Consider the following 72,089-nt stretch of genomic DNA (forward strand, 5'->3'; position numbering starts at 1 on the left):
TTTATTTGAATGATGTAAGGCATTATAGGGAAAGGGTTACCTGGGGCAATGGTTTACATTTAATTATACATTTTAGCAACTAATAGGCCATTTTATAACTAGATCATACCATTACACTGAAAAAAGCCTTTTTTGCTGCCTTAAATTCTTTAAGTAACAGAACTGGTTGTACAAGTCATTTCAACGTAACATTTTATATCTTGAATAGTAATGAGTTGTTATAACCAGTGGTGTAATGCAGGGTATACGTAGTATACTGACTTCTTTATTGGATGGCATGGGTATGCCCACTTCTACTTAAAAAAAAAAAAAAATGGGGGCATAAATAAGGAGTATACCCACTTCGCCAGGCACCACCAATGGCTATAACTTATAAAAGAGTTGATGACAAAGTAATAAAAACATGTTAGTTGTGACTTTTTATATTTTTAAGTGTACTATATTGATAATAATAATAATATACAATAATTGAACAAAATAACTAGGGGTAAGACTACGAGACAAATATTTGGGGGTGGTTTCCCTGACAGGGATTAGCTTAAGCCAGGACTAGGCCTTAGTTTAATTATGAAATATAATTAGTTTTAACAAACATGCCTTACTAAAAACATTACTGGTGTGCATTTTGAGGCAAAACAAAGTGAACTGATATATTTTAAGACATGTCAGTGCAAGTTGTTTTCATTTTGGACTGCTCTTACATGTATTTTAGTCTAGGACTAGTCTAATCCATGTCCGGGAAACCACCCCTTGATGTCCTGGTCCTCTGTAAAATGCTTCCAATGTATTCTGTTAAAAAGTTTTTGCTAAATACACACATAGATTTCAAATGGCAACTTGCTGTATGTGCCATTATGTAACCAGGAATCATTTCTACAAAATGATGGGACACAAACCAGCATGAACCATCATTGAACTGCACGCACTGATGTTATGCTGCCCTCTGGTGGTGAAATTACAGCCTTACTTATCTCTTATACATTTGCCGTTTAAGAATTTTTATTCTCTGAACGTTTTAGTCTTACATACAAATAGTTAATAACAAATTCTAACTTTTATACAGTTTATATAGTAACAGCAATAATGCATAAGATCTGTTCAGGGAAATCTCACGAAACTTTCACAAACATATGTCACATTTTTACCTCAAGCAAATAAAATAAAAAAGTTTACTTAGTTATTACTAATTAAATGTGGTTAAATTTATATTTCAAAATTAAATTAAGCTTATTTTAGCACCTATAAAATTAATTGGATTACAACTAAGTATCACTATTATGGCAAAAAATAAAAGCAACTCTATGCAAATCCCAACTTTATGAAGTTACGTTTTTAACTATACTAAAATCTTAGATGTCAATATTTGGTGGTTCAAATTCCCTTGCAAAGTCTTGGTTAAAGCATTTTAAATTTTTTTCCATACTTGAAGGTAACGTGGAATGTAAAACCTAGACGTAGATGCATAATAAGAGTTTATGGTAATGATATATTGTGAGCCTCAAATATGATTGTTTCCTCCTTTGTAAACCTCGTGCAAGCAAAAGACAGCTGGAAAACAGGCCAATCTCAACATAACACCGACTGTGACTTTACAATCGAGATGTACGACCGAAAATTAAATTAAGTACAAGTTGTTACAATGTTAAAAACAAAGTTGTAAATGCTGAGTTAGCGCTATATGCAAGTTAATGCTATATGCTAACATTTAGGCTAAAGTTCTACTATTGACGTTACAGTTATGTTTTGCAGGTTCATACTAAAAAAAAAAAACTTACCACTCAGAAACATCCATTAATAATCTGCAAAGACTTGATTATTCATCAAATGACGTATCTTTATCTAATAAAGCCTCAAACATATGGTCTGTTTACGCGCACACACAGCTACTAAAAAGAGCTGCTCTAAGAAACAGCCAATCAGAGCTAGTGTTGGGCGATTTCGAAGCACGCTTCATGAAGCTTCGAAACATTTACGAATCTTTTGTTTCGAATCAGTGGTTCGGAGCTTGTTTCAAACTGGCCAAAGTCACGTGATTTTAGCAAACGAGGATTCATTACGTCATAACTGTTTCGAAACGTTTCAAAAATCCGACGATTCACCACTAGGGGGAGTTGATCACAAATGACCAGTGTAGGTGAACTAGCGTCAGTTTTATTTTACAAGTTCATAAATCATTCATCCTTCTGATTAATAACACTACCATTTTGTCTACTTTTTGTTTATAGACAGGTTTAATGACAACAATGTGCATAATTAAAAAGGGAGTTCGTTTAAAAATTTTGTTTGCTTTAAATAAAACTAAAAACACAGAATACACTTTTAATTATGTCTTAATTATATTAAATAAAAATTTATATTTTTAGAACAATATTGCTATTATTTTGTAAAAAGTGTCAAATGTTTGGACAGATCTTGCTGCTTTTAAACGATTTTACCAGCAAGTGTCGCCAGCGTGTAATTTGCGAAGCAATTGGTTCAATTGATTCGAAGCTTCGAAAAGCTTCGTTTCTCCCATCACTAATCAGAGCAGAGCTCAACATTATTATTCATGACCCTTTCAAATAAGAATAATAATAGGCCACTTCTTTCGTAAGGCAAATCCTAGGGTTGTAAATGGACATGTAAAAACATATCTGGATATTTTTTGCACTTAATAAAGCTAACCTACCTTCTAGGTAGATATCAAAAACAATTTAACATATTATTTTAATGCATTATTTGGCAGTAAGTGCAAGTTTCAGAATTGTCACTTCTATGATGTTTCTTTTCCTTATAAACCACATACAAAATTCAAAAAAAAAAAAAATATTAAATGTTCTTTGAAGAGCCATCCGTTTCTACTTTGTTGCGTATTATCGCTTTTGGTTTGTGCCTTTAGTACACGGAATTCCTACAAAGTCTGTTGTCTCCCAAAAACATGTGTTCTTTTTTGTCACATCCATAATGCATGCATGTTTCCTTAATTTTAAATAGAAAACTGATATTTTTCCTGATGTCTGGACTCACCAGGGGATAAGGAAAATAGATGTTTCAATACATATGAATGCATTCTCTGTGAATTTATATTTCAAGTTTTACAACCATAACATTATATATATATATATATATATATATATATATATATATATATATATATATATATATATATATATATATATATATATATATATATATATATATATATATATATATATATATATATATATATGATGTCCAGATGTAATAAAATTGTTTGATGGTGCTTAATGCCCATGACACAACCTTAAGGTCACATTGAAAAAATTTGTAACATTACAAATAAATTCCTAAGGGTGAAATTAAACAGACACTGTGATTCAAGAGGCCCAGCGAGAGGCCGAAGGATAAAATAAATCGCAACAAAACAGCTGTTTGTTAATTAAATACTTTTTATACAGCCTTTTAAACATATTAAAAAGGACTGATTGCTGATATTGATATTGTTATGCTTCTGACATAAACCAAGCACAATTTATGTTGTATTATAATACTTAACTAGTACAAACCATTATTAACACATTGTGTTTATTAATGCTTACATGCAGGTCCGGAAAAACGATTACTCTAAAGAGTTTTTTCAGAAATAATAAACAATGTTGGCACATTTAGTCTCGACCTGCCTTTAGTTTCTCAGCCATTGTGCTGTCATGTTTAGATCCTCCCAGGCACGGGGGGCTTTTGGCCAGACTGGGGTTGCTGCTCCACTGCTGAGGCGTCTTGGCCTGGATGGCGAGGGCATGAACGCAGGTACTGAGTTCCTCCTTCAGGGCTTCATTCACGAGCCGATGACGCTGCAGCAGGGACAGACCCTCGAACTTGGGACTCACCACGAGAACTCTGAAGTGGGATTCTGATCCGGGAGGAACGGCATGCATGTGACTCTCGTTTAAAACCTCCAGGTGCTCAGGTGTGAGTGACTGGGTCAGTTTGGTTCGTATGGTGGCCTCTACGGGACGGGAACCACTGTGCTCCATGTGGGGCTGATGATGGACCAGCTGTCTGGATAAAACAAGTCTGAAAGAAGAGAGACGCAGACAGCGAAGAGTGCTGGACAGCATCGGGGGTAGAGAGAGAGGACGACCTGTAAGAAAACATGCAACATATTGACAATGACGATGGAGAGATACTATGACTGGGAGGGAAATCATACATATTTAGCAGATGATTATATCCAAAGTGACTTACAAAAGTGAGGAAAACAATAAAGTTGTTCATTATAGGAGACAATACAATAAATTAAAGGTTTAAGTTCAGCAGCCTTATGTTTCGTTTCGTGACGTAATCTACTAGATTCATATTGTATCGTTCATGCTTGATGGAAAGACTAAATATTTGTACAGTATAGTCTTATCTTTATCGTTTTACGTTTACGTAGTGTACTTTAAAACAGCATTTCTGGGGGCATATTATAGCCTCAGCCTTATGACAAAAAACGCGAACATGTATAATACTGAGCATCAATTTTAAAAAAGTGTAAATAATTCTACTCACCTTTACTCCAGCATAAACGTGTTGGTGTTGTTTGTGTATTTGAAACAGGAAGCGATTCGTGCACATCCAGTGTCAGATTAAATGACTTTACTGCCACCTATCGGCGACACATGGAGTTACTCCTGGCGTATATCACTTTATACAGCTCTGCGCAGAATGATCGGATTATGACATCAGAGTTCCGCAAAACACAATTCTCTGTCGCGGTATGTTGATGTCATACGCCGATCGTTCTGTGCAGCGCTGCGTGAAGTCAAAACCCCTGATAGTCAGATGCAATAAATGTTGACATAAATGTAATACCATTGTTTTACCACCGTTTTAGTTTCTTAACGATGTGTAGACGCGTAAATCCTCATCAAGACTTTACATTAAAGTAAAATAAATATATTATATAAATTGTTATGATTCTACATAACATCCTGCATAGATGTGGATGCACATTGTAGCTGTAAGATAAGAATCAGACGTATTTTAAAAAAGTTAACTGTTATGCTAAAACTTAAAAAAATCGACGGAAAGATTAGCTACGAAATATTTTTATTATTATTATTATAATTTTTTTATTATTATTATTATTTTATTATTAGCTACCAAATATTTGAAGAGCTCATGCAGGCTGCATACGTCATCAAGCCTGGTTAATTTAAGTTAACTGAGCATTAATTTAAGTTAACTGAGCATTAATTTAAGTTAAGTGAGAATTACATTTGCAAGTCATAAGAAGATTACAACAATTTACGATTTACTAAGAATAATAGTAAACTGTATAACTTAATATTATGAAATAAGACTTCTTGATGACGTATTTCCCGAACAGAGATTATCTTAAAGGGACACTCCACTTTTTTTGAAAATATGCTAATTTTCCAGCTCCCTAGAGTTTAACATTTGATTTTTACCATTTTGGAATCCATTCAGCTGATCTCCGGGTCTGGCGCTACTCACTTTTCTCGCGATACCTTGATGTTTTCCATGATACCACATCATTGTCCAGCCTCTGGATGTAAACTCTTCAGTGATCTATTCCACACAAAAAATGGAATACACCTTTACGGGTGAGAAATTAATACATTTTTATGTAACCCATTACAGGATTTTAAAATACAGCAAATTGTAAATTAGACATATCATGAAAATCTGACTTTTTCTATGTTTAAGTCAAGCCCAGAAAAGTGAAGCCAAAACGTCTTGATCGCCCACCGGTGACTGGTCCCAGTATTGGTCATAAACCCCACCTCCCCCATGTTATTCATTGGGACTTAAGACCAACTAAACAATTTAATTACACTTCAATTATCTTTTTTTCCAAAGCTGGTTTCTGTCATTTACTGTATTTTTTATCACGCTGATGTAAATTCAAGTGTTTGTTTTTAAAATAGGTTTGTTTTAATTAGTTTTTTAATAAAACAGTGGTGTCACACGTCATGATTTACGGCTGTGAAATGCACATTCTGCGAAAGCGAGGGCAGGGGCTTGATTTCGCAGCCAGACCCGGAGATCAGCTGAATGGATTCCAAAATGGTAAAAATCAAATGTTAAACTCTAGGGAGCTGGAAAATTAGCATATTTTCAAAAAAAGTAGAGTGTCCCTTTAAGATAATCTCTGTTCGGGAAATACGTCATCAAGATGTCAGCGCAATATTGGGACACTGGCGGCTGCACTTTTCACCAATGGAAGAGAGCAAGCGGCGTCATCCATCTTTTTTTTACAGTCTATTGTTTAAATGCTATAATTGGGTCCCCAGTGCTTCTATCAACCTAGAAAACTTGAAAAAGATCAACCCAGTATCTTAGTTTTGGTAAACTATTCTTTGCAAGCAAGTGAAAAAATAGGTCACTGAAATTTAGCTGCCCCTTTGATACAGAAGGGAATATCCAACTACGAAACTGCCATTCAACGCAGAGATCAGCTCATTTGCATTTTAAAGGACACAACCAAAACGGCACATACACCTATAAAGTGGCAGTTTTATCATGATATAATAAATTGTCTGGGGGGGGGGGTTGAGCTAAAACTTCACATACTTACTTTAGGGACACCAAAGATTTCTTTGACATATTAGTCTTGTGAAATGTCCCCTTTAATGTTGTGTTAGTTAATACTTTCGTCTTGGTGTTTTGTGTTGATTCAAATGTTTGGTTTTACATAACAGCAGATTTGATAAGCATCACAAACTGGTTGTTCCACTGCTAACTCTTGAATGTTCAGGAACCGGCTTGGCAGGGTTGCCAGATTTGTGTAACAAAACCAACCCCATGTCTAGTCAAACCTAGCCCAAACACAAAAGTACTTTCATGAATAAAATAATCATACATTATTATTTATGATAAACAACATCCTCTTTTTACAATTAATCCACAGGAAACTATTTGGGTTTAAAATAGTCCAATTCCACAGAAACCCCACAGACCTGGCAACACTTATTTACTTGCTGGCATGCACTTCATTCCTGGCAGATGAGCCATTAATAGATAAATATTTACATTATTGTAGCCCTTATACTCCCCAATGTTGATTTTACTCGCGTGTGAATGAAAACGATTTTTATCTTTGTAATGCTAAAGTTAAATTAGTGTGTTTACTTTCACACCAGTAATGATCCTGACTATACTTTGAAATCATATTTGACTCAGAAACTGTATAAGGATGTTTTTTATATCCCTAGGCAAATCGTGTTTTTCATTGTGTGTTACTGGAAAAGTTGCTTTTACTCCCTCCCCCATGAGACAGCTCTCCTCCCATTGGCCTTCCATAAGAGTAGACCTCGCCTTACTGGTCTTACTCGTCTAAAAGTACGAGACAGAAAAATAAAAAATAGAACCAGGACAGCAAGAAGACAACAGATCACAAGCAACATTGTACCAGAAGAGAACCTTCCAAAATCTAGCAAAAAAATGGATCCCAGTAAGTCTTCAGATGTGCCTCTATCCAACTGGAATTCATCAGAGAAGCAGCCCGCACCACCACCATACCATGACAACCCAGGATACCCTAACACTGAATATCCTCCACCAGCGGCTTATCCGAACCTTTCTGGATATCCTGCCCAGCAATACGGAGCTCCAGGTGGTCAGCCATACGTACAGGCCCCTTATCCAGAACAGCCTCTGATCACTGTACAGCCGACAGTTTATGTGGCCCCCCCTCCTCTGGGCTCTCCACTGCCAGATTACCTGTGTTACTCCATTTTTACCATGCTTTGCTGCTGTTTACCTTTAGGCGTTGCTGCTCTGGTTTACTCCATCTCTGTAAGTAATTTTAACCTTTTTATTTTTGTTTGTTTTTAGAAGTGAGAAATCTTCTATTTCTTGCATTTTCAGTTCATTCAACTACACTTTAGTCTCTAGTTTGTAAATAATTACAATTGGAGGGATTACAAAAGTTTGCAGAAATTTTCACAGGACGATGATGATCATATCTGTGATATGGAATCATTGTGCAAACTGAAACTAGAAAAGGTCTAAGATCAAGCATAGGAAATGTAAATAATCAGGCTATATCTCAGTGATCAAATATGAATTAAATACATAATTGAAATGCAGAAAGAAAATACTACTGGTGATGCATTTCCTACCAAAATGATAAAACCAAAGAAAGCTAATTTTTTAACCTGATACTATAACGATAATGATTTTATTTATTACACTTGAGTGATCATATTAACAAATGTAAATATTGTTGCACAATAAAGAAACGTAATATATCATCTGATGCTTCTCCAGAGAATTGAAAGCATTGAAATTCCGTTAACCAGGGTTTAGTAATGAGATAATGCTCTCAGCATGTATTATACATTCATTAAATATTCTTCAAATCTGCCTATTCATGGCCTCAGGCCATTAAGAAACACCGGTTTTGTTGCTCATTTCAAGAAAACATTGATCAGATTAATATTTATTGTAGATTTGGTTAATTATTAAGCACTGACTCTGATGCATTAACACATTTCAAATAAAGGCCTATTATTGTACCATTATTGTAACGTGAAACTGGACTGGTTTAAAAGACCCATTAGCTTTCTAGCTCTGAAAAAGTTATTTATGCTAAAAAGAATAGTTCATGACATTCAAGTGCACATGACACACTTTTACCACAATAAAACCATGGTTAATTTTCATAAGGGTATAACATTTCTTTGTGTTTTTAAATAAGGTAGATATAATTAATTTACGTCTTCTTTATCGCAAATTTTTTCAACCAGCTGTTAGGTTAAAGCAGTGTTAAAATTGTAGTCCATATAGGCTCAGTAATATAGGCTAATATCCCGTTTATCATTTAGCCCTTGGTATTCATTTTTAAAAAGAAAATTTACACAAGCTTTGGATTCATGAGCTAATAATGCAATGCAAATAAATTGTAGCACTGAATATTTTATTATCCTTTATTATCTCTGCACATTGTGGTTTGTGTTTTCAAGTAAATGTTATTTATCAAGTTTTTTTTTTAATGCGCATGAGAACGGATGAGAGAAATTAACCGTTTGACATTTTTAACCCTTGCTTTTCACAGACCCGAAATGCAAACATGTCTGGACATCAACAAATAGCAGAGAAAAACTCCAGAATGGCGCGCATCCTTAACCACTCTGCTCTTGGTATCGGCCTCACCTTCCTTGTGTTGTACATCATCTACATCATCGTCATGTTCGTCTATCTTAAAAACCATTGACCATAGAGGGCCCAGTGAGAGATTTCCAATTATTAATACCACGTACAATGTTACAAATATAATTTTATATACACGTTTGATATTCTGCTTTTTAATGTGTAATGTATACAGCTTTTTATGATTAACTTTAGTTGGTTCAGTTTATGGAGCATTAAGGAATGATTCAGCATGTTTATTCAGACTGACCAACTTATGTCCAGCCTTTTATTATCCACTGAATTTAAACAAACGCTTTGAATCTTTCTTGCATTTTAAAGGAATATAAGCTTTGTGGTAAAAGTATCATAACATTTGTTGTTTTTAAATACATTGCATTAAACATTCAGGTGACCAAAATGTAAATGCATTTGCCATTCACAGTACATTCTCACTGAATATAACCACATAGCTGGTTTATTTTATTGTCTCCTGTTATACTGTCCTGTCCCAAAAAAATATATCCTAGAATTCTGTAGATCAATTCATATATCCTTATTAATATCTGAGATCATCCTCATAATGTCCTTTTATGAAAATAAAAAAGTTATGGTAATCGTCATGTGTTTTTCTGTTTTATAAGTGTCAACTGATTGCAAAAATTACTAATCTAATATTTACCAATAATGCATTTAATAGTAAATAAGTAATATTGTTTGTAAAAAAAAAATCCTAGGTGTGTAAAACATGGGTGGGCATTCCTGGTCCTGGAGGGCCACTGTCCTGCAAAGTTTTGCTCCAACCATAATCAAACACATCTAAATGTCATTTCAAAATCATACTGAAGCCTTTGATTAGGATTTTCAGTTGTGTTTTATTAGGATTGGAGCTAAACTTTGCAGAACAGTGGCCCTCCAGGACCAGGAATGCCCACCCCTGGTTTAAAACAACACAAGTGCAGGTCACCGATGACGTCATTTTCCTTTTGGGGCGTACTGTGCTTTTAAATGTGACTCCACAAGGTGGCGCTCACAGTATTAGTTAATCATTCTGATTCTTGTTACTCATTTACAAGACACAAACACAGACCTCCCCTAACTTTCTCTTCATTTTATTAGGAAAAGCTAGAACTGGGGGACAGGCTAAATTTGGGGGACAATGTTATAGAAGATCAGCGTGTGTGTCATTTAGGGTTGCCAACTTTCTCACTCTTTAAATACGGGACAAATTATGGCCTTCCGCAGCAGTGATGATATGGTTTTGTGTATATATTGTCAAGATGATGTCTCCTAATTAAATATTAATTTATAACTTGTATGCATTGGCACTAGGTTTATTAATAGTTTGACAATTTACAGCTTTACTTTAACACAGTCCTTTAATTGAACCATTACCTTTATTTGTGTCTAAAACAAAACACTTGACTCCTGCATAGGGTAAAAAAACGTTATCCTCTTCATGTTAATCTTACGTGTGACCAACTTAAACCAACATGATTCTGTGAGCTGTAGTTAAAAAAAAAAACATTAAATACTTTAATTAAAGCAAACTTACAGTCTGTAAATCACAAGTGCGAGAATTTCCTAGCAAAGTTGGAAATGCCTTGGGGTATTTCAGACTAAGACGTTTTCTCTGGATCAGCGATCTCTTCAGAATTGAGAACGAACTTTGTAACTATGCAGAAAACAGTTAAATAACGCACTATATAAAAAAAAGAAAACATGAAATCGTATTATTTGACCGTCTTTACCGTATACTGATTGTGATTGAATGAAAGATGTCGTGATCAGCATACCAATTACCAAGATCAAAACACAACATATGTTGTGCATGAGATGCTGGTGCTAATGTTGGTTTGGTGTTGGTTTATCTGGTGCTAATGCTGGTTTGGTGCTGGTTTAGCTGGTGCTAATGCTGGTTTAGCTGGTGTTCACTAGCAAACCAGCACCAAAACACAACATATGCTGGTCTTGCTGGTATGCTGTTTTTTTCAACAGGGTACAGTAACCATGGTTGTCAAAGCCATGTTTTTTTGTGGTTGTGGTTTTACTACCATTGTTTTTTGGTTTTAGCTGTAGTAAAACCATGGTTAATTTTTGTAAGGGCAAACCAGCCCCAGCATTAGCACCAGCTAAACCCAGGGACGGATTATGGCGATGATGTGCCCTGGGCACGGATGTCTCAATGGCCCCCTTTACCAATTTTTTGGGCAACAGCGTTGCACGCACAGGGCTCAAGTGTTGGTTCGCCTCTGCCTGTATGCCCCATCTTACAGGATTAACAATGGCACTAATACAGGGGGAGAGAATGCACACAATATTCTGTACTTTCACACCACAAATTGGTTTATTTATATCTTACCAGTATCTGTCAACATACAACATACTGATACTGTACAACATACTCAATCAAAAAGATTCTGACCTCTCCAAATCATATCACAGGAGAAAATTCCATAAATATTTTACATTTCTACATTTAGCAGACATTTCATTACATTTCATGTGTAACAGTCGTTCACCACAGGCATTTAGGAGCTGGAAACACCAAAACTTTTAAACGCGGCTGAAAATGCCTTGAGGACGCCGAATGCCAGCTGTTTTTCAGCCGAGCGCTTTGGTAGCTGACTGTGATACTTTAGCTGTAAGCCGGTTGGTTGCTGTGGTAATGTCCCGCCCCTCCTCCACTGTAATTGGACGGCCGTGTGAGAACTGACTTGACGAGCGGAGATTTCACTCAAAGTTGAATATTTTTGAACTCTCAGCGCTCAGCGCTGAGTGTGGAACAAACCCAGAGCGCCGGTTTTCAGCGCGGAAAAAAACCGCTAGCTGCTTGCTTATTTGAAAACGCCGAGTTTCCATTGGAATCAATTGAAAACATACGCTGGCCGCGGGCGTAAAAGCTTTGTGTGTCCAGCCCCTATTTACTCTTGCCATTAGAGAAAATGAACGTTCTCCTTCACAGTTGCTGACTGGCAGGGTGAGGAAAAGCTGTCCTTTTGTGCTTTCTTATGACTGATCCACTTGGTTGTGGTTTTAAACTAATTTTTGTTTTGGTTTTTGAGTAACCATCTTCTACGCGTGACTTTTATATCACGCAATGCTTTTCACTCGCCTCTAGATGTCTCTCTCAACAGCGCAGCAATAGATTAAAATTATTTATTTGATTTATTTACTAGTTAATACTTTGCAACTGCAAAAAAACCTACATTATTCTTCAATATTTAACACAATTTTACTGAACATAAAATTAAAATTAAAATATTTATTTGAAAATAATAGACACAGTAAATTTGACAGGGCCCCCTGCTGGCCCAGTGCCCTGGGCAAGTGCCCAGTAGGCCCGTGCGTTAATCCGTGCCTGGCTAAACCAGCACCAAACCAGCATCAGCACCAGCATCCCATGCTGGTCATAGCCCCTACCAGCAAGACCAGCATATGTTGTGTTTTGGTGCTGGTATGCTGGTGGCCACCAGCTAAACCAGCATAATTCCCATGCTGGTCCATCCTGGTGTGATGCTGTTTTTTCAGCAGGGTGGTTACTGTAGTAAAATCATTGTTACCACAAAATAACCATGGTTTTGTCAACCATGGTTACTGTAGTGTACAGTTACATAGCCTACCTTACAAAAAACATTACTGGTGCGCATTGTTTTTAGAGACAAAACAATGCTACTGATATATGTTAAGAGATACATCAGTGCAAGTTGTTTTTAGGTTAAAGCAGTTCAAACATGCATTTTAGTCTGGGGATAAGCCCTGTCCAGAAAAACTGCCCCAAAGAGCCTAATAAAAAATAGTCATTAGTTTCACATTTGAGATGAAGACTTTTTATTATTATTTTATTTTTTTCCCTTGTTCCTTCTTGTTGTGGCATGTGAATTAATGCTTTTATATAAGATATGGGGCCCTATCTTGCACCCAGCGCAATTGACTTTGTCAGTGACGCATGTATCATTCGTATTTGCACCGGCGCACAGTGGGTTTTTCCCTCCAAAGATGCACGTCGGCAAACTAGGGAATGAACTTGCGCTCCCTGGGCAGTTCAGCGCAAAAAGGAGGCGTGTTGCGGCGCAAACCATCCCTGATGCTATTTTGCAGTTTCAAAAAACAATTGCACCACTGACCTGAAAAAACTAGTCTAAAGTCAGTGGCGCGTTGCGGGTGGTTCATTATGCTATTTTAAGGGCGCATGCTTGACCATAATGTATAGCGTGCACAACGCGCACACACTTTGCTTATCTAATCTACACAGATGCAACAGTTATTTTTGCAAATCATAAATTGTTACAGGGGAATCATAGTGGTGAGCATTGTGGTGATAGTTTTTATTTATTGTGTGGCTGCGTTACGATTAAAATATTTTCATAAGAAACCTTAATGTATGTGAACTTGATTTGTAAGTGTACTTTGGGGTTGGACCTTGCTTGCGTTTCTTGGGTCCGATTTCAAAGCCCCCAAACCCTTTCAGCGGTGAGGGTGGACGCAGCGATGTCCTCTGCTGGCGATAGGTCCTGTGTAGAGGCAGATCCACCTCCCGTTACACGGCGTGCCCGATTTATGCTGGCAAGCTTGGGATTCCCCCGTCTCCTGACATCATTGTAGCGCTTGGCGCAACGATGGGGATGCCAGCTGATGAGACAATTGTGGCTATTTCCTCTCACGCCGGTTTAACCTACGCTGATTTGGGCGGGTTTCTCCTATCCCCATACAAAACAACTTCTCTGTCTTTAACTGCTCTTACAAGAACGTCGGACTCCTCGGCTGTGAACCGCACCTGGCGTGCACCTGGTAAATCTGTCATAATAATAGCAACCCGCCATTGAACTTGCGCACTTGCGTTTAAAGGGAATGTTGGATAGCGTTCTGATTGGTTTATTTGACGTTACGCCCAAACCACACCTATGAATACTTAAAGGGCGATTTGCAGGTAAAATTTTTCAACGAATTTGTGCAATTTGCTTGTTGATAATAAACATTTAAACTGTTATCCATTGTATTTTATGTTGTTGGGTATCACAAAACCCGAAAAAGTATGAAAAAGTACAGCGGTTTGCAATGATTCTCCTTTCCCCCACAACGCACTGTATGACGTCAAGCTGGGGAGAGAATTTCCCAAAGCCGCATTGAGAGCATTGAGAATGACTATAGAAAGACGAGTAAAGTACAGTTCTGATAGCGCAGATTATAGATAGATAGATAGATAGATAGATAGATAGATAGATAGATAGATAGACAGACAGACAGACAGACAGACAGACAGACAGACAGACAGACAGACAGACAGACAGATGGATTGGCTAGTATAGAGAGATAGGCAGACAGACAGCCAGATAGCATAACGTTAGCATATCTTCGTGTAGAAAGTAAACAAACAATTAACATACTCGTGCATGCTGGCTTGAGGGGGATGATCCTGCCTGAAATGGGTGTAACTTTATGCGATCTTCAGCACAAACGGTTTTGGCAGCATGTCTCTAATCCTGGAAGCTGAGTGAGGCACGTCACATCTGTTCGCGGGGACCGGCGACCCAAACGCACTCACTTTCTTACAACCAGTAGCGGAATGGCAATCGAGAGAGTCGGGACTTTCCCGGTGGGTCGATCTGATAATAGTTATACATTTCGAGTTAACACAGTCTGGCGGCGTGATATGCGTCCGGTTCCCGCAGCCCGCTGGTCAAACTGCTCAACCTCTCTGCTAAACAAAGTATATGAAAGTCCTCAACCTGTTCGGCAGGTCCAAACATGTACAGGATTTATAAAAATACGGTGATCAATGAGCGGTTTCTCCTCAAATGGCATAGTCTGTCGTGATGTAAAAAGCCGCTGAACGCCTGTTTATTACAGTATGTATGCGGTCGGATCCGAGTGTGCTGCAGCTGCTGACTGCTGCGTATAAAATGATCGTGTGATTCGTTATCGCATAAACAATATAACAAAGCATTCTTTTATTTCACAAAACAATATATTTGAGATATTATTTGATAGACTAGTAAGTGTGGATTAAGGATGTTTAAAAATCTCTAGCCTGGTGGTCAGGACATGAATGGATCAAATCAGCAGATTTGCGAAGTTTTATTTATTTCCACAGATATCATAAATAATAATTATCATGGTAACTTTGCAGTATAACACATTATATATTTACTACGATGTATATATGATTTCCAAATTGTATACGTAAGTATTAAACAGCAATAAATGTCTCATCTATCTCTATGGCTCTGGCTGAGGCTTCCTTCACTTCTCCCCAACGTGACGTCATCGCAGAATTGCGTAAAAAAACCGTTTATACCAAAAACGTAAAAAAAGTGGTCTTTAAGACCCTTTTTGAGACATTTTAAAAATTATACACATATCTTGAGTGATTTATGTACCCATTAATCGACAGTGGTGGTTAACCTGCAAGACGCACTTTAACCTACTTCAGACCAACCCCTTATTGATTTGCGCCTGGTGCAAGAGTTATTTCTCCCGCCGGGAAAATAGCAACAGCGCCCAAGATCCGCCCACAAAGTCACTTGCGCATTGCGCTTCGCACTTGCGTTTCAGATCGTTAAAATAGGGCCCATGGCATTGTACATGCTATACCTGCTGTTGTTAATAAAGCATTAAAAAAACCATTTGAGATAAAGAGCTCAAATGCGAAACCTCTAATGACGTTTTTTTTACCAAAACAAATATGATCACCTGCAATACGCCAAAATCCAATCAAATGCATAAAAAACGCAATATGTTCATAACATTTGTTTATTATTTGCATGTTTTAAATCCACTGAGGGAGTTTTTACTGCACAAATGCCCCCCCTGCATCAAAAAACAAAGTAAATCTCTCAAAAACTGTAACACAGAACTATTTCGGTAAGGATTGAATATTCCTCTATATTCAGTGACAACAATGTCAACATCATTTCATGTACAAGAATACAAAGAACAACAAACAATAGTACACTATTATATCTTCAACATTTGTAACTTTTTTGTTTTATTGTTCCACATATTTATTCTTTTACATACAAACAACTACAATCTCTACAGCACAGTACAATGATAAAGTGATAAACTCTCTGTCACATTTAAATTATGGCAATACATTTAAACTGACAAAAGCATCAGAAGACCTATGGTATATCTGTAGAGTACACGGATGTTGGCCTTTATTTTTCTTTCAGCTGTTAAACACCTGCTGTTCATTAAAAGTGGCCAGTGAACATTTTTGTGTGCTTCCTATCCCAATAGTTTGGGGGCCGAGCAAGGATACATATTTACCACTTATTGCTTTGATTTCTTTTTGCACACGAGATTGATTACGTTTAGAAATACAAAAGACCCTGTAACAAAACCCAAAACTCTTACAACCAGTACACAATCTGAAGTGATGAAGTGCACCAAATCCAGGACTGCTTTACACAGAGATAAGTCATAACGTCACTGAGATAAGTTAACTGGAATTCAGCAGTTCACAGCATACGACAGCAATTATTACATACTCGTTTGAAAATCAATGAACAACGGCGACACCATTGAGATCATGTGACAATGAACAGTTACACACTGCAGGACTTCAGCTGAGAAACCATTTCAATGTGAATAAATGAGAAAATGTTTAATGGAAAATAGGCTATTAGTTTAATATTAACATAAAAACAAAACTGTCTAGTTCACCGACAAATGCACATTTTTATTCTTCTATAATTGTAACCAGCTTCTGGGGTTGTTTAAAAACTCAACTTTAACATTAAGTGCATTGGAGTAAAACACTAGTAAGACCTGGTTAATATATGTCTGAGCCACAAAACTTTGTGCTATTCAAGTGTGATTTTTTTAATGCTTGCTCATTTTGATCGCTTGTAAGTGAATGTATACGACCTGTCTTATTTTCTTCTGTATGCCATGTATGAGATCTGCCGGTACAAACTGAGAAAGTAGAAAATATTTGGCAATTAAAGACGCACACTTTTCACACGTAAAGATTGTCACTACAGCATCTGTGACACTAAAAACGCTGCGCAGAGGTCAAGGTAAAGATGGCAGTTTCTAGGACGGTTTATTTTAAAACTACAATATGCGACGCGTGGCAAGCTGGTTTTCACTTGGTTAAAATGCCACTTTCTTGCAAACGAAACAAACTAGGGTATTATTTAACAATTTAAAGCGCTTGATCAGCAGTTTCCTTTGTGCCTTAAATAAATGGTTTGTGTTAAGTTAGGTGACTACTTTGGTTAAATTGATGTTTTAGTGTACGTCTTGAAGTTATATTAAAAAAGGCGTTATCTAAAAATGGTTGGCTGTGTTTCGTGTCTACTCTGAGCACATAATATGGCTGCTATCCTAAAAAATGGCAGTAAACAAAGTTGAATGACACCAATAAACTGTTGCAGTGTAGCACAATGTAAAAAATGCAGCATTTTGTACTTTAAATAAAAAAATTAAGTTAAGTTATTTCAATTTGTTTTTTTAAGTTATGTCAACTTATCGCAGGAAAAAACTTAAAATAATAGATTGCAAAAAGTTGTTTTAACTTCATGCTGCATTTTTTTACAGTGCACGTTCAGAAGCATCAAAAACAGAAAAATAGCTTTTAAAGGATAGTTCACCCTAAAATAAATTTACTCACCCTCATGTTGCTATAAACCTGTATGAGTTTTTTTAGTATATTTAAGTATTTTGATGATGGTAAGCACACCTACACTGTGAAAAATACTTTGCTGCCTTAATTTTTTTTTATTGAATCAACTCGGATTTACAAGTCATTTCAACTTACTATTATTTATCTTGACTAGAGATGAGTTGTTATAACTACAAAAATTAAGTTGGCATTTCTCAATATATTTTATAAGTTGTGACAACTCATCTCTGTTGATATGACTTGTAAATCTTAGTTGATTTAACAAAAAATTGTAAGGCAGCAAAGTATTTTTTACAGTGTACTTACTTCCATAGTGTTTGTTTTTCCTACTATGGATGTCAATGGGTACCGTCAACTATGTGCTTACCATCATTTATCAAAATATCTTTATATTTAACAAAAAAAGAAACTCTTTCAGGTTTTGAACAACATGATTTTTGGGTGAACTATCCCTTTAACCGGGTTGGTTTTTATACTTTAATATCCTGCTTCAATATCAGTGTTGGGGAAAGTTACTTTTAAAAGTAATTCATTACAATATTAAGTTACTTCTAAAAAAAAGTAACTACTTTTCATGGAAAATAATGTTTTTGTTACTTTTTAGTTACTTTTGCTTTACTTTTTCTTGGCTGAGGTTTGATTTCTTTAGGCCTTGCAGGTGTTTTTTATAATTGAAAAGTTCTGCATTCAGAAATTGCAGATTTCATCGCTACGTTTACTTTAATTTAGTACATAATTTTTTTTATTGAATTAATTAAACTAAAAAAGTAACTTGCATTACTTTTTAAAAAAGTAACTCAAATATTAATGTGTACATTTAAAAAGTAATGCAATACTTTACTCGTTACTTCAGAAAATTAATATTATTACGTAATGCACGTTACTTGTAACGCATTACCCCCAACACTGTTAAATATCTTTCCTAATAATAAAGTCTAGTTGAAACAAGTATTAATTGTGCTTGATAAAATGTAGCAGAATTTAAAATTTCTTGCCGTTTGTCCTAGTTGAATATACAGTTTTTTGTTTCTTATCAATCGCTTAAAATCAATTTTGGGGTTTTTAAGCGTTTTGTGGCTTGTTTTTGATGCTATATTTAGTTACTGCTACCATGTCACCAAACCGTTTTGAACAACAGGTTAACAATGATACAGCAAAAATTCACCCTGCATGTTGCACTACATCTGTTTCCACAGATACTCAAAGTAAAAAATACTATAAAATCAAACTCTCATCAACAGTTATATATAAATAAATACAAATATTCAACATGCAAGCACACATACCTCCATACACACACACATACTTACAGACAGATACCTCAACGTCATTATAAGAACATGAGAGAAAACATTTATGAGGGTGTCTGTGTGTCCTGTGTATGGACTTATTCAGTCACGTTTTACCATATTTGCTTTAATAATAATAAAAATCCCTTAAACAGATAAACTGTATATATACACACACATCAAAATGAATCTAAGACATTATGTTGGTACTAGATCAACATCTTAACATGAAAGTATTTTTCTTTATATATATACATATATATTTTTATATATGTGTGTATATATAATATTAGCTAGAGTTTTCAAACAGACAAATTTGATTAACATATCATTTTCATATATTTATATTCAATACATAATTTACATATTCATCAAAATAAACCTATTAGTTTGGATAGTTTAATCAAATCGCCTTGTGCTTCAATTATGGATTTTTTTTCTTTTATCATGTAAGTTGAATGAATGAAGGAGATCTGCAAGACAAATATGTGATGTAAGTCGATCAAACTCTCACCTGTGCTCATTCAAGGGGACACAACCGAAGCTACGCTGTAGACATCAAGAGGAACACAAACAAACTCGCTCGTTGTTCTGATGAAACAATAATGCAAAATAAAGATAACAGCAGGCTTGCCCATAAAAATGCCAACCCTATAACAATATGTCACTTATCTTATATTTCACATCATGTTGAAGAAGTACATTAATACAGAGCACTTTCTTCAATTCAAGCATAATCTTATGAATGTCACACTTCATTACATGCACAACACCTTTAATAATCAATCATTTTGTAAAAGCACACGGAGTGAAACTAAAATTATTAGTGTAGTTATTATCTGCACTGCCTATAATAATGTGACTTTATCTGTAATTGCATTAAAACTCATTGTGTGCTTGAGCCGATATTGCGTCATCACACAATTTTTTTATAAATTTTTACTTTTGTTGGGACGCAAACAACTAGAACAAAAGTACCGTCACCACTAGATCAACACTGTCTATTCAAACATCTAACTACTGATGTCCCCGGACCTCGACGATGGTTTTCAAATCACACAATGGCTTAAACAAAAATGAAGGGAAAGTCAAACTGATCGTGTTATTTTTTTAGATTCATACCATAAACAACGCAAAGCTGGAATGTGTTTCACACGGCAGTTATTCTATGCATACAAACACACACACACACACACACACACACACACACACACACACACACATTATTCCTCTGAGACGACAAGACATGGTCAGGGATTGATTCATGAATAAATCAAAGAAGAACAGCCTACACATTATCAATCGATATTCCCTACTACAGAATGATAATTATTTGATGATTAATAAGGGAATAAATTGTAACTGAATTATGATACAGTTGCACACGTTGGAGGAATGAAGATATCGCTAACTGATCTGTAAGTGTGGAAATTGTTTCGGCTGCTTCCGGCATTGCTCACTCACGAACAGGGTTTGGGATTCGGGTTTGACACGGTCGGGCAATCCTTACTGAAACGCGCCACCTGCTGGCTGGAATGCTGCATTATTGGAGCACCTGACCACGAGTTTCAGGGAGCTTTAAAGCCAAGAAGCTTCCGACCGCCAAAGCCCCTGAAGCGAAGAGGATGGGCACCGCTTTAGTGATGCCCACAAATGACTGAAAGATGCTGATGCCCAGAACTGCAGCTAACTTGCACAGGGCATTCAAGAACCCAAAGGCTGTTGTTCTGTAAAAAAAAAAACATTATATTTATCATACGATGCACAAGACTTGTAATGGGAATAGCTGCTTCCTAGAGATCCAAATAGGGGTGTGAACTCCAAAACGGGGTGGAAGCTCCAAAATGGGGAATGGCTTTGTCCTATGACAGACAGACATGGCACACCCAATGCCCGCCTAACTCATTGTCCAGGTAACACCCACTTTTGGAATCCACGGCCTAATTTTAAGATTTATATCAGTATATCTTCCAGTTGTTTTGAGGGCGCACGATGCGAAGTTCGTCACAACATATATGTAGCCCGCCATCTGTGTGGTTCGTAATTTCAAAATATGTGTCCGGTGTGTCGAGTTAACCGATGTGCATCATGTGTCTTGTCAAAATAAGTGCCTGCTGCAGATGCGTCTAAAGGGTTTAGGATAAAAGAGATGCTCAGATACTCGCATAATCTCATGTGTAATCAAAGTTTAGTTTTAAGGGAGTGTCTTGTGTGTATTTTGTGAACGTGAGCGTCTCCTACATCATAAACGGTTTTGACGCGCGTGCAGCGAGCACTTATTTTGACAAAACACGTGATGCACATGCTTCACATGACGCAACAAACACATATTTTGAAAACATGAGCAACACACATGACACTACAGACACATATTTTGAATTTGCGCCCCTCAGAAGAGCAGTCATGATATCTACTTGCATGATAAACAGTGCCATCTTTTCATTTTGATTGAACATTTTTAGATATCCCCTAAATGATGATGCATTTATCTGCACTGTAGTGTCAATGCAGTACATAATTGCAACCATGAATTATTATCTACAAATCAAGGCAAGCTAAATGCATTGTTTTTTCACATCAACAACAATAATGACAGAAATATGAACTTGTCCCACCTCTTGTCAGAGGGGTACAGCTCCACCGTGAGCACATCCAGAGCATTCCACGACGCGATGCTGATCCCACCGAAGAGACAAAGCAACGCTATCATAGCCGACTCGCTGTTTCCAAACGACAGGAAGAAGCAGCTGATGCAGGAAATCACGCTGGAACCGGCTACAGAAATAATTATTGAGAAAATAATTATTGTTAAATGCCTAATGCTTTAAACTCCCAAATCTGCATTGATGCAAAACTGCGTTTTTACCCAACATCCTTAGACGACCAATCTTATCCATAAGCAGAGCGGACACGATGTTCCCGGGAAGGACAGCAAGAGTTCCAAGGAAACTGACAAAATATATCATGTAGGCGTTGTTCTCGTCGCTGAAATCCAGCATGCAACCCTCTTTGTTATGCAGGAAGGTGCTGTTGATGAGCTTGCTGTTGATGAGTCTGTACTTGAAGAGGTCTAGAAAAAGACAAGAGCCTCAATGACAAACAGCAACTATTCTTCCATTACATTAACTCTTTCCCTGCCACTGACAAGTTATCTCGTCAATTTAGAGAAAACATTTGCATAAAAAAACATGTTCCTGATGAATTTTTAGGTTAAAGGATAATTCCAGTATTTATTTAAAGGTAGGGTAACAGATTTGATCCTGAAACATTTTTAGTTATGCTGGTTAAAAGTCTCCTCACATCCTGATAGCAATCACTGTGTTAAGTTGTTTAAATGTATTTGTAAAAATTTATGTCATCTGTGAAAGGTGTAGGACCAAAAAATGTTCAACAAATCATAGATTTCAGTCCGAACGGACGTTTCCTTTTATGTCCCTCATACGTAAGCATAATTTGAATTCCCACCGCGCAGCGAGTCCACGCAGATACCATACGTCATCGGCGCGTTCACGTGCGCTCTGTCTGTAAACAGCGAGAACAGGAAACTTTTCTGCTGAATTGACAACCTACACAGGAGCAACAAAACTAAATGCATCTTTTATAACAACAACAACAAAAACTGCCTGGATCAGCAAGAGCAAAAACCCAAATTAACATCGGTAACTTTACTGCTTTACCGCGAGATGCAAACAGCTACAGGAGGCAAAGGGTCTGAAAGGGTCGTTGTTTATTTTGGTAAGGTAGGTATGCGATATGTTTGTACTGAGATGGATTCAGATATTCTACTTTGATGAAACGTTGTGTTGCTTATGAAATTTGTGTTCGTTTTCCGGATTAGCATAACGATATATACTAGTCAACATTTGAAGTGGATCAAAAAAGTTTATTAAAGTTGTGCTAAGACAAGAACGGGTATTAGGGATAAGTTTTATGTAAACTTTTATGAATGGTTTTGATCCACTTCGAATGTTGACTAGTGTAGTTACTACGTCTACACAACTGAACGTGTGCTTAAACTAATTCTGATGTAAACCAGTTGTTTATGTTGGTTATTTTGGAAGTGTTATTCACTTTGTACTGCAAAGTTTTCTCACTGGTGAATGAGACGTGACCGTCTGATCTGTGCGTGTTCATGTGTTTTGGAAAGAGGCGTGACTTTGGATGGCGATTTGACTTGAGGGTGGGATCGGGATTTCATTGCTAGGGGGCTACCATTAGCATTTTTCAAAATGTGTTACCCTACCTTTATTTAACACTTTGAGTCTCATTTCTGGTTTGTTTTGGAAGAACTACAGTGATGGACACTGAAATTTTGACAATGGGTCGTGTCTTGAGTTTTTGACTCGTTTAGAAGCGCCTCTTGACTGCTTCAGAATGGAAGTCAATGACCATGCACAAACATGTCATTAAAACAACACTTAACGTTCATTTTCAAAACTGTACCACTCACCGAGTGGTTTGTGGTGTTCGTTGATGATTAAAAACAAGTTGTGTAGCAAAATACAGTTTCTGTCGTGTTTTATTTGGCATTTTGTAAAATTCCATTGACTTCTCTTGGAAGACTCATTGCTCGCTGATATATCACCTCGCCGCCGGGAAACAGAAAAGGGTCTGTTTACATTTGGTTGTAGTTTTTCGCTCGGTTTCTCTCAAAGGAAATTTTTCCCATATTTGATGGCTCAGTGACCAGCTTTAGGTTTGAAGTTGAGCTCGATTGTGACTGTCTATACGCTAGACACCGACCGTACTTGTATGGCAAAGTGGTTGTCGCCATCAAGTGGTCGGGAGTGTGCTAACGCTTCAGACTCAAATATAGAGCGGAAGTATATACGCGGTTCTGAGGTATCTGAAAAAATAGTTCCACTATAGCAAATAACACAGATTGAAATCATACATTGCGCCAATATATTTGTTTTTAATCATCAACGAACACCACGAACCACTCAGTGAGTAGCACAGTTTTGAAAATGAACGTTAAGTGTTGTTTTAATGACATGTTTGTGCATGGTCATTGACTTCCATTCTGAAGCAGTTAAGAGACGCTTCTAAATGAGTCAAAAAATCAAGACACGACCCATTGTCAAAATGTATGTGTCCATCACTGTAGTTCATCCAAAACAAACCAGAAATGTGACTCAAAAGTGTTAAATACCGGAATTATCCTTTAGTCTGCAATACCACACTTAAACCAATTTATGGAAAAACTGAGGCCAAAAGTTATTTATAATTTTAAACTCTGTGTATGTTTTGATAATTGTTCTGAATCTGATCTCAAACAAAATTCCTTCTCAAAAATGCAATTATTTCAGCTTTTTGCAAAAAATATTTTTTAAGAAAAATACCCATATTTAAGAGTTTACAAGCAGAGAAAAAAATATTGATAGGATGAAAAGTTTTTTCCTGTTATGTTTGTTTATTGTTTGTTTGAAAGCAGAGGGTCTGTTCTTAAATGTGTATGTTTATATATTTTTAAAAGGAAATTTTCCTGGAAGGCATTTTGAGAAACTTTTGTGAAAACCACAAAAAATGCTGGCTAGCAACTTTTCAAAAAAATGGCTGGCAGCAAATGAATTAAAGGATTAGTCTACTTTCATAACAAAATTTCTGGATAATTTACTCACCGCCTTATCATGCAAGATGTTTATGTCTTTCTTTCTTCAGTCGAAAAGAAATTAAATTTTTTGAGGAAAACATTACAGGATTTTTCTTCATATAGTGGACTTAAATTGAACCCAACGGTTTGAAGGTCCAAATTGCAGTTTCAATGCAGCTTCAAAGGGCTCTAAACGATCCCATACAATCATATACGTGACCTTTCGACGTGATTACATAATACGTAACGTTGCGGATGCGCATCACACGGCTAGTGCAATACGATTTCACAAGACTTTTTTAAGATGGCAAATAAATCTTTAGTGTCCCCAAAGTACGTATGTGTCAAAACATACACAGAGTTTAAAATGATTAAATAACGTTTTGGCTTCAGTTTTTTTCATAAATTGGGTAAGTGGATCTAGTGGATTGCAGATTAACATTAAAATATATTAGGAACACGTTTTGTATGCAAATGTTTTCTCTTAATTGATGAGATAAATTGTAAACGGCGGGAAAAGAGTTTATGATTTATGTAGTAAATGTTTTTTTTGTTGTTGCGAAAATGACGATCATTTCGATAGATGAGATCCTTTTGCCTCGGTTGGGATTGTTGGGATTGTTTAGCGCCCGTTGAAGCTGCATTAAAAGTGTAATTTGGACCTTCAAACAATTGGGTTCAATTGAAGTCCACTATATAGAGAGAAATCCGAATTTTTCCTTAAAAAATTTTAATTTATTTTCGACTGAATAAAGAAAGACATAATCATTTTGCATGACATGGGGGTGAGTAAATGATAAGGAAATGATGTTATGAAAGTGGTGTAATCCTTTAAGAGTTTGTCCCAGTGGGGCCAATCCAGACTATCAGACAATTTATTACTTCCTTTCTGAGCACTTAATTTTGAATGCAATAGAATCTGATAGGAGTGTGTTTGGCTGACAATTATATAATTTGCAAAAATCACCCTTTGTATCATTGTACATAATTTTACATATAGATGAACCTATTTTTTACTAATATTTTTAATTCAGTATTTTGATCAAACTCTTTCTTAAAATGTTGTCTAGGTAGACAGCTCACTAGGTTTTTGCAGCTCACAGAGCTTTCGAGTCTCAGCATTCATCTGACGGCTGTTGAGAGTAACAATCATAAACGCCCAGCATGAAATGAGTCATAAAAATGCAGATTGTCATTTTGTCAAAGAAAGCCGGGGAAGAATCTGGTGTTGCTAGGAAACCTGAAATATTTTCAGCGGTGAAACACAATATTTATTTATCCTTATACAAAACGGAATACCTTTGAAAGACTACAGCTCCAATCCAAATACAGTATGACAACTAAAAAAAATTATATTTGAGATCTTCTCACCAGTGTTGTAAAAAAGGGTGGAGATGAAGGTGCAGTTTCTGAAGAAGGTGTTGCTTGACGTAATATCTTCAAAGTAGCATTCCTCAAACAGGGAATCCTCAAACACCATAGACTTCATCTTCAGATTTAAGAACCTTTAATGACAGTGAAGATTGCTCAGATGTTTTTCTTTTATAGCACAGAAGGCACAAATATATATATGAGTCTGACCAGACATTTTGAGCGTACTAAACTTCAAATCAAATGAATCAAATATTTTCTTTATTTTTTTTAACAATTATTCCATAGGTTCCAGTTCTGGGCCCCCCTCACCCTGGGCCCGGGACAACAGACCCGTTTGTCCCCCCCTGTCGGCGGGCGTGCATTGACCCATACTGAATGCGTACTAAAAGCACTGTAAAGATTACAGAATAGTCCATGAAAGTCATTAATATCTTTATCCCAATTGGCTGGATTTAATCTTTTAATTCTTTCGAAAGGAAGTAAAAAAACCGCTGATAATTGTGCCATTTTCTGTGAACAGAAGTGCAGATCACACAGTAATTACTGGTTCAACAAGCGCTTAAGGACTATTACACAATCAAAGCTTTTTTATTTTTAAATCTACTGAGCTGGGTAGCTGTCCACATAGGCAGCTACCTTACTAAATGATTTAAAACACTTTTCATATGCAGTAATTCTGTTGTACTTGTACACAAGTCTTCCCATATGACTATATTTACAACAGTTTTCATTTAACCTTGAATATTCTTAAAAAAGCAGAATTACACAATACTACATTTTATGTTTCGTAAAAAGTACACTTCAGTTTACTGAAATATGTCTAAAGCAGCACGTACTTGTCGTTGAAGTACTCTCCATTCCTGTGGATCTGGTTCTCTAGGGTGAAGTTAAAGGTCACATGCTCCACTTTTTCTTTGATAAAGATTTTAGTGCGCGAGGAGTACTCTTGTCTCTGCAGATACTTGATCATGTCAGGGAACCAAACAGTCAAACCGTAGTAGCTGCAAAGCAGAAAGGAGAGCAAAAACATGTAAATCCTTATCAATATCTCATAAAACCTAGCAAGTTGCTTGTCTCTCTACATAGTCAGCGTCCAAGTTAAATTGGACCTCTTAAACAACCCATATACCTACATTCACATTTATGCATTTGGTGCATAATGCCATATATGTGTTCCCTAGGAATCGAACCCAAGACCTTTACATTGCTAAAGCATTGCTTTACCATTTGAGCTACAATAACACAAAAGTACCTCATGGAGCAGAGCTCATTACTGGATTACACAAAGAAAATGTTTTGAATGTGTTTACCTGAAGGACATGGAAAACCACACAGCCATCAGCATATATGTGATTCTCCTGTATTCTGGATTAAAGATTGTCAGGAAGTTGCTCCACACCTGTAAACAACCATTAGCATTAAAAATTAGAAATGTAAAGTTTAAACGCAACCTAAAGGAGACATGTAAAAGGAAACAAAGACATCTACTTCATACATCTTTACATCTCAATTCAAAGCTCCCTGCCTAGTCAACCCAAACCAATTTTTTCATAAAACAAAAACTAGGATGCAAAAAAAATTTCATTTAGAAACACGCTTACAAAACCTTTTACAAACAGAAATCTTGAAGATGGTAAGTGGTGAAGTTGCATTTGTTATTTTTTTATCATGTAACCTTGACTACATAAAATACTACAAATGTGTCTTACAGTAAGTAACACTGGTATATTTCTAGCAATAACCAATAATACATTGTATGGGTCAAAATTATAGATTTAACTTAAGATCATGGTCCATGAAGATATTTTGTAAAAAAAATATATCAAACATTTTTTATCATTAGTAATATGTATCAAGTTCATTTGGGCAACCAATTAAGATAAAACATTTGCATGACAAACATGTGTTCCTGATGAGTTTTTATGGTTATCTGTAATACCGCAATTACTTACCCGATTTATAAAAAAACGGAAGCAAAAAATTATTTAATTTATCCACACTCCATGTATGTTTTGATAATCGTTCTGAACCTGATCTCTAACAAAATTCCTTCACAAAAATGCAATTATTTAGGCTTTTTGCTAAAAAATATTTTTGAAGAAAAATACCCATATTTAAGAGTTTATAAGCATATAGATAGGATGAAATGTTTTTCCTGGGTTTTTTATGTTTATGTTTATATATTTTTTGTATGTTTATATATATTTAAAAGAAAAATTCCTGGAAGGCATTATGTGAAACTTTTGTGAAAATCACAAAAAATGTTGGTGGGGAACTAAAAAAAAAGGTTTGCGGGGAATGAGTTAAAGGAGATTTTTTTCAATATTTACATTTTTTGGCACCCTCAAATTCCAGATTTTCATATAGTTGTATCTCAGGCAAATATTGTCCTATCCTAAAAAACCATAAATCAATATAAAGCTTATTTATTCAGCTTTCAGATGATGTATAAATCTCAATTGACCCTTATGACTGGGTTAGTGGTCCACAGCCACGGTTTATAAAACATTTTAAAGGACTGGTTGCAAACGGCAAACTTACATTAGTGCAATGTGTATTGTACAGTACCTGATGAAAGAGGTTTGTCAGCTTGACCCTCCAGCGCTGGTGCCATGCCGCGGCCTCTCCACCCATATCAACCAACTCATCCATCTGTTTCACCGTCTTAATGGTAGTGACCTGTGCATATCACAATATGTGATGATGATGATACATTTTTAACAAGTTTATACTAGGGGCTGTTGAATGCTTTATTCTGATTGGTTGAGAAATGTTCAATGGGTATGCATTATTTTTTTAATAACGCACACCTGACCTGTCAAATGTCTTAAAATAACCAACAGGGCAATGTATTAGCCTTTTCTGTGGTATAATTGGAATAATTGACTCCAGCCCCTTAAATTATTAGAAAATAATGCACACCCGCTGGGAAATATTCAACGGCCCGTCGTCAATTATTTCGTACATAAACATTAGATTTTTAGGAGGATTCTTGTTATACATCTTTTATATACAGCTTGCTTATAGCTTTAACTCAACCGTCAGACCATAATAAAGAGATCATGGACATAATTTTTCATTTAACTTCTTATTTCATTAGTGCATTTCATTAAGAAAATTCATTATGTGCTAACTGTTTATTGTTCTTGTTAATTTAAAAGCGAGAAATTTGATTTCAAGTCCGGCCAGACAAATGGAATCTCGTTAGCTTAACTGCGATTCATTTATTATGCATTATAGAGAAATTAAAAATTCCCACCGATCATTTCTGTTTTGCATGCTATTGCGGCTGGATCGAGGACTGAGCATGAAAATACTGCGGTACTCACCGAGAAAACTCTCTCGGGATGACCTTTAGCTCTCATGTTCGTATCGTGGACCTGCTTCAAAATCATCCAGGCTTCATCGTGTTTCCCGTTCTGTAAAATCACAAACATTGCCGTAAAATCAACTCTGCGTTACTGTCATACACATTTATAAATAAATACGGTCTGCAGGCAGGCTCTAATCATTCTTGGGGCAAAATACATTTTGGTATCCATGTTTACCAATTTTATTTCTATAGGAGCAACAGACAAATAGATGTGGCTATGAGGTTATTTTTTTTAACCTAGCATTGGGTCAAAAAGAGACAAACCCAACCTGTTGGGTTGTAATTTAACCTATGCTGGGTTGTTTCTGCCAAAAATAGTCAAATATACCCATTCCCTAGGGTAATTTAATCCAAGGGCCGGGTTCGTCCCTTTTTGACCCAACCCGGAGTTAAAAAAAGAGTGTTAAAGTTTTGACAGGTGTTGTGTATTGTCCTCTGATCAGATTTTTTCAACATTATATATTTACATTATGACATAGCTATATGATATATGAAAATTAATCACAATCAGACTTGAATGTTTTCTTCTAGTGATGACTCTCTCAATTTTTTCTATAACAGCATCCATAAGCGAGTCTCAAGAAGCTCATGTAACTGATGTGTATTGTCACTGACCTCCAGATAAAAACGTGGGCTCTCTGGCATGGTGGTCAGAGCCACGATAGCGGCGACAGACGGAAACGCACACACCAGCACGAACACTCGCCAGCTGTGAAACTGGTAGGCTGATCCCATCTGGAAGCTCCAGCCTGGTTAACACGAGGTGACATGCATTAATCAACGGAGATAAATCTCTCTCAATATGAAATTTATATATTAAATATATTTAAATTTATTCAAAATATTTAAAATCTGTGAATTTTGCAGACACTTTTTTAGATGCTTTAAAGGGGTCATATGATGCAATTTCTTGTTCACTTTATTAGTCTTAAAAGCTGTTTGTGCTTTATACATACTGTAGAGATATACTTTCTAAAACACCTTATATAAACACAGCCCCACATATCTATGTCACTGTGTGGGAAGATTTGCATAACACCGCCCAAATGTATACGCAAAGAAAGAAGGAAACATTTTATAACTATAGTCATTTTGTTGCCGCTGCCATGGCGTAAAGTGCTTTGAGAGATGATAATTCAAATGTGGTAAGGGGCATAACATTTCTGTCACATGCCTGAGGTATTTGGCCAATCACAACCATTGACTGAAAAAAAAGATGGACGACGCCCGTTCGCTGATTCTTGAGTCTGCGCATTAGCGATTTCGGGACCAGTTCTGCGCAAGAGTGAGCAGGAAGTAAAGCCGCGAAATCAAGGCCCCGCCCCTCGCTCTGACAGAATGCGCATATCACAGCTGTCAATCATGATGTCACACCACTGTTTTTATATCATTAAAAAACTAACTAAAAACAAACTTATTTTAAAAACAAACACTTGAATTTACATCACAATGTAAAAAACTACAGTAAATGACAGAAACCATCTTCAGAAAAAAGATAATTGAAGTGTAATTAAATAGTTTAGTTGGTCTCAAGTCCCATTGAATAACATGGGGGAGGCGGGGTTTATGACCTATCCTAGGAGCAGTCACTGGGGACGTTTCGGCTTTACTTTTTAGGGCTTGTGTGGCATGCTTGATCACAACACACTGAATAGCTGGCCAATCAGAGCATACCGCACTTTTCAGAACAATGAGCTTTGTAAAAAAACAACGTGTTTCAGAAAAGCAGGGCATAGAGGAGCAACAATAATGTACGGTAGGTGGAAAAGAATGTGCTTAAACCGCGTAAACACATTGCATTACACCAAATACACAAATTAATGTTCTTTTTAGCAACGTCATATGATCTCTATGAAGGCAACATACACTGCATTCAAGCTATACAATTTTAACCCTACGTTTGTTACTGGTAGAGGTCCGACCCAAGAAAGCTTAATGCGTGCCTCGTTCACAGGTCAGGTTTAATATTAGCAGCCTCTGGTCTTGAGTAATTTAAATTAATGAGTAATGTTTTTGACGAACAGACCTGAGAAGACCCAAACTAACATGTGTGCATCAAGTGTTATGTGGATGAGGACGAACCCAAGTGCAGACAGATGTATATGAACAAAAAGACTTTTATTATATAATACAAACAGAAAACAAAACCCACGAGGGGGCAAAACAATGAAAACAGGATAACTATAAACAGAAGGAGTGAACACTAAACAGGACTAGATACAAAACTACACTGAAACACTAAACTGGATTACACTTAACAAAGAACTTGACAAAACACAACTATATATTACACTTGACTAGACTAGACTTTGGACAGCGTACTTACAGGACTTTGGAAACAATGCACAAGCACAGGACAACAAACACAAGGATCTTAAATAGAGGACAACTAATGAGGGCAACAGGTGACAGGAATTAAACAATAATGAGGAGGATGACAAGGGAGCGGGGTAAAAGAGACAAGACACTGGGAACACGTGGTCTAGTAAATCAATACTAAGACCACGTGAACCCACACAAAACATGGGTCTGTCATGATTCTGCCACAAGACTAGATTAAACAAAGGACAAGATGGCAGAACCATGACAGAATCCCCCCCTAAAGGAGCGGCTACCAGACGCTCCCCAGGGGAACACTAGACATGGGACAAGACAGACTGACAGATAGACAAACACCAAGAAAACATGACAAATATACACAGGGGCAGACAAGATAAAATAACAAGAGGGTTGGGGTGACACAATAAAAACAAACAAGGGAGGGGGGGCGGAGGCAAAACAGAGTTCATGTGAGGAAGTCCAGGTGGGGTGGAGCTGGGTGGGCAAGGGGTCTTGGGTTCAGGGGTAGTGGAGGGCTTGGGACGAGGAGTCCGGGCAGGCTTGGCGGGGAGCTTGGAGGCAACAGGCTTGGTTGGGGATGCAGGCTGGGAAAGGGGAACAAAAGGAGGCAAGGTAGGGTTCCAGGGCGTGGTAGGGGTAGACAAGGGAGCAGATGGGGGCGAGCCAGGACTCACAGGGTAGGAGAGAGAGTCAAGGGAGGACATGGAGACAGTAGCGGGGGACCAGGCAGACGAACAGGATGACAGTGCTGGGGAGGAAGCAACAGAAGGAGCTGGAGAGACAGGGGGCGCTGCGTCCGGCAGCGGAGACGAGACAGAGACAGGGGGCGCTGCGTCCGGCAGCGGAGACGAGACAGAGACAGGGGGCGCTGCGTCCGGCAGCGGAGACGAGACAGTGACAGGGGGCGCTGCGTCCGGCAGCGGAGACGAGACAGTGACAGGGGGCGCTGCGTCCGGCAGCGGAGACGAGACAGTGACCGGGGGCGCTGCGTCCGGCAGCGGAGACGAGACAGTGACCGGGGGCGCTGCGTCCGGCAGCGCAGACGAGACAGGGACCGTGACAGGGGGCGCTGCGTCCGGCAGCGCAGACGAGACAGGGACCGTGACAGGGGGCGCTGCGTCCGGCAGCGCAGACGAGACAGGGACCGTGACAGGGGGCGCTGCGTCCGGCAGCGCAGACGAGACAGGGACCGTGACAGGGGGCGCTGCGTCCGGCAGCGCAGACGAGACAGGGACCGTGACAGGGGGCGCTGCGTCCGGCAGCGCAGACGAGACAGGGACCGTGACAGGGGGCGCTGCGTCCGGCAGCGCAGACGAGACAGGGACCGTGACAGGGGGCGCTGCGTCCGGCAGCGCAGACGAGACAGGGACCGTGACAGGGGGCGCTGCGTGCTGCAGCGGAGGCTGCGCAGACGGCAGGGGCTGCAGCGGAGGCTGCGCAGACGGCAGGGGCTGCAGCGGAGGCTGCGCAGACGGCAGGGGCTGCAGCGGAGGCTGCGCAGACGGCAGGGGCTGCAGCGGAGGCTGCGCAGACGGCAGGGGCTGCAGCGGAGGCTGCGCAGACGGCGGAGGCTGCGCAGACGGCAGGGGCTGCAGCGACTGTGAGGTCAACCCCCTTCTCCTCCTCTTCCTTCTCGGGCGTGGTGCAGATGCGGTGGCAGGTGAGGTGAGGACAGTGGTGGGAGCAGCAGGCTCCGAAGAGGACCCCTCGGACGGCGACTCCCACGAAACCCTCCTCTCACGCTTACCACGAAGGTCAGGGGGCTGGACAGAGCTGGCAAAAACTGGAGTGGTGATTGCTGGGTCCTCCAGCGCCAGGACTCCCACGGTGAGACCCTCCGGGATGGCAGACAAAGGGATGGGACCAGCGGTTCTGGCTGGCTCCCTTCTAGAATTGACCCCGGGTCCAAACAGGAGAGGATCGTACCAGGTGGGACCCGGTTCAAGTACAACAGAAAAACTGCGTCCTCTCCTAGCGCAGCGACGGTACATCCAGTCCGCTGGGTTCTTAACTGGCTTGTGCATTCTGTTATGTGGATGAGGACGAACCCAAGTGCAGACAGATGTATATGAACAAAAAGACTTTTATTATATAATACAAACAGAAAACAAAACCCACGAGGGGGCAAAACAATGAAAACAGGATAACTATAAACAGAAGGAGTGAACACTAAACAGGACTAGATACAAAACTACACTGAAACACTAAACTGGATTACACTTAACAAAGAACTTGACAAAACACAACAATATATTACACTTGACTAGACTAGACTAGACTAGACTAGACTAGACTTTGGACAGCGTACTTACAGGACTTTGGAAACAATGCACAAGCACAGGACAACAAACACAAGGATCTTAAATAGAGGACAACTAATGAGGGCAACAGGTGACAGGAATTAAACAATAATGAGGAGGATGACAAGGGAGCGGGGTAAAAGAGACAAGACACTGGGAACACGTGGTCTAGTAAATCAATACTAAGACCACGTGAACCCACACAAAACATGGGTCTGTCATGATTCTGCCACAAGACTAGATTAAACAAAGGACAAGATGGCAGAACCATGACATCAAGTCCTTTTCCAACCCCTCCTCTGTTTTCCAAGAGCGCTCGCAATATTGTGTGTCTGGCGATTGGTTAAATATCATTGAGCCAGACCTGTCAATCAATTTTGTCGTTACCTTGGTGTCTTCTTCAGATAACAAAGTAAAGTAAATGGAGCAGCGGGCCAAATTGATTGCGGTTTCTTTCTGTCTGACAGGTGTGTGTGCGGTCGCCAAGTAAGATGTGATCCTGGATGAACATATTTTGAATAAATCTACAATTTGAGCTACTGCACAAGCTGTGATTGTTCACAACTATCCTAAAGCCATAAATTAAAGCTTGATAGTTACCATAGTGGGGTATAATGGCCCAAGCCATGGCAGCAGCGTAGATGCCTCCAAACATCCAGAACATACAGAGCCAGCTGAGGTGCTCACCACGCTTTTCTTGACACAGAAACTCAGAGTAATACGAGAAGACGATGGGTATAGAACCACCAATCCTGCAGAGAGAGAATCAGACGCATAAGACGGTATTGAGAAATCTGTGTGAAAAAGTATTTTTGCATGACTTGGTGATGCAGAAATGATACATCTCACTTTATATTAAGCATCCCAAACAAGAACATCAAATAACAGCAATAAATGCTTACTTTATTATGGTAGTTTTATTTGTTAATAAGTGCAAAAACTTTCATTTACCCCACACCAGAAAGCAGGCGGCAGAAAAGAAAGGAGCTGTATCCTTGAACAAACGAGGAGAAGAACGCAAAGACACTGTTGATGGAGAGAGATATAAGAAGAGTCTGTCTGCGCCCGATTCTGTCTGCCAGACCTCCCCATACGAAGGCACCAACCATCATACCCAGATACACAATGAGACCTGAGAGAGAGAGAGAGAGAGAGAGAGAGAGAGATGGAGAAAGTGAGAGAGAAAATCAATAACAATAACAAAATATACCATGCCAAATTAGGACTCTACGGTGTTACTCTGTACAGACAGTAAAACAACAGTTGGGTCAAATGACATCGACAATATGGATACATGATGCATACAAATAAAAAAATATTGCTTAGATGTTGCGCATTTTAGATTTTAGTTTATCATTGAAAATGAATTTGTGCTCCGACATATGGTGCAAATGCACTTTCGGCAACCCGAGTTCAAATCCCAGCTCGAGGTCCTTTGCCGATCCCATACCCCTCTCTCCACCCTGTACTTTCCTGTCGTTTCTCAATTACTGTCTATCAATAAAAAGGCAAAATGGCCCAAAAAAAGTTACTTTAAAAAAAGACAATGAATTTTGAGCATGAATATCCAAAATATGCAATTTGTCTAATGTTTTTCCTATTTGACATCAATATCAAACACAAGTCCAAAAGCCAGTAATGCAAAGTGATCGAAAGAATATCATGTAACATAAACATTAATGGTTGTTGCTTGAGTAACATGAGAATGTAAATAAAATACAAATGTGACAGCTTTGCTCTTTGAAATGCAAAATTTTTATTGTTTTTTAGGTGCACAAAATGTATGTGCTTTGTGCTTTTAAAGAGGATAAGGTCTGATTTAAAGAAGTCACACAGACTGCTGAACGCGAACACTGATTTTTCACAGCTCCACCATCAGTCGGTCATGTGACTGAGGGTGTGAACACAGACATGCGTCATCCGACAGTACCAGAGCAACTCCATGGCACCACATGGCATACCTACAAGCTTTCTGATTTTACACCAGTGTGTGAATCATCTAATGCAATATGAATACAATATAAACCCAATGTTATTGACACTTTTAGTGATTGGATGTTTCTTTGAAATATACATTTTGTATCTATGTTATTCATTAAAATTCTTAAATGAGAAATGAAAACGTAACAGTAAGTGACATAGAGTAAGAGCATTTCGTTAAAGTTATAGTCCACTTTTATAAAACAAATGTATATATATATATATATATATATATATATATATATATATATATTATTATTTATTTTTTGATACGTTTTGCTAGATAAGACCCTTATGGCACGAGTGGGGTAATTTAGAGCCCTTTGAAGTTGCACTGAAACACTGAAACTATAAACTGTTGAGGTCTAATAAAATCCACTAAATATGGTGAAAAATCCTGGAATGTTGTCCTCAACAAAACGTCGTTTTCTTCTCGACTGAACAGAAAAACATAAACATCTTGGATGACATTGGGGTAAGTAATTATTTTGTGTAGAATAACGCTTGATAATTTTTGTAGACTGACAACAAAACATTTGTGATTTTTTTTCTTATGCTGTACATTTTTCTTATGGTGCAAATTTTATGCTGTCCTGCAAAACAATTGTTAAAATTTCCAGCTTAACCAGCTGGTCACCAGCTTAGTCAGCCTGGGTGACATGTTAGATCAGCTTAAAACATCTAAGTATCTTATGTTGGATTTTTTTTATTTGTTTTAAGCAGTGTTTACACTGCTTTAGATAATGCTGCAAATGATCAGGCCACATTTTTTGGCGATGCAAGCTGTCAGCTCATCTTGTCCTCACAATGGGCTGACAGCCATGAAGATACAGTAGGCACATTACTGCAATGCAGTAGTAGGGTCTGTTATCTCACCCTGTCCTCTCTTGGGCCCACACAAACACACAAACCCTAAACACGGGAGATGCCCATAGCCAGGGCCAAATGCAAAAAAAACAGCACATGCTGTTTGCCAGTGACATTTGTATAAATACTTAGCACAGTTCTAGCACGTGTTGTTGATTTCATGCAGCGCTGCGCAAACCAAACGTTGATTATGATAACATCAAGGTATAGTTAGAATAAGTCAAGAACAATATTTATGAATGCTATCGCGGTACTTCGACGTCCTAATCTGGTCGCTCTGCCAGTCATACTCCACCAAAATGAAAACATTACACAACACTGCGCAGTTTTTAATGGCGATAAATTAAACACTCAATAAGAAATGTGCTATGTAAATGTGTTTGTAAGACTGCAAAGCTTTATGTTTAATTCTGCAGCTGTACGACCTTCAAATGCAGTGATGCAGGGCACATTTGTTAGGGAGACCTGAACAACCTGACAACACTAAAGACTTCTGCAAAGTTGTGCTATGATTTAACACCTGACTGCATTAATAAATGCTTTGGCTTATGATTGCGGTTAACCACACTTCTTGAATTTAAAGAGAAGGCCTGTGTTGTAGTGCTAACCCCCTAGATGCTGTGACTGTTGAGTGGGCGGGGCCACTTGCATTATGTCAGTGATGCAGGAAAGGGGAGGAGCTTGGGGCAGGTGCCTGGAGACGACTGACCTCCTCTTCCTCCTCAGAGAGAGAGAGAGAGAGAGAAAGAGCAGAGGGGGGAAGGGTGAGAGAGGAGGCTGTGATTCTCCCGCACAGTGACAGAAGAGCACACAAGCTTCAGGGTTGAGGATGTGAGGAAAAGAGAAAGTGGGGGAAGTGCTGAAAGGCTATTTATAGTGCGTTTTTTTCTTTTCTTTCTGCTAGTGTGGTGGGTGTCTCTCTGAGAAAAGTGTAGTGGACTGTGGAGGGTCTATGAAATCAGTTTTTCACTTTTATCCAGACTGGCATACCGTTTGGCACGTGGTGTGTTGCTGAGCTCTAAGATTTCACCTTCACTGTCTCACAGAGATGCTTCTCATTTCAAAAGAGCAAAAGAGGAACTCAGACATACAAGATCCTGTCAACCAGAGCTCTTATTGTATACATGTCTGTATGTCTGTCTGACAGTCTGTTTGTCTATCAGTCTATCTCGTGATGAATCAATATTTATAACTAATAAATACAGAATCTTTCTGTAGGCTCTCTCTCTCTCTCTCTCTCTCTCTCCATCCATCCATCCATCCATTCATCTATATAGTATGTCTGTCTGTTTGTCCAGTCGTCCATCAATCCATCAATCCATCCAGTGATTTAGCAATGATTATAATAAAGAAATACACAATCTATCTATATGTCTATCTATCTATCTATCTATCTATCTATCTATCTATCTATCTATCTATCTATCTATCTATCTATCTATCTATCTATCTATATAGTATGTCTGTCTGTCCAGTCGTCCATCAATCCATCCAGTGATTTAGCAATGATTATAACAAAAAAATACACAATCTATCTATCTATATGTCTGTCTATCTATCGTTCTATCATTCATTATATCTATCTATCTATCTATCTATCTATCTATCTATCTATCTATCTATCTATCTATCTATCTATCTATCTATCTATCTATCTATCTATCTATCTATCTATCTATATAGTATGTCTGTCTGTTTGTCAAGTCGTCCATCAATCCATCCAGTGATGTAGCAATGATTATAATAAAGAAATACACAATCTATCTATCTATCTATCTATCTATCTATCTATCTATCTATCTATCTATCTATCTATCTATCTATCTATCTATCTATCTATCTATCTATCTATCTATCTATCTATCTATCTATCTATATAGTATGTCTGTCTGTCTGTCTGTCCAGTCATTCATCAATCCATCTAGTGATTTAGCGATGATTATAACAAAGAAATACACAATCTATCTATATGTCTATCTATCTATCTATCTATCTATCTATCTATCTATCTATCTATCTATCTATCTATCTATCTATCTATCTATCTATCTATCTATCTATCTATCTATCTATCTATCTATCTATCTATATAGTATGTCTGTCTGTCTGTCTGTCCAGTCATTCATCAATCCATCTAGTGATTTAGCAATGATTATAACAAAGAAATACACAATCTATCTATATGTCTGTCTGTCTATCTATCGTTCTATCATTCTATCTATCTATCATTCTATCTATCTATCTATCTATCTATCTATCTATCTATCTATCTATCTATCTATCTATCTATCTATCTATCTATCTATCTATCTATCTATCTATCTATCTATCTATCTATCTATATAGTATGTCTGTCTGTTTGTCAAGTCGTCCATCAATCCATCCATCCAGTGATGTAGCAATAATTATAATAAAGAAATACACAATCTATCTCTTTGACTGTTTGTCTGTCTGTCTGTCCGTCCGTCCGTCCGTCCACCCACCATACATCCATCCATCCATCCATCCATCCATCCATCCATCCATCCATCCATCCATCCATCCATCTATCTATCTATCTATCTATCTATCTATCTATCTAATTATCTAGTATATCTGTCTGTCTGTCTGTCCAGTCGTCTCTCAATCCATCCTGTGATTTAGCAATGATTGTAACAAAGAAATACACAATCTATCTATCTGGCTGTCTATCTCTCTGATTGTCTGTCTGTCTGTCTGTCTGTCTGTCTGTCTGTTTGTCTATCTATATGGTACGTCTGTCTGTCCATCCGTCCATTAATTCATCCAGTGATGTAGCAATGATTATAACTAAGAAAAACACAATCTATCTGTCTGCATGTCTATCAGTATGTCTGCCTGACTGTTGGTACATCTACCTGTCTGTCTGCATATCTATCGTTTTATCGGTCATTCTATCTAGGTACATCTATCTAGTATGTCTGTCTGTTTGTCCAGTCGTCCATCAATCCATCAATCCTTTCGGTGATGTAGCAATGATTATAATAAAGAAATACACAATCTATTTATATGTCTATCTATCTATCTATCTATCTATCTATCTATCTATCTATCTAACAGCATTTCCTCTCTACATTGCCTCATTCATTGTATGTCAACCCATCAGCAGAGAAACATGCAGGTTGACTGTTGGGTGCAGCGAGCAGAAAAACGCGGCAGGCGATCTCATCCCACACATCCACGCTGATGAATATGATTGGTGCGTGTCATGTTACAGAGACTCAAGCATTTGTGCTGCAGAGCCGCAGCTGCATGTGCATGGAAATAGAAGGCACTAGGACCCAGCAGAGATCTCTGGTGTATGAGTCAGGACTGTTTTGTAACCAGGGCCCGGCTCCCCAATGGCACAGAAACACACATGCACGCAATCTGAGACCAAAGCAGAATGTATCAATGAATAAGCACTGATTTGACCATGCAAGCAAAAATAAACAGTGAGAATAGACAAAAGAAGATGATAACAGCAGCCTGTGTGAATGCATCGGTACATCATATAACAAAAGTGTTTTTTACATAAACAGTACTGTAGGTATTCAACAACAATACCAAATCTATGTATCAGTTACTGGAAACCTTGTATTGATCGAGCACAATCCTGAGTGATGTCCTCCTCACAGAACACAGACATTAGGATAAGCTATGAAGCACAATGTACTCTATTGTCAGTTAATTATAGCTCAAGCTGCGTCAATGCTGGGTTTGGTTTGAACGATGGGGGATTGTGTGTCCTCGCTGGATGGACTGACAGATGGTGTGTTGGGCACGAGATAACAGTGGAAAATGCCCTTAAGAAATATATTGGTGATTTCAAACGATTAATCTTTCACAGGCATAAAACAATATCAGGCATACTGTATTTACAGCATACTTTCACCTTGTTGGCTTACTTTCTGGGAGACTGCTGAGATAAGCTTACTTTAGGATTTGTACATTATATTAAAGTCAAGTCAATCTTGAAAATTGTTTCTAAGGACATTGTTAAAAAATGTATTGCTGAAGCACGGCACAAAGACTGTAAACTATGTAGTACTGAATTGCAGAGTTAGGTCGTTAAACAGTTTTTGGTTTAGTGCTAACAGAGGACACGCCCCCAGATTTCATAGAGCAAAAACCACACGGATGAGCTGTTCTTGACTTACCCAGCATCCCTTTGTTAGGTTCAGACAAACACATGTCTTTCTCAGCACTGGGCAGTACAAAGCCCACTACGAAGATCTCCACGCCATCCGCCATTAGGGCCAAACCCAGCACAAAGTAAAGGGACCACTGGAAACGGCCATGGCCACACTCCTGCAGGATGGTCTCGTACTGTTGGGCCAACTCCTCCTGATCCTTCCTCCTTTCCCCCTCATACTGCGCAATGTCCCGGTACTGCGACTGTCCCACGCCTCCCACCTGTCTGTCCCCCTTTTCCACCGAGTCATTTCTGGGGATGCCCTGGTACTCGCCCTCGTAGATCTCGTCGTCTTCATCGTGACCTTCTGTGGAGTCGCTGTGAGCCCCTTCGTCGTCATTGGCCCTGCTGTTGCTACGGTAATAGCTGCCATCCTGGGCCTGCACGGGGTAGTCGTCATCGTCGTCATCCTCTTCGAAGCGAGTATAAGAGCGCTTGGTGTACTCGTCGCCCACTTTGTCCATATGGCGACCAACTTTTTTACCCGCTTGCCTTTTCACTTCTTTGGCAATGTCCTTAGCGCCTTTAATGAAGGCCGTACGGTCTCTGTAACCCTCATCCATGGTTGAAAGTTGTGCGTTGAGAGCTGAAACTGGGTGTCAAGAGCTGCCTGTTTGCATGTAGTTAAGTAAAACTGGACTTAAGTTCAGGACCTTGGAGAGCACCAGACGCGCCTCTACTAAAGCTCGATCTGGAAATACAGAAGAAAATCTGCTGTTAGTCAAGATACCACAGAGAGACACTCTAACAATACAACATCTATTCATCAATATATACAGTTTCATTCATTAAATGGCCTTTTAATACATTTTACAAAACAATATCATCATATCCAGATATATTTTGCTTAAAGCAGCCTTAACTGACTGTGCATTATGACACTTTCATGACAATGAATGATATATAAGTATTTATACATCATGGTTAGATTTATTGTGCTCGTGATAGCATATACAATATACACTGGTATGGCATATACTGTATCAATCTTAAAATAATGCAACACATTGAATTTTGTTTATAACATGGCACTCTAAAACGCTTGATTCTGTTTGGTAAGTCGCAACTTTTCAATATACGTTATTAGTGATAGGACAATATATTGCAGAGGCTGATATATTGGCCGATTTCAATTTTTCTATTACTTAAATTTGATGTCTGTAATAAAAAAGACACTCAGTGTCACTAAATGTAAAGCCAAAGTCTGACAGACCGTTAAATGATCAATGATTATTCACTTTTTAACATGTTGTGTCACACACAACAACACACTAGTTTAACACATTTATTCAAAAAGTACCACCCAAGTAGCAGTGCTTCATCTTCTGAGAATATAGTTCCCAGTATGTATACGGTTAAAAGATGGCTGTGTCTCATATCACCTTGTCATTTGTACACAGTGTGACTATACAAATCACAACACATAAATAGGAAAATGTTCACGTTATTTTGTCACTTATTGGGAGCAGTATGCTAGCTGGAGCCATTCACTTCCATTCTTTGTGCTAAGCTAAGCTAGCGGGGGCTGCGTCAGACAGACTAACAGCACGCACGGAGATGAGAAAGGTATGGATGGACTTATCTAACTTTGGGGGAATCGGTGAATAATCTAAATTCCCAAAATGTGGAAGACACTTGTTGCGGTGTTCTGTATGTCGGGACAATATATGGAGGTATTTCCTTTTTTTGGGAACATAATAGGATATAATTTTAGGAACGCTATCATTGAGAAAATACAACCATATGAAACCGTTTGTATTTGTTTATCACATCGATGTCATAGATGATCTACTCGGTCAAAGGTTCTTCAAAGAAACATTTCTTTCTTTAATTTTACTACTAAAATCAGTGTAGGTTATTTTAGTATTTAAATATTAGTATTTAAATTGTAAAGATTTGTATCCCCAATGCCACCTCCTGTTGCAAACAGGTACAGCAATCTTTGTGACCTTTCTTTTCCTAGCACACATTGTAGAGGACAACTTTAAAAAACATTTTTTAAGAGGACGATAAAAATGTTCCCAGAGGAAATTCATAAAACCATCACTGCGTTGTCTTGTACAATCTGTTGAAATTGGTCTGGATCCAGTTATTGCGTTAATAATCTAATATGCATAATTGAGTCACATTTATAACATCTCAGGAGAAATACTTAGCTCTAATGCACGCCTAAAAATCTGTATAGAAATCTTTTACTGCACAAATCGAAAATGGGTGACGTAGTTGTGGGAATACAGTTCGCCCCCTGTGTGGTGGGGAATTAACGAAATGCAATAGGAAAAATATTGTAAACAACCGCAATATAAGGGCAATAGTGTCTCTTTGTTGTGTATTTCTCTCTGAAAAAAATTCATCAGCCGTGCAGCAGCAGCCACATCAACCTGTGTCTCTGAAGATAACAAGTTGGTCAGACATTCGCCTCTCAGCGACTGACAAAAAGGCAATGTCTGATGCGCCAGTACTGCTCAACACCTAAAACATGCCTAGAAAAAGAGCTCATGTGATGGACTGATGGTTGTAAAACTATAAATATCTATAAAGGTGAATCTGGGAAACTATGACCTCATCAGATGTTATGATTGGTCCAGTGAGGATATGGCCCAGTTGGGAGCTGTGGTTGGATCTGTCTTATGCCCTCAATTGTGGTTGTACATTCTCTAGACATGTAGACAAATCTTTCTAGTTTACAGATCTGGCGAGAAAATATTAAATCGGCCGTCTTACTATACCATCTGAGACCTGGCATACAATTATCTTTGTTTGTGTTATGGCTGATGTCTTTAGCAAAACATAATCAATACATGTGAGCTCCGAAGCAATGACATAACGTAAAAGTGAATCATCAACATTGTGGCCAAGAAAATAGGGGAAAAATATACAGAATACTCCTTTCACTAACTAAGACATAATTGCCACAGCCATTCAGATATCAGACATTTACAGGTTGTTAGGGGAAAAAAGGTTTGAAATACTATTAGGGTATAGCTCTCCAAAAATATGAAAATTCTGTCATCATTTATTTGTCCGTAAATGTCATTTGAAACCAAGTGATTTTTATTTTTCCTTACAGTGAAATTGGGTGGTGACCTTGGCTGCCATACCCTATAAAAAACAAAAGTAACAAAGCACAGTATCATAAAAATACCATTTATTACTTTTGTGCTATACCATCTGAAGCCTCATGATACCTTTTTGTTATAGTTGTTATTCACACCAATGTGATCTGATATAGTGGAATGAAAGAGTTACAGTACATAACTTAAATCATAACGTTTTGGCTTTTTATACAAACTAAAATTATTATTTTTTTTAACCCAGCGTTGGGTCAAAAAGGGACAAGCACAGCCTCTTGGTTTGTAATTTAACCTATGCTGGGTTGTTTCAACCCGAAATGTTGGGTTGATTTCACAAATTTTTGGGTCTAATCTAAATATTTTTTTGAGTTATTTAACCTAACGGTTGAGCTTGTTCCTTTTTGACAGACGTGGTTTTATTGTCTACATGTGTTGTATGGAAAAGAGCAAACCCTTCCTTAAATGCATATCCAGAGACCCACAATGTCATTATTGCATAATTTTGGAAGCTGTTTAATGACAAAACATAACAACATATGCTTTATTCTATCATTAATGAAGAATGAAGACAGTTTTACAAAAATGAGGATGTTTAGAGATCTGTGTATTAGACAAACACTATAAATGCTGGGTTAACAACAATGGGTTAAAACAACCCAACATAAATTAATTACAACCGGTTGCAGGTTCAGTCCTTTATGACCCCCTTTATGACCCCACACTGAGTCGCTAAAAATCCATATATGTATATGATTGGCGAAACATTCATGAATTTAAAGGTCAAACCCTTTTATTTTCCATGGAAGACACAACAGGTTTGGAATGGCATACAGGTGGGTTTTTAATTATAATGTCAATTATTCCTCTAAAACCCATCAATGACATTCAATGTCAAGCCACATGGACCTGTAAATAGCCTGTGTCATTAGTCCTGCACATTCACCGTGGCTCTGTTTCAGTATGAAGACATGGTAACCGTTTCCCCCGCAGATCCAAAATATCTCTATTCAGGACGGCTATAGCTCCATGTAGGAGCAGTGATGTGTGTGAGATGGTTGTGCTGGGAACAGCAACCTTTCTCTAGGTGGAATGCTTGCATTTCAATCAGACTCAGACAGGAACATATGTCAGCAATATAGAGAAGAACAGAAACTAGTAGCTCTGTGAACCAAAGCCAGGCCAAATCGTGATTAAAGGAAACAAGTGTCTTCCAGCAATTTAATGACATCATCATCCAAGGAGTGACAGAATTGGTGGAAAACAATAATTGATACCATAAAATATAAATTATAAAACGGGCAGTTCTGGTTTTTCATTCTGATTGGTTGAAACGCGTTCTAAGCCGTGATAAAATACCCCGGTAAACCCACAGTTCAGACCGCATTGCAGAAGTATCACTGCTTCACTGTTGCTGCGTACTGATTTATGAAAATAAACACCATAGTCTTTAACCATATTTTTATTTTGTCTACAATTGCACAATTATAGCGATACATGTCAATAAATATTGTTGAGTCATCTAATCAATAAAGAGAGAACGCTCCCTGAGGAGTTTCTACCCTTAAATTCATATTTCCGCTATCTATGGGTGGCGATCTTACCCAACTTAAACACGGACGCATTCACTCAACACTAAAAACAGCGTGTTTTGATCAGGCTCTGAATCTGATCTCTTACAAAAGTTACTCACATAAATGGAATTATCTCCACTTTTAGCTAAACAATCTGAGAGGTGATAAGAGAACAAATGAAGGTAGGATGAAACTTTTTTTGTTGTTGTTTGAAAGCGGATGGTCTGTTCTTTCATTTGATATTTTATGTTTATTTAAAGAAGATAATTTTTCTGAAGGCATTAAACTAAAACTGGGTGGCAACTTAAAAAAAACGCTGACGGGGAAAGAGTTAAGCATGCTTCCAAGCATATTTGATCATCACTTCAGCAATTGCACGATATAAATGTTAATGTATAAATTAGATGAATGGTGATTTATAAAATCTTAAATCATATTTTCATTGTGTCTTTCCTGCATTTGTGTTGGTTGGGAACTGCGCTCTGTTTCAGTCACACTTGATTCTGAGGAACTACTTTGTTTGGCGGAAGAGTAATATTTGTACTAATATAATTACAGCTTATTTGTGTTTTATAAAATCCCGCTAACGATATGCATATGAAGTAACCATTTTATAAAAGCAATAACCCCCGCAAAGCAGTGGCGCTACAGTGCATTTTATAACAGCTAAGGGGTTTTTAAAATGCACTGTTATAAAATGCACTGGTAACCCACTGCTTCTTGGGGCTTATTGCTTTATTCATTAACTGATTTGCTCATTCTCACTGATGTTTGTGTTAACTCCCAAAAGACGATGGTGTGTGTGCAAACGCTGTCTATTGCCTTTGTCTGATAGTTTGTAGTGCATGCGCTTTCGTACCACGGACCCTCCTGATGACGAAAAATAACGACATGTGGACGGCGCGCGGACAACCTTCGGTTTAAGAATGAATTTATGTTTATAATGTATGACAGCAACTTCTTAAGGCAATTTCTACAAATCAGAGGAGCATTTATAAAACCATACAACAATATTTTACAGACATTAATCTCTCTGTCCAGGGGAAACACCAGGGATTATAAAGTCACCACTGTGTTTTCTGGTTATCTGATATCATGTTACAGTACTTCTGTAAACTGGCTAATCTCTGTAAAATGATAATCCATAAAGCAGATGTTTAGGATTACACTCTAAAAAAACAAACGGTGCTATATAGCACCAAAACAATTGCTTTGGATCGTAACGATAGAAGAACCATTTTAGTGCCATATAGCACCGGTGAAGAACCAGTGAAGCACCAGTGAAGCACCAGTGAAGCACCAGTGTAGAACCATATAGGGGCCATATAGCACCACATATGGTTCTACATAGCACTATATGGTTCTACACAGGTGCTTCACTGGTGCTTCACTGGTTCTTCACCGGTGCTATATGGCACTAAAAATGGTTCTTCTATCGTTACGATCCAAAGCAACTGTTTTGGTGCTATATAGCACCGTTTGTTTTTTAGAGTGTAGAGCTCGGATGGTTTGCTGGGTCACATCAAATGATTTTAAAAGCTGCTTATCAAAAATCAATGGTTTATTAAATATAATATTGAACATATTTTATATACTATTAACTACACTAAGGGCCAGATTTACTAAACGGGGCAAATTAGCCTGATAGCGCTATTCCAAAAAAACGCAGATGGGAGAGGTAATATCTGTGTCTTGTTTACTAAAAGGTGCAAATTAAATAACACAGGTGCAACAGGTGATTTCCATAATGACCAACGCAATCTATTAAGAGCAGCGCAAATTAGTTTAGTGTCGAAAATAAGCAGAGCTGATGAGTTAACGCATGATGTGCTTGAGTTCAGCACCATGGACAGCACAGCTAACAAAGCCATAATACTAATTTATTGAAGGTTTACAACAGGGTTCCCCAAATCTTACCCTGGAGGGCCGGAGCATTGCAGAGTTAAGCTCCAGCCCTGATCAAACACACCTGAGCAAGCTAATCAATGTCTTCATGATCACTAGAAGATCACAGGTGGGTAAGTTTGATTAGGGTTGGACCTAAACTCTGTAAGTGCTCCGGCCCTCCAGGGTAAGATTCGGGGAACCCTGGTTTACAAAAAGTTTTGAAACACCTGGTATTGTGTGACTTCTCCTGGCGACTCCTCTTTTATTTCCTCCAGCAAATAAAAACATGGCTTGGCAAACAATATTTATGAATAATTATGTTATTCTGCCATTCCAAATAAACTCTCACATGTTAAAACAATCCTCTGCCTTGTACCACTCGCTCTCTGATGCCTCTTCTATCAGCTACAATTTCAGCTATTTCAAGCAGAAAATGATTTGAGCTATGCTTTTTTTCGGCATTAAATAATAGCGCAAACACTAGTCTTAACACATTAGTAATATTAGTAAATTGCGTTGTGTGAATCAATTAAATAATCTTCCAAAAATTTTGCTTCTGAAAGGAAATTCCTAGAAATGCATATGCAATAAAGATGAAAAATAACTAGACCACACACTAATTATCCGCTGCAAGTCTTTAGTAAATCCCGACATTGTTATTTAAAGCCAAAATGATGGTTTGTGCTGGCGCAAGCTGTTAGTAAATCTGGCCCTAAATGCTAAGTTATTCCAACCCAGCGTTGGGTCAAGGGACAAACCTGAATTTTTAACCCAACAGGTTGAATAAAAATAACCCAGCATTTTTTTTATTTATTTTTTAGTAAACACTATATTGTACAACTCGGTCCATTACTGGCAATATTATAAATCCTTTATATGTTACCCTAGTGAATAACCCTATTAACTACCTCATTTGCTTATGACTTTTATTCATGTAAATATTCAGAACGTAATTACAGTCTTTACAATAGCCCTTCAGGAACAATACAAGCTGACTCACCTAACTTATCTGGGTATTAAATCCACATTATGAACATAAAAGCTAATAATTATTTACCAGACAGCCACATGTACAACGTTCTCACAAGTAATTAAATACACTAAACACAGACTCATCCACAAGAGGATATCTGATTTACCTTGCCTTTTATATAATCTTGGGCAGAGTAAGGAGGACTATGATGGATGAAGCAAATAGAAACAGTGTAACTGTAATTCAGCAACTTCAAAACCTAGAGCATGCATGAATCATGTTTAAACCCCCAAATAAACAGAACAAAGAAATTACATAGACTCTTTAAAATAAAGTGCTGAAAAGGTTCTTCACAGTGATGCTACATAATATATATAATACAGTCTTCAAATTGAGGGGGGCCGGGGTGGTCCGGGACCTCCTATAAGCATTGACGGACCCCCCATAAAGCACAAAAATAAAAATTAAGAAGGTCCTGTGGTTTTTATTAAAGGTGACATAGAAAGATTAAACATAAGTATTTATTCTTGTTATGTGATGATTTGAAATATAGACAACAATATTTTGGTTGGGTAATGCCTTAGAAGCTTCCTAAAAACCTCTTTCAGAAAGCTATATTAGAGTGGGGGGTTTTGCACCTATTTGGCATCCCTTTGGGCTTAACTGGCAACCTCATTATATAGATGCATTTTACGTAACATGTATCCATTGTTCAGATTGGGCCATTGTCTGGTAGACATTTCTAAAGGAGGAATCGATATGAAACGGAGATGTTCAGAATGTTTAGCACTTCCGTATGTTCGTGAATGCGGGTAGACTACCGTTATTCAACTAAGGCAAGGTAAAAACATACTTTCATTCTCTGTCCCCTTTAAGATTAAAATACAACATGAATTTAAAACTCTTGTGCTGCGCTGCCACAAAGCAATACTTTCAATTATTTGCCCCAAATTTCACAATAAATTAATTCAAAAGATTTCTGTCTGAAATAAATGAAATAAACTCTCAAGTGCGCCTCACGCTGTTTTCCGGAGAAATTGACAGATTGTTAGATTAAGGATTGGGTTAGGGGCTTTTAAAAAATTCTTCTCAAATTATTATTTCACATTAATTTGAGGGGTTAAATTGTTAGGGTTTGCGTTAAATGTAATTTGGGGTTTCTTTGATTAAAAGTTGATACAGGACCCACAAAAAAAAAATTTGATCCAGGATCACATCTAACTTTGTGAATTACAGCGACCCTATAATAATAATAATAATTCCTTACATTTATATAGCGCTTTTCTCAGTACTCAAAGCGCTTTACATATGAACAGGTGAATCTCCTCAACCACCACCAATGATGGGGGACTTGGCCAGGGGGGCCTAACTAGGGGACCCCCATAATCTTAAACATAATTTGAACACTAAATTATGTTAAAGGTGACATATCATGAAAATCTGACTTGTTTAAGTGCTATAATTGGGTCCACAGACACAGTACTTCTATCAATCTAGAAAATGTGAAAAGATCAACCCAGTAACTTAGTTTTGGTAAACCATTCTCTGCAAGCGTGTGGAAAAAATAGGTCATTGAAATTTGGCTCCCCTTGTGATGTCAGAAGAGGATAATATGCTCTTTAACCTGCACTATCCAACTACGGCACTGTCATTTAGTGCAGAGATCAGCTCATTTGCATTTAAAAGGACACACCCAAAAATGTGAGGTTTTTTTGGCACATTGGCACAATTTTGCTCCCACCTACAAAGTGGCAATTTTAACATGTTATATTAAATTATCTCGGGTGTATTTTGAGCTAAAACTTTACATATGTACTCTGGGTACACCAAAGATTAATTTTACATTTTTAAAAAGTCTTGTAAAATGTCCCCTTTAAAGCATACATGCTTTATAAATATAAATATTTCAGATACTGGGCTTGACAACAGAAGCCTTGAGTAAATGGATTGGGAATGGCTTTGTTAAAATAGAGGAGGAGCTACAGTAGTTAGAAAGGTCCCTCTCTGAAAAGGGCAGAGGCACTGTGAGTCACATTAGCCCTGGAACAAATCTCTCAACGTGCGCTGTCACCATGGCCACAGTCACTCCTGCCTCTGCTACATCAGCAACACCCAGCATCCATTTTAGCCCAAAATAATCCAGTGTGAACATTTGGAAGGATATTGTCAATGCGGCATCCTGTTAAATACAGGAAGTCTCCTAATCTATACATTAAATGTTGGTTAGTTTTATTAAACTTGCAAAACGCATCATTTGGAATTGCAGCGGTTCACGCGGACACATCACAAATCATAAAGAACATTAAAACTGAGATACACTCTGTATAATAGCAGGGAAACAGTCTTGGTAGATGCATTGTGTGTAGTGAAGCCCACAGGATAAAGATTTTCTTATATATAAGTGCAAGGATTATTTGGGGAGAGATTATGATTCACTTTACAGCCTGAACAAAATGCAGTTTAAAGAGACCTCCTATAAACCCTAAGGATATTTGGATTCTTATCTTGGGGGGGGGTTAGACCCGTAGACCACTTTATTTCGAAAACAGGGATTACAATTTTTGCATTTTCTTCTTGGTTCAGTTCACTTTCACATAGCAAAGTATTAACAAAATTTAAAGTGTCCTTTCGTAGGTTAGGTTTTCTGTACTGTGATCATAGGAAGTCAAACAGGTCAATAGCCTTTATAATCTATCTGTAAATACACAGCGGTAATGTATAGATTTCTGTTCAAACACAAGCAAACACAAATATTTTACAAATGGCTCTACTTCCACTGTATGTGTAAAGGCAAATTCTCTGAGGTCCTGCATCTTTGATGTTTTACAGATTTTTTTCCAGGGTCAATTCTGTACTGCAGTACTTTTACACAGTGCTCGAATTGAGGGGGGGCTGGGGGGGATCCATGACCCCCCATAAGGCATTAGGTACCCCCTATAAGAAGTCAAAATTATACTTGGGGGGGTCCCCTAAGATATTTTTATAGTAAAGATAATGCTGACAAACCCGTTTTATTTTTTTCTATAAATAATCTAGTTAGGGTCTGTACATTTTGGATTGCTTTTCCTTGTATCGATGTTTCATAAATCATACATTTGCATCTAAAGGTAGTAATGTGTTGCCGTTTTGGGTGTGCTGCCCAAAATGTCATGGTGGGGACCCCCCATAAGACTTGATTCAATTCGAGCACTGCTTTTACATCAGAGATGATAGACAAAAATGTGTTTTCTGGTAAAACCAACTGAGATGATTTCAATCATATTGTCAGTTAATTACTTTAACTAATGACAGATGACCTGCAATGTGTGAATGAGCAAACAAACTTAGTGACAATTCTGTTTGTCATTCGTGAATGAGTTCTGATAAAACATCAGCACGGGCTGAGATCAGAGATAAACGCTCTCGCCGTCACAGACACTCGTACACACACTTGTGAAGCTGTTCTCTCTCTTCTTGCCTTGCACACATCACTCCTCTGAGAATTCCTCTCAAGGTTACACAGAAAGCTCAATGCAGCGCATGATGATTGAAAAACTACTGCAATCCAGAGCAGCTGGCCATTTATGTGAAGTCACCACTGGACTGCTTAACTACAGCAGAACCTACAAATCAATTCACATTAGAAGAAACCTCTGAAGTCATCCAGGTGCTTTCTGCCACTTAAACATTTGATTTGTATAGTTTTGGAACCCATTCAGCCAATCTCCAGGTCTGGCCATACCACTTTTAGCATAGCTTAGCGTAATCCATTGAATTTGATTAGACCATTAGCATCCCGCTCAAAGATAACCAACATTTGACTCTTCTGTAGTTACATCTTGTACTAAGACTGACAGAAAATTAAATGTTACGGCAGCAAAGTCTTTGATTATTATGCCAGAATGAGAGTATAGTTCCTAGCCATATCTGGCTAGCAAATCGCAACTTTTATTTTCTGTTGGTCTTAGTACACGATGTAACTACAGTAGAGTCAAGTTTTATTTTGGTTATTTTTGAGTGTGATGCTAATGGTCTAATCAGATTCAATGGTTTATGCTAAGCTATGCTAAAAGTGGTACCACCTGGAGATCAGCTGAATGGATTCCAAAACAGTAAAAATCAAATGTTTAACTCTAGGGTAGTTTTTCCTTTAAAGCTTTGGGAAAGTCAGTGTAATAATGGTATCATCCTATTAATACCTTTGTTTCATTCTTCCGAAGTAAAGCTTTGCATCTATGAACCCATGTTTGGGATAAAAATGGACAACCTCTATCATTGGGTTTAAACTAACCTTTGATGTGTTATTTTAGCCCATGGTTAGGTCAAATATGGACATTTTATAGTTAATTTCACCTATAACAGTTTGTACATATTTTACCCAACCTCAATCCTAGTGTTTTTAGATTGTACTAGCATACATATCTACATTTACGCTCATTAAAGGAATATTCAATTTTCTTAAAAGAAAAATCCAGATAATTTACTCACCACCATGTCATCCAAAATGTTGATGTCTTTCTTTGTTCAGTCCAGAAGAAATTATGTTTTTTGAGGAAAACATTCCAGGATTTTTCTCATTTTAAAGGACTTTAATAGAGCCCAACATTTAATACTTAACTCAACCCTTAACAGTTTTTTTCAACGGAGTTTCAAAGGTCTATAAACGATCCCAAACGAGGCATAAGGGTCTTATCAAGCGAAACGATTGTCATTTTTGACAAGAAAAATAAAAAATATGTACTTTAAAACCACAACTTTTCGTCTAGGTCAAGTCCAGCGCGACCTAACGTAAATGCGTAGTGACGTAGAGAGGTCACGTGTTACATATATAAAACGCACATTTTCAGACCATTTTAAACAATAAACTGACACAAAGACATTAATTAGTATCAGTTGACATACAACAACGTAGGAACGGTCCTCTTTCAAGACGCTTGTAAACACTGGGGCGCAGTTTCGCGTTCGTCCTCTGTGACCTCTCGACGTCATTACGTATTGCGTGGGGTCAGCTGGCGCATCACGACTGGATCTACATGACGAGAAGTTGTGCTTTAAAAGTGTATATTTGTTATTTTTATTGTCAAAAATGACAATCGTTTTGCAAGATAAGACCCTTATGCCTCGTTAGGGATTGTTTATAGTCCTTTGAAACTCCGTTGAAAAAAACGTTAAGTGTTGAGTTAAGTATTAAATGTTGGGCTCTATTAAAGTCCATTAAAATTAGAAAAATCCTGCAATGTTTTCCTCAAAAAACATAATTTCTTCTCGACTGAACAAAAAAAGACATCAACATTTTGGATGACATGGTGGTGAGTAAATTATCTGGATTTTCTTTAAAGAAAATGGACTAATCCTTTAAGATTTACATTTATTTTGAGTAGCTACTGTATAGTACACACCAAAAGATAATCGGGCTGATTTTGGGACGATTTCCCCCCTTCCGATAATCCTAGCTATGTACTGATTATCTTGATGGTTCTACAGATTATCTTATCAGATTTTCCCTTGGTGTGAGGTGGGTTAAGAGTGTCCGAACCTGATCGGAAGAATGTCGGATCGTAAATATTAAACATGTTTAATATTGATCAGAGTGTGGGGGGACCCCGAAAAACAATGCACGCACGCTCTTGAGATTATCACGTGAAACGAAACAATATCCATTCATAAACTTGTACAGACCATGTTCCCGCGGTCTCCACGACTTCACCCAAACCTTTCTTTGAATTTTCTATAAAACTCATTCTAAACACTATAATTGAAATTTCTTCCTGCATATCGTCCGCCATGCTTATTCTGAAGTCTCGCAAGATTTTGCGAGATTTCCTGTGTTCACAGTTGAGACTCTGGTTGAAAATCTGTTTGTGTGTGGTGTGCTGCATTTGAAACATTATTGCACACCACAAACAATAGGAGCAAAACGGTTAAATCTAGGATTTTTATCCTCATGTTTTTGGTCTATCACATTTTGAAAATCTTATAAGTTTAAAAAATATTTTTGTGTGTACCCAAAATAAACTAATTTCACTCTTTAAAGAGATGGTTTACCCAAAAATTCATTTTCTTATCCTCATGTTGTTCTTAACCTGTATAAATAAATTTATTTCTGATGAACACAAAAGAAGATATTTTGATAAATGATGGAAAGCACAGAAAAACAAATATAATGGAATTCAATGGGTACTGCATGCATGCTTACCATCATTTCTCAAAATATCTTCTTCACTATGTATCACAATAATTCCGTAATATTTGTTTTTCGTACTATGAAAGTCAATGATTACAATCAGCTAGTGTGCTTACAAACATTTATCAAAATAAATGAAATTCATTCAGGTTTACAACATTATGAGGATGAGAAAATGATGACAGAATTTTCATTTTTGGGTGAACTAGCCCTTTAACTGTAATAGCACTGTCAACTAGCCCTTTAACTGTCAATAGCAACATAAAGACATGAGGGGCAAACATATGGGCACTATAAGAAGAGGGCATCAAAATCATGGCTGCGCTCAAGCTACCATCCTACAAATGGATTGGTGTGCCCTTGTCTTTATTAATACTAGCAAACATAAAGATCTCCATATGCTGTCAATACCGCCAGAAAGCTCTGCAGTCCTACCATTCCTACTACAGTAAAGCCCATGCCATATGCTCTGCTTATATTATCAGTAACACTCATCATTGAATGCAATTAATCAACAGTGATGCCTACTGCCAGTGTTTTTTTTTATGTATTATATGTACTGATATGTACAGTTAATGTACAGATGTAGCAATATACTGCGAATTTTCCAGTTGAAGCATTCAAATCTAATGACAAATGCTGTCGTGACAAGATTGAATAAAATCAGCAATGGGACAAACCATCATGTAGACTAGTATACACGCGCGCGCGCACACGATACATGTAGGTTTCCTTTCTACACGTCTGCTGCAAGGTCATTTTGATGCTTCAAGATATCACACGCTACAAATATCAAGTTCCCGCAAATTTTTAACGATTAATTAAATGTAGAAAATATGGATCCATAATGGCAGATCCAAACTGGAAAATGGAAACCTCTCATTATTCCGACACATATTGGGTGAAGGGGCGAGGCTTAATCCACGTTTATGTCTCTATGGAAATCTTACATCAATTGCCCTTTTAATCTTTATTTTAACCCATGCCAAAAAACTCAAAAAAAACAAAAACATTCATTATATGCACTACATAATGTGATAGCCTTAATTATTCGTTCTGAGCGCAAGATACTGCGCATCTGAGGGAAAAATCTGCATCGTAAAAATGACTTTAAATGTTTTGATGAATAAACCGTGTTAAATGATAAAACTGCATAAAATATCATATTTATATCCTTTATGCTATCCTATATTTAATAAAGGTATAATTTCAAATGTGTATTTCGGTTATTCATATGTTTGCATTTAACATTGATGCTCACATCATTTTCCAAATCAATAAATCACAATCCTAAAATGCACAACAGCGTCAGATAGCATAGAACTCTTATGCATTTAACATTATAGGCTTCCCGTTTTCAATGTAACACAGGTGAGCGTCTTTAATTCACATTTAAAATCAATATCAACAATATAAGAAGAATTAAAAATCACTTACCAGTGCGATTTAGCTCTAATTATATTTCCAGTTGCTTTTTACACAAAATGCGATGAATCTTTGTCGTGGTGATGAGAGGAGCTGTGTGACATTGCCTGTATCTTCACCCTAACGGAGGACCGCGTGACGTGTAACGGCGGTGCAACCCTACTACCACAGGCAAAATTAACATCCTACTATGGCGAAAGCCTTGCTCATGAATATTAATTACCTCGCACAGACGTTGCGCGGTTACTTTATTGGAGCGTCCGGTTACGTAATCGAATCAATATTCATAAACCAAGCCTTGGCTATAGTATGATTCGTTCATATACCGGTTGACCAGCGCTTCCCCACTTCCAAGATCTGTCTTTCAACCAATCAGTGACGTTAACGTCACGTCATATAGTTAATATTTATCAGACATGTCTATTATTTATTTGGTGGGATTCCATTATTCGCCTGGCAGATTATTAATCTTAACGAACAGTTCCCTATCATCTCGTTAATATAACGTAATTTTCACTCAGAAACAACAACATTGCCATAGTAGAGTTGATATTTCTCATCTGAGGCGCGTCACGCTCGCGCGTTGGTCTACAATGGGCGGGGCATCTGAAACGAGTGCGCTGTGTAATGATCAAATCTAGCATCATCAAAGCTCAGAAAATAAATCAACACAGTGTTAAATTTTAGTTGCATTCATAATGTTTGAAAGGAAACGCGTATGTTTTTCATTGATCAATTGCCTGCTGAAATAAAAAATAAAAATAATAGAAATCATCACTGAAATGCTGTATTTAATGGTTATAATGGGAATTGAATTTCAATAATGGAAACTATAGTGGTTTCTACTAGTAATTTGGTAGCTTCTATGGTGGGATGTTATCTGGTTGATGGGAACCAATAGAACAACATTAAAATCTACATTAATTTTGGGGATAATTCAGAAATCTATGGGAAAATGGGAACCAGTGTCCCAATGCCGCTAACCTCAGGCATTTTGTTGATGCCTTACAAAAATACTTCATCCTTGTATAATGTCAAGGAACATTTACAGACATTAAAGAAAGTAACTGTGTTATTATTATTTTCTTTTTTTCTATTCTGAAATCACTTTATATGCACCCAAGACGTATTGGTAAGCAATTGTGTAAAGTTTCCTAATGCCCTAAATCATAATGCGTTTGTCTGCATTTGCTGTCGAGTATTTGATTAAGATATTATTAAAAAGCTGTTGTTTGCAATACACCTCATATGAGTGATGTCACCACCTGCCTCTAAGCATGGTACATGAGACCTGCAAAACAGGAAAAACGGGATTGGCATATTTAAGGGTTATTTGCATAAGCACCCATACACTTGTTATTGAATGATCAGATATCCTCTATGAATCCTGCATTGCAAAACCTGTGACTTCAGTGGTGCTAATGTTAGATATAATGGGCTAATGCAGTGCTTAGCAACAGGCAGTATGGTTATGTGACTGGTTTTCAAATAAGGCTGCAAGTCACCACTCATCTCCTGACAACAGGAGAAACTAGTGAAGTCCATTCCTCTTAATACCTCAGAAATAGGTTAAAAGAAGTTACCAGATTTTTTCTCTCTCAGTTTCCTTATAAAACCAAAATGTCACATTTGATGTTGTTCAACAATGCATTTGATGTACCTGATACTTTCAAGCTGAAAGTGACTTTCTATGTCACTTCTGATGTTATTGCTTCATGACAAATGACAAATCGGTTTGCTGTTTTGTGCCTTGAAGATTAATGAGATGCTAAAATACACATGTGAGAACCTTTCAGCTTTTTGTGAAATGTGTGTCACTGTTCTAAAGAAAGAAGAAGATGTACTAACTATTGTTAAAAGCTCCCAGCAGACTATTTTTCTTAGCGCCCTAAATACGTGACAGTCTGGACAAGAAAGCACGATTTTACAGTTCTGAAGGATATAGGCCAATCTCTATTATTAACAGTAATGATATTGCATTTAATTACTTGCGCATCAGTTGTCTTTAATATAAAGACCCCAGCCTAAAAGAAAGGGGTACTGATTTTTTGGGAAATATGTGTGGCACGTTTTTTTTTCGACAACTAACAGCAAAATAAAACAGCACACTGCATGTGTAATTCAACAACTGATAACAGACATACACCCTCTCTAAAATATTCATCAATTTATACATTTTTTTATGTGTAACACAGAAACTTTTCCATTCAAATTAATGTGAACTTCAGCTTTGTGAGATAAAGGGCACTATGACAAGAAAAACACACTGGAAACACACAAAGCACATATAAAACATTTGGAGTGTAAAAAATGTAAGATTAACCTAATAAATAAAAACACCTAATAAATAAAATGATTATTTTTTGTCTTTTTCTCAGATTTTTTGGGGACCCCCTAGTACAGAGGTGCCCAAACTAGGGGTGCAGTTGGCCCGCAATGACCTTTAATTTGGCCCGTCATGCCACGTGAGATAAGAACAAAGGATAAACGTCATTGACCCAGATGTTCATATTTCTATTTAAACATTTTCTAAAATGTAATTTTTTTGTTTTGTTTTATTTGTACATTACAGAAATGTAAATTGAAACAAATGCAAGGAATTAAAGTGAATTTTTTTTTTATGTACATGCATACTTGAAGGTGCATATAGCATGCATCACGAAACTCAACAAACTCGGGTGCTATTGGCTAATAATGGAGAGGTTGAGACAGTAGCACACAGACAAAAGGAAATTTAAAAATGATTGGCAAAATGATTTCTCAACATAAAACTGCATTTGTTATGCATAAACAGAGTAATATTTGCTTATTTCTTTTTTAAATATTAGAAAATTATAAATTAGGAGAATCAGGGCAACTTTAATTTTAATATAACACAGCAACATTTACTTTCAGCCCCCGGCCCTCAGTCAGGATTTTTGGCCCTTAAGTAAAAAGTTTGGGCACCCCTGCCCTAGAACCACTTGGAAGCCCCCTGGGGGGCCCGGACCCCAGTTTGAAAAACCCTGATTTAGATCAAACTACTAACTTGAATAGTTGGAATTATGGGTCACCTATTTACTTTGGTATGGCTCACATGTTTATTGTACTTTAATGTCATCTTCTTAAAGAAAATACAAACTAACTTTAGTAGTATAACATTAAGTAGGCTACACATTATTATAAGGGTAGGGCGTGCATAACTGTAGGCAACTATGAGTCATTTCCTTGACAAGTACTTCACATAAAGGATTATATAGTGTAATAACGTTATTACAGATATTGTAGTTTAATAAAATTAAATTGAAGAGCGTTATGGTAATGATTAAAAAGGCATACACACACAGTATGTGCACGTGCATATGTAAGAATGACGTTGCATGAGAAACGCACCTGAAACAGACAAGATCTGTCGGCTGATACGCATGCATTTTTGGGTGATGGGCACGTGTCGTCTTTACTTTTCTCGGTCACGGTTTCTGTCTGCGTCTTATTCGTGTCGGCCATCGAGAGCAATCGCATCGCGTTGATTTATCAGCGTCCCTCCCACCTCCAAATCGATCAAAATCGTGAAGTGCCTTTTAATGGTCTGCGTGCTGCTGGCCTCGCGCAGTTAAATCGTAGCGCTTGGAGTGGCCGATCGCGTGCGCGAACATGCTTAAACGTCATGCACGGGCTTTAAAGATGTCATGTCACCGGAATCAACTACCATGAGAGGGATGAACATGTGCTGGAAGATTATTGCGATATTCAACTTCGACTGCTTTAAAGGTTCGCCGTCTTCTTCGCAGAGGTGGGTCACGGCGTTTTCTGTATGATGCTCTCGCGCGCATGCATCTTTTTCTGCATTTACGCATTTGACAGACGCTTATATTTAAAACGACTTGCGTTGCTTTCAGCCTAGCGTATATAATTGATCAGTATGTGTGTCCTTTGGGATTCGAACGCATGACACACGTAGGAATCGTGTTGGCAGAATGAACAAAAGGAGTCTGTAAATGTGTTGCTATGACAGTACCTGATGTGAACATCATGTTATGCATGGTCACTCCTGCATGTAGGCTTGTATGGTACGTGCACACGGTCTTTGTGCCTCATTTTAGGAATGCACGAAAATAATCCAGTTGTTTCGAGATAGCTGAAGATAACACAATGAAATATCGTGAGAAAACAGAATAAATCTCAGTGGCACAACACTGTAGGTTACGCAACATTGCCTTTCTGGAACTGTCTGTGTGCATCTCATATTAAAGGGATAGTTCACCCAAAAATTAAAATTCTGTCATTATTTACTCACTCTTATGTTGTTACAAACCTGTATACATTTCTGTGTTTAGAAGAACACGAAGGAAGATATTTTGAGGAATGTTTGTAATCAAACCGTTCATGGGCCCTATTCACTTCCATGGTATTATTTTAACCTACTATGGAAGTGAATGGGGCTCAAGAAAGGTTTGATTACAAACATTTTTCAAAATATCTCCCTTCGTGTTTATCAGGAAAAAAATACATTTATACAGGTTTGTAACAACAGGAGAGTGAGTAAATGATGACAGAATTGTAATTTTTGGGTGAACTATCCCTTTAATGTTCCCTTATAGATAGGGTGACCATATGTGCCATTTTTCCGGGACGCGTCCTGGCCAATGATTGTATACGTTTTAACTGAAACGTGAGAACCTTGATGATGCATGCGGTGGACAAATACGACTTTCGTAAGATGCCCCCCGGAATCCTGGCCAGGACGCGTCCCGGACAAATGGCACTTATGGTCACCCTACTTCTAGATGAGACTGTTATTGCTCAAAGAGACACACATGATATACTGAACGAGTATTTTCAAATCTGAGAAATATATGATATCCTTTCTAATCTATAACTATGAGATGTATGACCTTTATCCAGTTCAAAATAAGAACTTAGGGCAAAAACAATTAGCTTTGGATATAACAAAGGTCTTGTTTGTTATTTTATCATCAGGTCATCCACAAAGCTGGGCTCCAGTCAGGCAGCGAGTATGGAGAGCAGCTCCCTCACAGGTAGTCTGTCTCTGGGATCAGATGTTCCTCACTGCCAGTGCTGCATCTCTTACGAGGCCAGACTGAAACGTCTCTCCTGCGGTCACCTCTACTGCGACCCCTGCTCCGATCAGATCGTCAACATGGCTTTCGAGGACATAGAAGGCCTGGCCGAATATCCCTGCCCTATGTGTAAAACCCTTCGTCATCTGGGAGGCTTCGTTCCATCCCACAGCTTCCAAGGCATGATCCACTGTTCGCCATTCGGAAGTCAGAAGCAGAAGTTGGTTGAGGAGAAGGGAGACCAGTGGGATTAATCCAGTCAGGACTCTCTGCAGGACCTTTTGGCCTTCAAGTGGTGACCCAATACAGAGACAGAATTGTATTAAAGGCAAACACAAATGTTCCATCAAAATTTATTAATGTAAGCATGAGCTGCATAGGCCGAACAGTGAAATAATTCATATACAGTAAGTTGAACAGGTATAGTGACACATCTGTCCAGTTTAAATAGTTTTTAGTAAAACATGACAAATTGAGTTGGACATACTGTACAGACTTTACTATCAACAACAAAGCATCTACTGTATAGTTAGCATAAAAAGCTTTAATCTGTGCTTTCCGTGACCTGATCAGGTAAGCCTTTTTTGGGGGGTTGTGAGCCATAACCATTGATTTGGAGGAGGGGCTTCATGGGTTAATGTGATCTATTATTTTTAAAATAAGAATACATTTTAAAAGGGATAGTTCACCTAAAAAATAATTTTGTCATATTTACTCACCCTCATGTTGTTACAAATCTGTATAAATGTCCTTATTCTGCTGAACACGAAGGAAGATATTTGTAATCAAGCAGGATCACCATTGACTTCCATAGTAAAAAAAAAAAAACTATTATTGAAGTCAAAGTGCTCAAAAATAGTTAGTTACAAACGCTGCTTAAAATATCTCCCTTTGTATACAGGTTGAGGGTGAGCAGATTTTTCATTTTTGGGTGAACTGTCACTTTAAGTCAGACCTGCATTACAAGTGAATTATTTAATAGATTTAATATTCTTTATAGTGCCATTATTAAATTTTATGCTAAAAGCACAAATGAGCTTTTTCCTACATATCTGGTGATAAATACAGGCAGTTTAAACACTATGGATTCAGGGTATATTTTGTTTTATGTGTAAGTGATTTCAATGGCAGATGATATAAGAGTAAAGCTTACTGCAGTTACCTTTAACATTTCTAAGTGTTTATCTGTATTTTTGTAATGAGTGCTGTTTACGTAAACATTTATTTATTTTGTACCTTCGCAGTACATGGAATATGTTGTGATATGTTGCTTTTGTAAAGTGCTCATGTTGTAAAAATCTATTTTGATAAGATATCAATTAAGGTACTTTCAGACTGGTGTGATATTTTTAATAAGCCAGAATAATCATTGCTAAAGAAACATGAAACCGTTACTGAAAAAAAGTGAAATTTAAGAACTATAAGATGTATTGATTTATCTAACATGTGCCAATAAAGATTGTTATAATATAATAAGAAATGGAAAGGGACTCATTTGCAGTATGAATGCAATTTTTGTGCCATTCTTATATTTAGGTATATACAATTAATCAAAAATCATATTTGTTCACTTTTTTCCACAAACAGAAACTTCCTGCATTGACAGGTGACTGAAATTTTATGATTTAATTTAATTTAAAGTATTTGCATCATGGGAAATCAAAAAGGATACAAATCTCTGGATTTACTGTAGGCCGGTTTCAAACTGCATGCACAAACAGCACTATATTTAGCTGCAAACATACAGCTGTGGCTATATAGTGAAAATTGTGCATTTAATTAATACCGGAATGTAATGTAATGTAAGCCTACAAGTCACACGTCTATAAATACAATGCAAATGCTGTAATCTGTTATTATAGACATTAAAATAACTATTCGTTGCTTATGCATGCAACGTGAGACAGGTCTTATGTTCAAATATTATGCATAATCTGTTCAATAATTCATTAAAGGGATAGGTCGCCCAAAATTGAAAATTTTTGTCTTGTTACAAACCTGGATAAATTTCTTTGTTCTGATAACAATGAAGGAAGATATCTTCAGAAATGCTTGTAACCAAACCGATCAAAGGCCCCATTCACTTAAATGGTAGGAAAAAAGAATACTATGGAAGTGAATGGGGCTCATGCACTGCAAAAAATGACTTTCCTACTTAGTATTTTTGTCTTTTTTTAGTAGAAAAATCAAAAAATTCTTAAATTAAGATGCTTTATCTTGATGAGCAAAATGACCTTAGAAAATAAGTTTAGTTTTTAGACAAAAAATATACAATTTAAGTGAATTTGTGCTTAAAATCAGCAAAAATAATTGAGAAAAAAAAATCTTTTTCTTAAACACTTAATTTAAGCAAAATTTTCTCACCTATTTGGCAGATAATTTAGCTTGTTTTAAGCACAAATTCTCTTAAATTTAATAGTTTTTGTCTAAAACAAGACAAAAATACTAAGTAAGAAAGTCATTTTTTGCACTGTGAACGGTTTCACTGCAAAAAATGACTTTCTTACTTAGTATTTTTGTCTTGTTTTCAGTAAAAATATCTAAAAATTCTTAAATAAAGATGTATTTTCTTGATGAACAAAATTATCTAGGAAAATAAGTCTAGTTTTTAGACAAAAAAATATACAATTAAAGCAAATGTGTGCTTAAAACAAGCAATAATAATAATAATAATATGCCAATAGAAAAATAAAACATTATTTCAATTAAGTGTTTATGAAAAAAGTAAACTTATTTTAAGAACATTTTTCTTATTCCATTGGCAGTTTTTTTTTTTGCTTGTATTAAGCACTAATTAACTTAAAGTTTACATTTTTTGTCTAAAAACTAGACTTATTATCCTAGGTCATTTTGCTCATCAAGAAAATACATCTTCATTTAAGAATTTTTTAGATATTTTTACTTAAAACAAGACAAAAATACCAAGAAAGTAATTTTTTGCAGTGTTGGTTACATTCCTCAAAATATTTTCCTTTATGTTTATAAGAATAAATACATTTATAAAGGTCTTTAACAACATGAGAGGGAGTAAATAATGAAAAAAAAATCATTTTTGGGTGAACTATCTCTTTAAGGATCGAACTGAACCTGTAGTTCCTGTATTTCTTGAAGCCCACATCACATGTGCATACAAGTGCTTGACTTTTTTTTAAATTATGAACAGAATATGTTTAAAATCCATACATTTTACAAAAACATGCAAACAGGCCACAGATAATGATTTAAGTGAAACCTCGATTTGAAAGTCAACGAAAGCATGCACGCAAGATAAAAATATAAAAATCCTTCAACATAAGAATTAAGTTCTTGTGCTCACTTTTGTTTTCTTCACAACCCACACATTTAGTTACTTCTCATCGTGACAGATTCATGATAAAATAACACTTAAATATCATAAGAAACTGCAGGGTATAAATAATGTAACGTTTAAGATATTGCATCTTGTTTTTGTTCCATTTCCTTCATTTTTTAAAATACTAATAATAATATCCAAAAATGCAATGGACACATCGTACCACTATGTGTGAATAATAATAAAAGGCAAGCTTGTTGTTGATTAAGTCCAATGTGTCACACTAAACTTTCTTTGACTATTTTGTCTCCATCTAGTGTCTGTACAATATACTGCTAAACCTGTATGTTACATTATTATAGCCATAGCAGCCATTTCCCTGACTAATTTACATTTTCCTGACTAGTTTACTAGCCTACCGTACCATGAATTACTTCTAAACAACACAGAAGGTAAATGTACCCGATGAATATTTTGGCATGAACCTCAGAGACGTAACATTTAACATGCACACATATTATCACTACTATCACCATCTACTTCATAGTTCAGTTTGTCCGAAAACATTCTCCAAAGCTGCAGGGGAAAAAATTATTAAAAAAACATAAAAGAGGAAGAATTTCACCAAGTTATTTTTAAACACTACATAGCTGCTATTGTGCCAAGTGGTGTCTTTTTCAAATCCACATCTGATGCATAGAAACTAGAAATGAAGTGACTTTTCTAGTGCAGATCTTAGTTCGCCCGTTAGATCACTCCAGTAACACCAGAGGGCGCCATTTCTCCTGTCTACATATAGACTAGTGCATGCTGCCTGGGTGTTTGGGATATTTGGCACTCTGCGAGGAAATGTACCGCTGTACTGGTTGCGATTCTTGTTGGTGGCCGAACAGAAACGTGTGCTTGCCGTTAATCCTCTGCGAAGACCTGGGCGGCTCGGACGCAGCGCGCGGGTCTCTGGGATGATCGAAGGGGTAGGATGCACCTCTGGTGGCCGGTGGATGCTGTGGAGATGATCTAGAAGAGAAGAGGAAGGTCCCATTGTTGGCATTCTGGTTAAGGTTAGACTCCAGCCGGCGTGGCTCCTGTCGTCTGGTCTGGTTTTCGGGGCGTCTTATAGAAACCTGAGCAAGTTTCTCTCCGAGCTCCTGCACTTCGTAGGCCAGCTGGTCTAATGGATGCTGGCTGCATGAAGACATGGGGTGTGAGAAGGCCTATATAGAGGAAATAGAGAGAGATCGGTTTGTACACACACACTTTTTAAAGTAATGTTGCACAATTTTTCCAAAATGAGTTTACCTGGGCGTGTAGCACACCCCGTAAATAGCAGCCCCTCCATACTCTCACACAGGGCCCTATGAGCAGGGGTAACAGGGGTTCGTACGGATCGTGGAGGGTCGTGGTGTTGTCTGAGGGATCAGAAAGGGAACAGGCTCTGATGAGACGTTCAAGTCCGGTCAGACTCTCGGAAGACGGAGCCCTGCGGTGACTCTTCCGGAAAGATCCGGAGTTTCCGCTCCGCCAGGGAGGCAGGTTGGAGGGACTGGAGAATGAACCACGGGACAGCTGGAACACAGAACCTGGCACTCCATCATTGTGCTGAGAGAGAGAGAGATGGAGAGAGAGACATAAGGTTTAACAAGAGGTTCAATCAAAAGGTGCGACCTAAATTTTGCGATCCTCTGTTCTGAACACATGCTACAGCACAATTAAAGACGGGGTGCACGATCTCTGAAAGCCAATGTTGACATTTAAAATCACCTAAACAAACACGCCCCTACCCCAATAGAATCTGGACCTTCTTTTGATAGACCCGCCCCACACATACCCAACCCAGGCAATGATGTCGGTTAGTAGACACACCCCTTACTGCTGATTGGCTACAAGTGTGTTTTGGTACTCTGCCCGACTCGCTTTCTCTAAGCGTTTCTCAAACATCGTGCACCCCGCCTTTAAGACATAAATACATATAAGTTATATTCAAGACCTATGCATGGGGTCACTAAAGCTTAATCTCACCCAGCTGCGTTCTTGGTTTCTATTGAGGTTTCCGTTGAGGACCGGAGGAAGACGGACCGGCTGTGACACAGGTTGGGTGAAGCGGGCTCGTCTCAGACTGCTGTACTGCAGGGCCCAGTCCCACACCGGGGGAAAAGGTGGGTCTACTGGTTCCTCTGGGTCACCCATAGGCAGCTCTCTCAGACCATTGACTGGAGTATAGCTCTGAGGCAAATTCTGTGGTGAAATATAAGGGGAACTTTCAGATCTGTATAAAAGAATTCGCAAATACAAGATGATTATGTCTTCTTTCTTCAGCTGAAAAGAAATTAAGCTTTTTTAGGAAAACATACCAGGATTTTTCTCCATATAGTGGACTTTAGTGGACCTCAACAGTTTACAGTTTCAATGCACCGATAAGTGACTCTAAACGATCCCAACCGAGGCATAAGGGTCTTATCTAGCAAATCGTTCGTAATTAAAAAAAAAAAACAAAGTACTTTTAAACCACAACTTTTTGTCTTGCACTAGCCATGTGATGCGCCAGTGTGACCTTAAATATTATGTAATCATGTCAAAAAGTCACACATTACATATGAAGAGTTTGGTCCCAAAACGCAATAAATCCATTTTGACTAATTTCTGTACAAATGTGTTTTCTAAACCAAGAAAGTGACAAGTTGAAAACCACTATTTTCTGTAAAAAACTTTCACATAGCATCTTAAGGGTATAATTACATAAAAAATTCAAATCCAGAATTTGACTTTCAAAGATGATTTTATTATAAAAACAAAATTGCATTTTTTTCTACAAAATGCAATAAATCCATGACAAGTTTTTTTCAAAATGCTATAAATCTATTGAATCAATATATAAATGTGCATTAATCTTTGCCATGTTATATTCATTTAGTTGACTAGTGGTATACACTGATTAAAAAAACATAAATGGCATTAATCAAAACACTTACTTTGTCATATTAAAAACACTGTCATTGCTGCTGTCATCCTTGCGACGTCGTCGCTGAACTTTATTGACAGCGATCAGCTCTAAAATGTTTTTGACCTGCTCAATTTTCGTTGACTTTGAGTAAAATAATGGAAAGTTTTTCATAAGATCCCATGGGGTCAATGTGTTATCATGACAGAAGCTTGATGCTGTCGGGAAACCAAGCAACAGCCGGCATTTTTCCTTTGCCCGAGTGCCTCTTACGTAAATTATTCGATTTTGATGGCTTATGTTTCTTCCCTGCCACAGAAAACCACCACAGGTTTATCAATGCCATCAAAAGTATTATTGTGATTATGCACTGTGATTGGTTAAGTAAGGGATAATGTAGAGGCAGCCGGTAGTTATTGGGAAATAAGCCCCGACAGTGTGATCAGGACCCGACGCGAAGCGGAGGGTCTTGTGTCACACTGAAGGGGCTTATTTCCCGATAACTACCGGCTGACTCTACATTATCCCGCTTATTACACGGCTACTTGTCACATAAGAAAAAAAAACTGGACATGAATATGAATTTGAAACATTTTATTGGCATATTTGTTTTAAATTAACATTTTTATCCTTCCGCAAAACTTTGCACAGATGCATAAAATGATCGTAATACCTTATTAAGATCCTCTGCTTCATACTTGTCTGTCTCCATTTTTTTCTCTTTAACCAGTCTTTGAGAAGTTTTAATGCCCATTCTGTATTTTTTTGTGTGTTGGCTTCGTAGCTGTCATGCTCTATTTTGTCAAGTTCAGTCTCAGTAAGCTCTCTGTGTCTTGTCGTGGTTGTCCAGTGTTTGACACAAGATGGCGCCAAACAAACAGTAATCTTTATTGGCGCAGAGCGATCTTACTCGTAAAAGTAGTACCGGCTATGCGTTATTATTTTGGAGCGGTTGTTATTCGAAAAGAACGAACCTGCAAATGTCTCAACTGACCAATCAGAATCAAGCATTCCAGAGAGCCGTGTAATAAGGGGATTTATTGCATTTTGCAAAAAAGGAAGACTGGCGTTTGTCACGGTTTGAAAAAAGGGAGAAAAGATGACAGAATAACACGTAAAATGTTATTCTGTCAGTATTATTTTTTTTTTAATACTGACCTGATACAATAATGATTTTGTGCGTAACCATTTTTATTTTAAAGCGTAACTAAACCCTAAACCAACTTTTTTTAGTTAATGATCTGTAAGAATGGGGCTTTATTAGTGCTGTTTTAGTAAGTTTTTTGACATTTGGGTATAAAGTGTTTAAATACTACATATATGGAGTAAAAACTTCTGAGTGCTGCCCTCTTCAGGTTGAACGTGGCTACTGCAGTTGAATTTTCCTATTGGATGGTGGGTCCAAAAAATAACTCGTGACGTTAAGAGGTTCAAGATCCGCACGCTCTTGTTACGATCTCACCACACACTTAGTTCGTCCCCTCTATCTCCGTTGGGATCTGCCCACTTTTCTTGCATTTTTTAAATATTGCCAGTGGGTGGAGTCAGGCTCTGACCAGGGGTTTAGTTACGCTTTAAAAATGGTGTTTATCTCGTTTTGGAACCAAACACTTTATATGTGAAACGCACACTTACACAAAGACATTAATTATTTTCCACATACAACAATCTCAAAACGGTCCTCTTTTTCCACAATTGTAGACACTTGAGCGGTAGTTTCGCATACGTCATGACGTGATTACGTAATACGTACGGTCACATGGTTAGTGCAAGAAGAGAAGATGAGGTTAAAAAGTTTTGTTTTTTTTGGGTGAAAATGACAATCATTTCTCTAGATTAGACAATTACGCCTCGGTTGGGAACATTTAAAGCCATTTGAAGCTACACTGAAACTGTAAACTGTTGAGGTCCACTAAAGTCCACTATATGGAGAAAAATCCTGGAATGTTTTCCTTAAAAAAAAAATGTATTTCTTCTCGACTGAACAAAGAAAGACATCAACTTTTTTATAAAAAGTGAAATATTCCTTTAACCGAGCAAAGATATCGTTGCCATAAATAACATCACTGTAATCTGTTATATTGGATTACTTTCACATTTATATTAAGGCATTCGGCATTCAATACGACTTACAGTGCATTCAAGATATACATTTTTTTCTAGGTGTTTTCCTTGGGGATCAAACCCACAAGCTTGACATTGCAACACAATGCTCTACCACCTGAGCTACAGGACCTACAGGGTTGGTCATTTGTATTGTAGATAACTACTTTTTAAACATGTAGCAGGACTAGTTAAGCTGCTTGCTAGCTTGTAGTTTGTAGACGGGTGCACTTAAGATTTGTGGTGAGGTGTGTATGTGAGCGTCGGTACCTGTGAGCGCCGACATCTTTCTCTCTGAGAGTTGGCCAGGAAGCTACTGAAGATCGGCAGCTGCACGCTGTCATGTAAAGCCAGCAGGTAATCTTCTGTAAACTGGAATCGTGCTGGATACTGCATCCACAGCTGCCACACACAGTCCAGGAACAGCAGGAACACAGGGGACTGCCGAAAACAGGGTACATAATACCCCTGATTTTAACAAGATTCATAAATCACAGTATAGGCTGCATTTTCGAAATAAAATGTTTTTTGGCCAAATTTAAGCCCGCACCATATGCATCCGTTTTATTTGAGTTGGTCGGATTGAAAAGTAACTTTTAGGAGGATCTCTTGACAAAAATGCAATATAATATACATAACTATATTATCAGTGGTGTATAAAGACCTTGTTTTTATTACCTAATAATAAGCAGTTTTTATCTACATATGCCGAGGGTCCCCTTACATGGAAGTCTTTGTCTTTTTTTTTAATAATTTTTTTTGGGCCATTTTTGCCTTTATTGATAGACAGTAGTTTTTGAGAGACGACATGAAAGTAGAGGTTGGAGAGAGGGGTAAGGGATCGGCAAAGGACCTTGAGCTGGGATTCGAACTCGGGTCGCCGGAAGTGCGTTTGCACCATATGTCGGAGCGCTGCCCACTACACCATTGGCTCCGACATCTTTGTCATTTTTATACAGTAACATTTAATGTTGATTGTAAAAAAATGACCCAAAAATGTATTTTCAAAATTGTTTGTATCTAATTTTTATTATTACAACACGCTAACATCTGACTATTAAAATTGTGTGTGCAATATTGAAAATTTGTAATGAAATATTTAAATAGAAATTAGAAAGAAATGTTGCTATTGATACTTTTTGCTATGGCGTGAATTATATGAATTGTTTTCATGTCCACCTCTTCTTTATCACAGTCTCTGTGATAGTTGATCCGGCTGAGGAATTTGTGTCCCGCTGTTATCCACTCCTTCTGGATAAGACTCTGAAATCCAGGCACAGTCCTGCAGTGAGGATCACACATCACCTGCACCAGACTGCTCACCACACAGTTCATATCTCGATCCTCGGATTCTGAGAAAGAAAGAAAAAACAAAAGAAATGTTTAGCAGATGCTTCTATCCAACGTGAATTACAAACGAGTGAGCATTTGACATTTTGTCTAAGAAGCCTGCATTGCAATAAGCACAGACTACACGGCTGTGTTTACAAGTAGCTAGAAGATAAAAGGTCTTTTAAATATAATGCATTGCAATGGCATCTGAGGGTAAAATGCATTATGCACAACAGAATTTAAGACAATCTTTTTTATAAACTGAACTGAAGTTCATTATTTTGCAAAAAAAAAAGCACTACACCTTTAACCCAAAGTGACCGGATTGTTTTATAATCTTAGAATATGGCTTTAGTTTTAACAGAGGAGTTTCCAAGACAGGGCTTAAGCTTAGTCCCATATTAAAATGCACGTTTAAGCCTTCTTAAAATATAACAACTTGCACTGACATATCTTAAAATATATCAGTGCCATTGTTTTGACTTAAAGGATCATTCAATTTTCTTAAAAAAAAATCCAGATAATTTACTCACCACCATGTCATCCAAAATCTTGATGTCTTTCTTTGTTCAGTCGAGAAGAAATTGTGTTTTTTGAGGAAAACATTCCAGGATTTTTCTCATTTTAATGGACTTTAATGGACCCCAACACTTAACAGTTTTAATGCAATTTAAAATTGCAGTTTCAAAGGAATCTAAACGATCTCAAATGAGGCATAAGGGTCTTATCTAGCGAAACGATTGTCATTTTTGGCAAGAAAAATAAAAAACGTGCACTTTTAAACCACAACTTCTCTTCTTCCTCCGGTTCTGTGGCACGCAAGCGAGACCTCACGTAATACATCATCACGTCAAGAGGTCACGGATGACGTATCGAAACTACACCCCAGTGTTTACAAGTGTGGAAACCGTTCCGACGTTGTTGTATGTGGAATGATACTAATTAATGTCTTTGTGTCAGTTTATTGTTTAAAATGGTCCGCAAATGTGTTTCATATATGTAACACGTGACCTTTCAACGGCATTACGCAATTACGTGAGATCGCGCTGGCTCGTCACACAACTGGAGGAAGACGAGAAGTTGTGGTTTAAAAGTGCATATTTGCTATTTTTCTTGCCAAAAATGACAATCGTTTCGCTAGATAAGACCCTTATGCCTCGTTTGGGATCGTTTAGAGTCCTTTGAAACTGCAATTTTAAACTGCATTAAAACTGTTAAGTATTGGGGTCCATTAA

General features: G+C 37.6%; 3 protein-coding genes and 1 long non-coding RNA gene across 4 annotated transcripts in view; all 4 read right to left on the minus strand.

Annotated features, from left to right (window-relative positions):
- LOC135717716 (uncharacterized) overlaps nt 1-2,339 on the minus strand; it is a 5,952-nt gene extending 3,613 nt beyond the window's left edge. The window contains exon 1 of the long non-coding RNA XR_010520350.2: nt 1,776-2,339. This is a non-coding gene — a long non-coding RNA (uncharacterized lncRNA). The remainder of the gene's footprint in view (nt 1-1,775) is intronic.
- Nucleotides 2,340-3,223: 884 nt separating this feature from the next.
- bola1 (bolA family member 1) lies at nt 3,224-4,619 on the minus strand. Its single transcript, XM_065239899.2, has 2 exons — nt 4,510-4,619; nt 3,224-4,099 (listed from the first exon to the last, which is right to left on the minus strand). The coding sequence occupies exon 2, from the start codon at nt 4,074-4,076 to the stop codon at nt 3,624-3,626; it is 453 nt and encodes a 150-aa protein (XP_065095971.1). The 5' UTR covers nt 4,077-4,099; nt 4,510-4,619; the 3' UTR covers nt 3,224-3,623.
- An 11,212-nt stretch (nt 4,620-15,831) lies between these two features.
- On the minus strand, nt 15,832-56,299 carry sv2a (synaptic vesicle glycoprotein 2A). Its single transcript, XM_065298837.1, has 13 exons — nt 56,142-56,299; nt 41,002-41,727; nt 34,949-35,129; nt 34,598-34,749; nt 29,973-30,106; nt 29,314-29,403; nt 28,553-28,663; nt 27,295-27,383; nt 26,821-26,985; nt 25,982-26,115; nt 21,884-22,087; nt 21,633-21,792; nt 15,832-20,744 (listed from the first exon to the last, which is right to left on the minus strand). The coding sequence occupies exons 2-13, from the start codon at nt 41,597-41,599 to the stop codon at nt 20,561-20,563; spliced, it is 2,202 nt and encodes a 733-aa protein (XP_065154909.1). The 5' UTR covers nt 41,600-41,727; nt 56,142-56,299; the 3' UTR covers nt 15,832-20,560.
- Nucleotides 56,300-64,030: 7,731 nt separating this feature from the next.
- Nucleotides 64,031-72,089, minus strand: part of mtmr11 (myotubularin related protein 11) — a 56,835-nt gene continuing 48,776 nt past the window's right edge. The window contains exons 13-17 of the mRNA XM_065298833.2: nt 70,702-70,874; nt 69,793-69,963; nt 66,501-66,716; nt 65,781-66,080; nt 64,031-65,695 (exon numbers count right to left, since the gene is read on the minus strand). Coding sequence (XP_065154905.1) covers nt 65,282-65,695; nt 65,781-66,080; nt 66,501-66,716; nt 69,793-69,963; nt 70,702-70,874 — 1,274 coding nt within the window. The 3' untranslated portion in view covers nt 64,031-65,281. The remainder of the gene's footprint in view (nt 65,696-65,780; nt 66,081-66,500; nt 66,717-69,792; nt 69,964-70,701; nt 70,875-72,089) is intronic.

Source organism: Paramisgurnus dabryanus, chromosome 13 (genome assembly GCF_030506205.2).
Source record: "Paramisgurnus dabryanus chromosome 13, PD_genome_1.1, whole genome shotgun sequence".
Lineage (NCBI taxonomy): Eukaryota > Metazoa > Chordata > Actinopteri > Cypriniformes > Cobitidae > Paramisgurnus > Paramisgurnus dabryanus.

Bases quoted from the DNA above. Each gene is read 5' to 3' on its own strand.
- bola1 (XM_065239899.2), bottom strand. From the start codon at position 4,076: ATGCTGTCCAGCACTCTTCGCTGTCTGCGTCTCTCTTCTTTCAGACTT.
- sv2a (XM_065298837.1), bottom strand. From the start codon at position 41,599: ATGGATGAGGGTTACAGAGACCGTACGGCCTTCATTAAAGGCGCTAAG. The intron at 34,750-34,948 runs GTAAATGAAAGT...CTCTCTCTGCAG, and splicing joins CGCCTGCTTTCTGGTGTGGG to GATTGGTGGTTCTATACCCA. The intron at 21,793-21,883 runs GTAAAAACGCAG...TTATTTCTGTAG, and splicing joins TGGTCGTCTAAGGATGTTGG to CCGGTTCCAGCGTGATTTCC.